The sequence below is a fragment of the Vipera ursinii genome, assembly GCF_947247035.1.
Source record: "Vipera ursinii genome assembly, chromosome: 3".
In the NCBI taxonomy this organism is placed as follows: Eukaryota; Metazoa; Chordata; class Lepidosauria; order Squamata; family Viperidae; genus Vipera; species Vipera ursinii.
The window spans coordinates 65,942,299-66,014,387 of NC_139516.1; the positions used below are offsets into that span (position 1 = coordinate 65,942,299).

The window sequence follows — 72,089 nt, forward strand, 5'->3', positions numbered from 1 at the left end:
TCTACACTTTTTATAAGTCAACATTAAGCCAGAATTCCACCATTTGGACACATAGCTTAATACAAGGCTTAATTCAAATCAGTCACTTGCTGAGATGGGCATCCATACAAATTAAACAAACAAATAAATAAAACACGAACAAACAAGAAGTATGAAAAGTATAAATAAAACAAACAAACAAACAAGAAGTATGAAAAGAGAAGGACCAGACCCAGGGTTTATTCCTAGAAACCAGCATGTAAACCTGGAGAATGTGCTTGACAGAATTTTTCATTCATAAAAGTTGCTCTAGGATAAATCATGTTAGGTATACTTGTGGTCCAACCTGATTCAGGGACCAAGAACAAGCAAAGAAGGCCAAAGAAGGAAACTTATGATGTTGAATCACCAGCTGGTCTGAGTTAATTTTTCATAACTTTCAACACAGCCATGACTAGATCTCTGCTTGTGTGGCAGAACCACTCCTTGTTATTCACCACATACAGACACAGAAAGCAGACTTTAGTAGCATGCAACAACTAAAATGAAAGAAGAATTGCACTCCTGTCCCTCTTATGTCATGCAACAGTATGACATAACTAGATTTCAACCTTTGTAGCTTTAGATTTTGTTCCATTATTTTAGTACAGTATTTCAAAACCGCTAATCCCTTGGGAGAGCATATAAACACAATTAAAAATGGCGACAGTTAAGAAATAAAGCAGAACTTTGGAAACAGGAAGCAAGACTGAAATAGTGAAAGAGAAATTAGAGTAGAGTTTTAGAGAAGGAGAAAGTGGGTGGCAGCAAATAGACAAACAAATTACAGGAGAAAGATAGAAGATAAAATACTAGGGATTTCAAGAAAGTTTAATTTCATACCTTTTATGGGTTTGTATTTTCTGCTAAACCTGAAGTCATACAACTCAATTGGCTTGATTTTGATTCATGCATGAATCATGCTACTGCAGTAAGTTTCTGCAATAGGTGAAGGTAAAATAGATGGCTTAATAAATCATGGATAATGAAATTCTGGCTTAGAATAATAATCAGTTGACTTGGTCAGAGAAGCCTTAAACTCGTTGCTACATAAGTTACAATTTCTCTGCTCCAACATTCATTCACCACCTACACAGGAATGAGATATTTTACTATCTCATGAAACACAACTATAAATATAATGAACATAATATTCCATGAAACCCTTACAATGTTCTGATATTTATATAGATCATTAAAGTGTAGCAAGGCTGTCTGTAATTCAAAGAACACTCCCACTCATATCAAAAGAAAGGAGGCAATATTCAAAATGCACTTTAGCTAAGAAAAATGCTTAGAAACTTGGGAAAATACAGATAGCCTGATGTCAAAAGATGGTGGGGAGGGTTAGCCGAGTGAGCAAAATGACAATCAGGCACTGCCTAATCAAGTTTCTTTTTTCCAATTGTGGAAAATGTCTCTGGGAGGCAAAAACATATAATACATTCATCTAGACTCCATGCCAATATAGTAAGTCACCCATTAAACCAACTGAGAATTAAAACAAGTACTCCTATCATATTTCCAGGAGAACCTATGATTAAAAGAATCACCTTGCTGAACATCCACATCTGCATTTTGAGATTCCAAACCCAGTGTGGACAACAAATACCCACATATTCTCCAGCACAGATTATACAACCAAAGAACCAAATCATGCACCTCCAAACTGTAAAGGGGGAATACCATGTATGCTTGCCTTTCTGGTTCTTCAACTTTCTTGCAACATCCATGCAAAAATATTTCCACAGTCTGTTTTTACATCAGACAGAGCTAATGTTACCAATAGAAGAGAATATTTGTAGCTCAGAGTTGATCCGTGGGGTCCTTGGTACGCTCTGATCTTGGTGGTTTTCTTGCAGACATTTCATTACCCAGCTAGGTAACATCATCAGTGCAATAACCGGGTAATGAAATATCTGGCTTTGCTAGCTAGTCTGGGGGTAAGAAGACCTCAGCCCTGTCCCACCCATCTCTTAGCTCGATTTTAGTATATCTTAATAATATTTTAGCTTTGTGTTGTTTTAATCTTTTAACTATTTGTTACTTGTTTTATAACTTACTTGTAAGCCGCCCAGTCACCTTGTAAGGACGGTACAAAAATAAATAAAACAAATAAATAAAACCACCAAGCTCAGACAACTCCAAGGACCCCATAGAACTAATGTTCTGTGCTGTTAAAAATGGTAACCAGAACACATTTTGGAATCTGGTCTAATATGTTAGCCTGCCTTGACCCATTTCCCTCCAGGAATGCTGACTACACCACCCGCTATCCCAAACAGGAACTGCAGGAAATGATGGGGCAGGTAGTCCAACAGATGCTAAGGAGCCGCTCGCTAGAGAAGGCTGCTTTATGAGACGTAGGAACCCAAAGGAAGACAGAGGAAGAACTCGGGCAGCGCTGGCGCTCATACGGACTCGGCACCTACCACCAACGTGGGAATGGACCCATCCGGCCGGGGAACGGCTGAGAGCAGACGCCCCAGGTTGGGTAGGAGGGGCCGAAAGTTATACAGCTCGTCCTTCTCCAAGTTCTGCCTTCCCCGAAAGCGAGGGAAGTTAGAAGCGGGCGAAAGGGCTCAAGAGGGCGAGAAGAAAGGATGGCTTGCGACCGCGGGATGTGTCTCTTTACAACCCGCTCGACTCCAGAAAAAGGCGGTTTTCTCGGAGCCCAAACCCCCCCTTACCCCCAGCCGCACCCTCCGTCTGTCTTTTCCCGCTCAAGGGCTTTGGCTGCGCTCTAGGCCCAAGCCGCCCCCTCGCTTGGTTTCCCTTCCGGGATTGAGGGCGGAGCGTCGCAGGGAAGGCCTGTTGACTCGCACGCTGGTTCCGAACGCCGCGGTGGCTGCGGTGGGCAAGTGATGGCCAGGAGGGACGGCCGCAAAGCTGGGTGAGAGCCCTCCTTGGTTACTTGGGCATACCAGGGCTGGTCGCTGCACCTTCTTGCTTAATTTATTGCCAGGGCAGAGCTGCCTGGCCCTGGAAATGCCCGTCGTTACCGACCTGTTTTGCTATTGCAGCATTTTTATTTTATTCCTTTCTTTCACAAATGCTGTGCCCTTTTCTGCATCGAAAGGGCGGTGCTATGTTCCCCCCCCCCTCCCTAAGCAACAGCAAGGTGGCACAAGCATCCTCGTTTTGTTCCGGTAATCATAAGATAATTATGATGTAACTGAATTTTAATGAGAAAACTTTCCATCTTGTTGCGTTTATAGTAAAACGGCATGCTGCTCGCCCATCAGAAGCCCGCGCGTCTCTGTGTGTGTGTGTTTGTGTGTTTGTTTGTGTGTGTGTCCGTCCGCCCCCCCCCCAAGAGAAATAAATAAAACACTATGTTTCTGTGTGCGTGGAGTTTTTTTTTCTAAATCTTTAGTCCTTAGTTGGATAATCTTTATTAGGACCAATAAAATTGTCAAGTTGAGAAAAGTATAAGAGCATAAGTAAAATAAGAAATGACAACCAGAGGTGAGAAATAATGTGCACCTTGCCTAAAGAGGCTGTTTTTTAAGATCAGTATTTCAGTACTGTATTACTTTCTAAACTTACCTTTACAATTGAAAACAGGCAACATGTAGGAAACAGTTTTATTATGAATAAAGGAATAGAATCTGGAGGAACATTTCAAACAGTCATCCCTCCAAAGTATATTGTTGTTAGTTGCGAAGTCTTGTCCGACCCATCGCGACCCCATGGACAACGTTTCTCCAGGCCTTCCTGTCCTCTTCCATCTTCTGGAGTCCATTTAAGCTCACGCCTACTGCTTCAGTGACTCCATCCAGCCATCTCATTCTCTGTTGTCCCCTTCTTCTCTTGCCCTCAACCTTTCCCAGCATTAGGCTCTTCTCCAGTGAGTCCTTCCTTCTCATTAGGTGGCCAAAGTATTTGAGTTTCAACTTCAGGAGCAGTCAGGGTTGATCTCCTCTAGGACTGACCAGTTTGATCACTCCCAGGAGTCTTCTCCAGCACCATAGTTCAAATGCCTCAATTCTTTGGCATTCAGCCTTTCTTATGGTCCAACTTTCACAGCCATACATTGCAACTGGGAAGACCATAGCCTTGACTATACACACTTTTGTTGGCAGGGTGATGTCTCTGCTTTTTAGTGTGCTGTCTAGATTTGCCATGGCTTTCCTCCCCAGGAGCAAAGCGTCTTTTAATTTCATGGCTAATATCTTATATACCATTTTATAGGTATATAAAAATACCTAATCAGACCAATGGCTTGGGGTGGTTTTTTTCTGCTTAAAATCTCTTCAGTGTCGTTTCTAAAATCATCACTTACTTTTTGTTTTGACTTACAGTAGCTAGGATAGCAAGAAAAAAGTCTTGTTTCCCATGACAAGCTGTTTATACTTTTGTACAATCAGGAAACCTATAGTAAAATGTGATTTATTTGGCCATCTTGATAAAAATTGGAATCCCCTGGGATCCTACATCACCTGTGGGCATATACCTAATGGGATTTATTATTTATTTATAAAATTTATAGACTGCCATCTTACCTCAAGATAACTCTGGGCAGCTTACAATCAAATCAAATTATTTAAATCTGTCAGTTTAAATAATTTTGCACACTAGGTTTATTTTAAAAAAAAACCTTGATTGGCAAACCTATATATTACAATTCCAAGCTAGTCACCAATTGTAACATAGATAATTATATGATAAATTTACTAAATCTAAACATGAATGCTACTTTATATGTAAATGTGGCATGTGTAGTCATACAATTAGAAATTTATTAGTGCATTTTTCTTTAAATAGACAGCTAGATCAAAAGACATTGTAAGTAGTCATTATAAGCAGTGGCTGTTCTTGAATTTTAATGAGGAAAACACCTTTATTGTGAAGAGAGGATGAAAAAGAAAGCTCAGAAACTGTCCTCTGATCTGTGAGCAACTAGTGATTAGTGTAGGTATAGGGAGTCCAGGTTTATATCTACCCTGAGCCATCGAAACTTACTGAATAACATCTGAGTATTTCCTGGCCCAGTCATGTCACATGATCATTATGGGGAAAAATTAGAGAAGATAATATGTGCACTAGTTACTGAAACCACTGTCGTGATATTCGCGTGCTACCTACTAAAAGACCCTGGTTGGGAAGTCTCACAATTGTAGCTAAAATTTTGTACCATCACTATGACATTTAAAAATTTTTGCATCTGATTGTTTCCCCAGATATATCTAATGCAGGCATGAGTAGGTTTATAATTGCTGGGTAATGTGTTTTTTAACTTTCTGTATTTAGTCTATGACTGTGTAGTTTAATAAATAAAAACTGTTGAATGTGCTGTCTTGAGTTGAAGGAAAGATGAGGATATATACTGTAGATCTAATGGATATGTACAGTTACACAACTTGACTTCCTTAGATCTTCTAATACCTTCGAGATTCTCTAACATGCTAACTTACAAATACATTGGTTTTTGATTTCCAACACCCTTAGCCTGCAACATCAAGATTTTTCCCCCATGTTTAAAATAAGCAGGGAGTGTTGCCACCAAAAGAAAAGCACACCACATGACTTCCTTATAAAGCAGAAGCTGGCAGACTACCTCTTTAAATGTCTTGGTATATGGCTGGGATGGGCAACTATGGCCCCTTTCCAACCTGTGGACTTCCACTTCCAGTATTCCTGAGCCAGCATGGGAGTTCTGGGAATTGAAGTCCACAAGTTGGAAGGGGCCATAGTTGCTCATCCCTGGTATATGGCTCCCATATTATTATTATTTTATCCCATTTATATCCCACCCTTCTCCGAAGACTCAGGGCGGCTTACAATCTAAGAAGCACAAATCAATGTGCTTAGCAATAGCCTTCATTCTATGTATATGCCTGCTTATTAGGGCTTCCCCCCCCCCCAGCGGCATTTTTACAAAGTCAGCTTATTGCCCCCAACAATCTGGGTCCTCATTTTACCTACCTCGGAAGGATGGAAGGCTGAGTCAACCTTGAGCCTGGTGGGACGCCAACCTGCACTAATTGCAGGCAGCTGGTGTTACTTAAAGAGGCATTAGCCCACTGCTCCACCAAGGCCATTGATTATGCTGAGTGGGACTGATGGGTGCTAAAGACTCAAATATCAGAGGACACTTGGTTCAAGAAGACCAAAGTATTAGGAAGATTGTAACTCTGAACCCTTTCACTGATCAAAAGGGGGGCTATGAATACAGCATGTATAAATAAAGTTTCCAAATCAGACTGGATTGCTGGTGGCTTCATGTGTCTGGAGCAGGAATTCTGGGAATTGAAGTCCACAGGTTGTAAAGGGGGCATAGTTGTCCACCCCTGCTTTAAAATATATAGTTTTCACGGTAGAAGTATGTTACACTATCACAGTCTTTAATAAGAGAACAGCTCAAACCCTCATTTATTTATTATATTTCGAAAGAAAGCTTCCAAACCCTTTGCCAAGAGCCTTTTCTGATAAAAGTAGTAAGAGATTTAAACATTTTTGTATTGAGTAACTATGCCTACAAAGAGAGAGAATGGGAGGTAAAAGGGAGGCATATGCATTAAGAATTTTTCCACCTTTTGGCACCTTGAACTTTTCACCTTGTTAAAGAATTGAAACTAAGGTATCTTTTTTAATGTGGTGTTATTTAAAGTAACCCACAACAATAGAATAGCTAGTTGGAAGGGACCTTGGAGGTCTTCCAGTCCAATTGCTCACATTCTCAAACACACACACACATATGTGTTCAGACAGACACTGATTCCAAAGAACTGCCTGAAAAAATAACGGAAGCATATGTCACCTGTTCTGGACCTAAGATCTCAAAGGAGGATTACAAACTCATTTTCATTCTCTCATTTAGTAACTGCCTTCTGTGTCTTATAATTATTTCCTCGGGATGTGGAGTGTGCTGGGAAAGGATTCCACGTCTATTAGTCCTTCAGGGACTCAAGGCCTTCATGAAAATCAAATGAGGACTTTGTCAGCTTATCCAGCATGCACAATCTTAACAAGAAGAAACTGTGGCATAAGGAATTTTGCTAATGCTACCAAGCCATATTTTTTAAAAAGAAATCTGGAAAAATCAAATCTCACTACCCTAATAGGCCATTGTAATATTTCTAGATTAATTTCAGCATTAAAGTGAGGTAATTTGCAGCACTTAGAAATTTATCAAAACCCTGAGGCAGATCAATGGGGAGGCTTTGAAAATGCTAATTGTACCTGCATGGGAAAGATTATGGTTGTAATAGTATTAACAACCCTATTAAGGAACAGGGAATTGAGAAACAATTTATAATATTGCAATCATTCTCTGAAGAAGTGGTTAAATAAAAATGTAAGATATAGATTATTTTGTTTTTATCGCTGTTATAATATGACTGGTTATTGATGTCATCTGTCCTGACTGAAATATATCTCATTTATGAAAAATACTTGTAATTACACATTTTAAAAAGAATCCTATAAAACAGACAATACAAGGAAATCTCTTTATGGTATTTCAATCCCATTTTTTCAACAGTTGTCACTGATGTATGATGAAAATTAAAAAGGAAAAATATCCACAATATTAAAACTGTGTTTAAGATCTAATTGCTAACTATTTGCAAGAGAAAATTAAAGTTACGTGTCTTAGCTCCTTGGGGAAATCCTCGGAGTGAGGCAGAAGCCCTCAGACAATCTTTCAGAACTGAAGAAATACAGTCACAATCCTTGCCATATATTTTTCAAGAGTAGTCTTACATGGACTGGAGGCAATTGACTAAATGTACAATGTTTAATTGTACATTTTCTTCTAAATGTGCCTACTACTTATAGTCGTCGATTTACAACTACAGTTAGGAGCAGAATGTCTGTTGCTGAATCATGCCCAATTTTACGACCACTTTTGCCATTGATGTTCAGTGATTCAGTGCAGTTGCTAAGTGGATCATACGGTCGTTAAGTGAATTTGGCTTCCCCCATCGTCTTGTTGGAAGCCAGCTGGAAAGAGAGCAAATGATAGTTACATGACCTTGAGATTCTGCAACCCTCATAAATATATGCTGGTCGCCAAGCATCAAAATTTTGATTATGAGATGGGGATGCTGCAGCGATTATAAGTGTGAGGACTAGCCATAAGTCACTTGTTTTAGTACTGGTGTAACTTCAATTGATCACTAAACAAATGGCTGTAAGTTGAGGACTGCCTGTATCTAATATCTCCTAGTAATCATTTTCTGGAGGAACTAAATTGCCTTTTTGGCATCCTCTACTATAGGATTGCACCATTTCCTAGATCTGTTCACTCCTTGTCAGCAACAGAAAAGCTAGAAGCAACACACCATGGAACATATTGGTTCAAGTGTCTCATTCGTTTGTTAAGGTTACAGTGACAAAAATTAATCTCCCAACAGTACCTTTCGCTAGGACCCAAGAGCCACAGGTCCGTCAACCCTGGCATAAAATTTGCTAAATAACTGTTATTGCGATGCCTTTGAATTAAAAATGACATATGGCCAGATATATTATACAATGTTCCTTGCTGCAATTAATCTTTGTGTTCCTTTGATTAATTACTGACATATAAAGTACAATATCCTTCCCCATTTATAACCTCAGAGTTTTGTCTGTTCCTTCTCAATGGCACACATAGAAATACCAAAGCTTATCCATTTTCAGATGAGGTTAACTAATTACAGAAATTTGATAGCACTTTTAAACTGCATGGTCTGTCCTGCTTTCATTGTCTCCTATACATCTGGTTCATACACATCTTCTCTACCCTATTTATCAGGGTTTTTTTCTGTTTTTCTTTTGTCTTACAGTTTTGATTAATCACATTTATCTTCCTTGTTTATCCATTGAATCTTTCAACTTTCTTCTGTCATTATACATTGTATTAATCAAAACACAAGCAACCTAGAACCTTTCCAGTTTTGCTTCACTGAAACATGGACTGCTCAAAATGATTCTGATGGAATTGTTCAGATGATTTGAGCTATATTTGAACAAAATGTAGTTTTGTTTACACTTTACCTGAGAATAATTCCCATTTTCAATGGAACTTGTTTGAAAAAGTGACTAAAATATAAGAACTTGAGAAGAGCTCATATGGATGAGAAGAAAAGCTTATTTTATTTTATTTCTTAATAAAACCTTGCCAAGCATCCTTGTTAAAGCACTCAGATATATCTGTGAATCCCAGTAACAAACAATCTTGGCCTATTGTTCCATATCAATGGTTTTTAGAACATGTTCCTCTGATCCAGAAGTAGTATAAAACCACTAGTAATCTTGATAGCGCAACCTTCTACAAGTTGTAATTATTTCAGTAATCCTTTATTTGCATTTAATCATTTAGTCCAATATATGAAAAATCACCTTTTTTGTATTGTATGTTTTATATAAAATAATCATTTTATTCCTACTCAGGAAATGTCTCATGATGTACATGTCTTGCAAAATTGTGATGTATAGCTTAATGTACTGTGCAACACAATCACTAAGCTGGTATAAATCACAATGACTACTGCCATAATAAGACAAAATAATAAATAAATAAATAATAGCTGCATGTATACAACTGTTTAAGTGATACTCCATCATTTTGATCAACATTTGTTAGATTGATATCATATACCATAATCATCTGATAAGCAATGATGTCACTTGCATCATATGACACAAATGAGATCGGTGATGTAATTTACATCATTTGTATAACAATGTCATGACATATGTGATGTTAGTTGCCTTCTTGCCCTCACCCATGGAATGAGCTAAGCAAGAATCATTACACCACAGTAATAATATGGTATAGTGCGACAGATTGTCTAGCCACTTTATCTTGTCTAGTAAGAGATGGGCTATATCAACTACTGTAAAGTTCCTGGCCTTATGAAAATGTAGATTTCAGCCATCTTAATATATGGATAAACAGAGACAGAATCAACTATTGCTACTACAGTACTTCCAAACTTTTGGCTTTGAAAGAATAATTTAGAGCAGACTTTCGGAACAGCTTCAAGTTATACTTGCAACTCCGTGGATCCATTCCTTTACCAGTTGTTGGAAATCAAGCAAAAGGATGATATGACACAGAGCCATGCTAGAGAAATTCTTCTTCATTGGAGCTTTTATTCAATTATGATAACATGGATTCATTTCTGTGTGGGAAATAACATGTGATGACGAAAGCAATTGTGCAAGCTTCTGATCACTATTAAAATTCATAATAACTATTCTAATAGCCTGTTATTGTAGGGGAGAAATCTTGAGAACCTGATTATTTTACAGTAGGGCAACACTTTTTTAGTTGTGATTTTATTCTGCCTATATTGTATTACATCATTTGTTAATCAAAGAACTGGCCTTAAAGATTAGACATTGCACATTGAACACAGCCTAGCACTAAACTTGCAGGAAGCACCACATAAAACAGTGGATTAAGATTTGTAGACTGGGTCTGTCTGCAGTGAAACAAAGATGAATTGAAAAATTGTAAGTATCCTTCCTTTTTTTGCAAATGTTATTTAGGTTGATTTCAATAGGTTATTTATAGATTGCTAATTGCAGAAATGCATTCCCATTAATAAGTATGTTTCTTTTTCAATACCTAGTTTTAGATTGTTTGAAACTAAAATAAATAGACAGCATTGCTAGTTCTTACATTTTGGCAAAGTTACAAAGCTAAGAGGGAGTGCATTATTTATTTAAAAGATTGCCTTGGTAAACAAACAGCAAACTATGTCATTTCCTAAGTACTCTGCTGAATCATTTTTGGCTGTTAAACAGCAGAGGTGTGGGGGAAGTGATTTGGGTTTTCCACAACTAAGTTACAAGGAAACAGCATTTATTTGCATGATGCTGGCTTTCTTTAGAGCTGCACTAGCTTACCACAGCAGCCTCAGCTAGCATGGCCAACAGTGAGGAACACTGGGAATTTTAGTTCAGCAAGATCTGTAGGACACATGCTCTCCACCCCAGTCTCATCACAGGACTAGGTTTAACAGCATTTTAAAGTTAAGAAAATTTATTTCAAGATACCATTCTGTTATACAAGATGCATTCCATTAGAAAAGCTATGCTGGTATTACTTTACAAAAGTAGCATTCTTACAGAATCCAAAACAGAAGCAAATCTTTTCAGCCAATTAAACTTACAAAATAAAAGTGTAGCATCTTTAACAAACAGAAAGCCAATCTTAAATGTAGAAATAATATATATATATATATATATATATATATATATATATATATATATATATATATATATATATATATATATATATATATATGCTTGAGTGACACAGAAAAATATTTTAATATACACATAAAACAGTTATAGAAACTAAGATAAATTAAGCTAACTGTGTAGCTATGGAACAACATTCTTTTCTTTAAAAAACACTATGAAACTGGAACATTTCAGGAACAGCTTATAACATTAGGATTTTTTTCCTTTGAACCTTCAAATATATCTTCAAACTTCTTCAATTTTCCATTTTGCAATTAGGGAATATTTCACAAACTAACCCTAACCCTAACCTTTAATTATTTTTAGAAGGAAAAATTAATACCTCCTTCCCTTCAAACAACAAGGGATAATTTTATCTATTTTTCATTTCCTCAGTGCCAAAATCTTAATTCTGCTTTCAAATTACAGCATCTACGAAACCCGGCTTATTTGCATTTCACCCATCTCCTTAACCTCAACTTTCTCATATTTTCCAGTCCTCCATCTCCTCATAATCACAAACACAGTAATCCCAATTAAAATGGCTAAGAGAGCCACCACAACCACTGCCACAATACCAGCTTTCAGGAATTTCATTGAGAATTCTGGGGGGATTTCATCCACGTAGTAAATGAGGACTTTTTCAATAACTAATGGTTCTCCTTTGACCGTGATATTAAATTTATTATCAGAGGCAAAAGGGGAGTCACGTTTGATGTCTTTTTCAAAGTAATAGGCTACATCTGCAATATCCACATCTGTGTAGGACTTCTGCGAAGCATTCTGTTTCAAGTCAATTTTGATGAATGGGTAATCATATTCAATAGATGGGATGAAGCTTGGACGAAGCATGTACCGGTTTTGAATGAGGCGCAGAAGACTGCTTGCTACTTCAGATTGGGAGAAGGGAGGTTCCCGTTCTTTGTGCTTCAGCTCGATGAAAATCCAGCTCGTTCTAACAAGCTCAATGCACTGTAAGTTTTTATCATGCTTATCTGTTCTCCTGACCCCAGCACTGTTCACACACCAACAAGTATCTGTATCGTTGCATTGCCTGGCTTTGAAGATGCCACTATTCTCACAGTCTGGGTCATACAGTCCATCATTGTCCAAAAAACCAGTTTCAGGCTTTGGGAAATTCCTGCTGTCTGGGGCATTCACCTCTGCCTTCATAAGCAGACATTTAGAAGTTAGAGTTAAACAGTCCACTTTCTGATTTGAACCGAAAGCCTTGCAGATGCAGATGCCTTGCTCCATGACACAACGTGTCCGTTTGTTGGTTGGACATGTGCAGTGATTCTCTTCTGCCGATGCAGCCACAACCAACAAAAACAATACAATTCTGAAAGTAGACTCCATAGGTTGGAGAAGATGAGCAGAAGTTGGCTTTAGAAAAGAGCAGGTGAATAAAAGACAAGATCCTTCCACACCAAGAGCCTCCCAGTTTCTGTGTGACTGAATGCAACTCTTGCTTCCTCCCTTTGAAAATGAATGTCGGACCCACCCAATCAATTTAGTTAGTGACTCACTAACAAAACAGGTCACAGCAGAGGTCCATGAGCACTACACCTTCTTCCATTAGGGTGTGGTAGCAACTCTCATTTCTTTCCTCCCACTGAATGAGGAAGTGCCAGATGCCAAAAACACAGAAACCAATATAACACTACTATAAGCTCTTTTATGAATTCAAACACACCTGCCTTATGGGCTGAGGTAATAATATGCCAGGCTACATATTAATGAAAAAACATACTGCATATTGGCTGAGAAATTCTGGGAATCGAATCCCACACATCTTAAAATTGACAAGGCTGAGAGGCGCTAAGATAGACTAATGTTGACTTCAGGGGTAAGCAGTGCTTTTTCTGTAAAAGAAAAAGGGTGCCAGAACTCACACGTCATACAACCCGCCTTGCCTACCCTACAAGGTTCCATCCAAAAAAGGTGCCGGAACGCCGTTCTGAGCGTTCTATGAGAAAAAAAGCCTGGGGGTAAGTACACACAATGGACAGAACTGAGGGATGCAGACAAAACTGAGTAGCTCTCTTTAACGTTTCTGAGGATTCAGTGGTTCTTGATGGCCAACTCTTCCGTGATTTAAGATGGATAGCTGAGACATCTCTTTAGCTCTTCCACAAAAGAGGAGTACTAAGAGGAATACTTGGTATCTCTTGAGATGACCCCAATGCTCCAGCATTTATATCCTCTGATATAAAATGGATTTTTGAGGTCCCTGACAGAGTAATTTTACACAGTCTATCCTTATTCACTTAAACAAGTATACCTCAGGCAAACACTGACATCTGCAAGGATGTCCACCAGGGAACCATGATTGGCCAGTGCTCTATGGTTTTGCTTTGGCAGGATATGAGAAATGGCCTTTACAGTCAAATGGTATTTGGTGAAAGTTGCTCCCAGTCACACTGACCTTTTACTTCCTTGCTCTTCTCTGAATCACAGAAGTGCAGCAGTGGGGACAAGGATTTTTTTTTAAAAAAAATCTATAGTTATCAAGGGAGGGATATTTAACACAATGAGGAAACCTCCATTTCAGCTCCCTATGCAGAAAATATATTTCAAAGTCCTGTTCCTCTATTTTATAGCCTTTGTACTGTGAGACTATCTTTCCTGGTACGTGTTGCTTGAATTAGTTATTTTCAGAAAGTTTTTTAAAATTGGGTCCCAATGCTTTTTCAAAACAGTATCTTTATTATTTATTAAACAAATTTATATGCCCCCCCCGACTCACACATAGGTAACTACTGCATGTCAAAAGAACACCTACATATTCTTAAAAGCTGCATTACTTGGCTTTGGGTGAGAAGTCTTGTAATATTTTCATGTCAAATATCAAAAACTTTACTTTGTTATGTCTCTGTGGCACTTGAGACGTGCTAAAACTTTGTTCTGGTAGCCTCTGACATACTGCAGATTGAGAATCCTGTAATAAACCAACCTTAGCCCTCCACTTTTTACGCACAAGAAATGATTAACCAAAGTACTTCAATTACATAGTTTCAGGGGTGTGTATGTGCCCATGTAACTCATTTATAGTGGCAATAAGGAAGAAACTTGTGGTACCTTGAAAAGTAATTAAAGTTGTTATTCTTTAAGTTGTCACAAGACACTTTCTTCTTTTAATTATTCAGTTAGTCCCTAGTATTATGTCTACCAACTGATTTGGGATAACTATCTTTGAAACCAGTGTGTCATTTCCTTTCTGTTCCTCAATGCTTCTCCTATGCTACTCATCAAACACTATTGCTCAAGCCTTTTCTCCTGCAGGTGTTAATTCTTTCCACTATTGTATTACTGCCAAAACATTCCTCAGTGTATCACTAGAACCACTGGCTAGAAAATTGTGTGGCACTCTGAAAGCATCAGGGATAAAAACAGGCAAAATTTGAAAACAGCTTTCCGAAGCTCTCGATGCATAAAGACCGAATGCCAAGCTGGCTGAAAATTCAACACACTGCAGAGTGCTAGGATGTCACACAGGTTGTGAGAAAGTAAATAACTTTCTTATTTCAGGAAATAACTGAAGCAGAGGAAAGAGGGATAGTTGAAGGACAATGGGAAAGCAGGATAGGGTAATTCCCACTTTTATGAAAACTGCCATCACTATTAAGTGGGTATCAGTTCATTTATTATAGAATTTCTGTACCTGAATACAGGAAGTCCTTGACTTACAACCATTCATTTAATGACTGTTACGCTGGAAAAAGTGACTTATGGTCATTTTTCACATTTATGATCGTTGTAGCATCCCTATGGTCATATGTTCAAAATTTGTATGTTTGGCAACTGGCTCATATTTATGATGGTTGCAATGTCCCGGGATCATGTGATCACCTTTTGCGACCTTCTGACAAGCAAAGTCAATGGGCAAACCAGATTCATTTAACAACCGTGTTACTAACTTAACAACTGCAGTGATTCACTTAACAAATGTGGCAAGAAAAGTAGTAAAATGGGGCAAAACTCACTAACAAATTCTTCAGTTAGCAACATAAATTTTGGGCTCAATTGTCATCATAAGCCTGGGACTACCCGTGTAGTGCTCTAGCAGCTAAGTTTTTAACCACAAAGGATTTAGTTTGAATACAATCTCTTCTATCTATTATACTTGACTGAAACCTTCTCTTTTACTTTGTCAGCTCTCCAACAACATCTGAGTGTTACAAAGATTAAAAAACATATATTTTCATTACACTGGCTATTTCCCTATTCCTGTAGATTTCCAGGCCACTTACAATTAAAGTCAATCAAACCAAAAACACAAACCAAATCATACAATGAAACTATTGAGTTAAATCCAACATTGGCCCAGGAAGACAAGATGCATGGGGGAAAAAATACTGTAAATTAATCCAACTTGAATAAGAACACAACAATCCATCATTGTCAGAAGAAGCTAGCATAATATCCCTGATCAGTCTTGAGATAAAGTGAATTACTTTGGTGTTTTTTTTTAAAGGCATACATTTCAAAGCTTTACACAAAAGCATCGTAATTAGTATTAATTCATTCTCCCACCTATATAAAACCAGGAAAACTATTTGTAACACAATATATGGACTGTACAGCCTGTCAAGTTTTCCAGCATACATCTTTCTGTAAATGCTTGCTTTAGTGTGATAGCATGCTGATTTTCCACAGCTGTTCCATTTGCATGAACCTATCTAAGAAAATTGTCTCCATAAGGTTCTCATTGCCTGTTTTTCAGGACAAGGGGTGGAATCTAGAAGTGAGATTTATGGCTTGGCATCTATTATCTTGCTCCTCACAAGTTATTCAATAAGGAGTAAAAAAGCAATAAGGAGTGTGAACCATCCTCCATTGGAAAAGACAACTGGTTAAGTAAGTCCTTATTTCCATACATTTACATGGATTAAGGATTGCACCATTTATTTAGCTATGCAATTTATCCCTGCTTCAAATCCAGAGGTACTCTAGGGGTTTAAAGGTAATTTTTAAATAACCTTATAAAAAATAACATTAAAGCTCAACTATAGCAGTCATAACACATTACACTATTATCTTCAGCATTACTTCTAGCACTCATTGTTCTATAACTAATCTTGAAGGGCCCTCCAGGAAAGCCAACTTTTTACTATCCTCTGGAAGACAATAGGAGTAGGGACAAACCTCACCTCAGGGGGCTGGTCCGGGGAATGGGAATTCCCACAAAAAATACTTGCTGCTTCATTTTTAGGCTGCCTTGTACAGGTACCTTGAGGTAAGACGGGCAGGCTATAAATGTTATGAATAAATAAGTAACTAAATAAATCCATGTTTGTGACTTATCATTCTGGTTCTTAGAAACTTGTCTTCTTTATTAAATAATGCTGCAGGAGAGGTGCATGAGATATTAGTGAGAAGAACACAAACTGCAATCTATTGTCTCAGATCCCACCTTGAACGCATAAATATAAGTATTAAAAAAACTGGAATATATTGGTTTCATGAGGTCTGCTGGAAACAATTTATGAGAATAATTCAGTAAGTTTATTCTGCACACAGCTTCCTAGCATTTTCATTTTTCTCTCCAGAACTTCCTAATCAAAGTAAAGATCCATGTTCAAATGAAGACTTTCCTCCATTATTTCTCCATAGTAGATAACAAGATGCTTAACAGTTGAGCCCCTCTCTTGATAAGGAAGTATACCTGAACTTGCCTACAGCATGAACAACTTGAAAATTTCAGTCACAACCATAGTCCTTCTGGATCACCAATTTCTATCCAACAGATTGGAACTGAAAATCAGTTTCAAATTCAGAATTTTTGCACAGTTCTACTCAACCTTTGTCTAGAATTCAATATATGTGTGCTTTCTCCCTCCTGCTTTAGGGTTATCTTGCAGTGCTAAATAGAACTATTTAAAGCTCTTCCGTACTGCTGGTCTAAGAAAGTCTAGACTTAGAGGTGTTCAACTTCGGCAACTTTAAGACTTGTGGACTTCAGTTCCCAGAATTCCCCAGCCAACCATGCTTAAAATCCACAGATCCTAAAGCTGCCATATTGGACACTCTCTGGTATAGACCATATAGCCTTAGTGCATGCTCACATCAGGTTTCTGAAAATGAACAGATTGGACCCAGATTGTTGGGGGCAATAAGCTGACTTTGTAATAATGCCGCTTGGGTGTGTGTGTGAAAGCCCTAACAAGCAGGCATATACATAGAATGAAGGCTACTGCTAAGCTTGTAAGCCGCCCTGAGTCTTCGGAGAAGGGCAGGATATAAATGTAATAAAAATAAATAAAAATAAACAACACTTGACATTAAGAATATAATTTTTTTTGCCTGCGCTGCTCCTATCTGCTACCAGTTTAATTACTTACCCAATAATTCCAGAATGAATCAGCTAAACCTCACCTTCCCTTTTGGCCCAAAGTAACTTTACAATCTGCAATCATATGTTTTTGATTCATCCTTTTTTAAAGCCGGATGACATTTCCCGGATCTTCTTTAGCAACTGGCACCATATCATGTTCTACTGAGATATTCCTATCCTATTTTTCCCTTCTCCTCCCTGTTTTCCAGTTTCTCTTCTATGTTAGGTCAGAACCGTTTAGGTGAGTCTAATATTTTGCTTAATGCTCACCTTTACATCCTGTCTCATTCAGCCTTAACTTTTACTCCTGGTAACTGAACTATCTGAGCTGGATCTTTATCCTATCCCTTGAGTTAAAAAACAAAACTAGATAATTATCTAGGTAGAAACTGTGGGGACTTTGTGGAAGAATTTGATGGAGAGTTGTCCACTTTAATAGTTATGAATTACAAGGATGGAAACCTGTGTCCTTTAGACATTTCAGATGATACTCTGTGACAGGTAGTCAAGCTGTCCTCTTTAGGTTACGTTGTCTATCCCTGATAATGTCCCCTTTCTGGGCAAGCAAATTGTCTTGGAGAGACGAAAACAAACCTTTCCGCAGCTTTTCGATGGTGGCACCATCCATTTAGAGCGTGTACAGGAACGTTTCCCTCATTTAACTTCTCTTGCTTCTTCTACTCATTAAAAGCAGTCATGGGAAATCTCCTGACATTGATTTCCTACTCAGTCCTCTATGCTTTTTCCATAGGCTCCAAGCGCTCGTCCAGAAGCGAACAATGAAGATCTCAGCTTCCGACAGACTGCAGATAATCCCTTCTTTTTATTTCTTCCCTCCAACCCCACAAGAGTGCCTTTAGGGAAGAAAAGAGCTATCTCCATGACGCTGTGGTCTGCGTGAAAATAACAGAAAAGGCACATGCTGAGATCTTTTGAAACCAGGCCCGAGTTCACTTTTGTCAGACTGACTGCTGGGCAGCTGAATGAGAAGTACATCAACATCATTGCCTATCTTAACAAAATGAAACTCAATATAGGGAAACGTAAGATACTGGTATAGATTAGATGAAACTTGGTTCAGTAACAGTAATGGTGAGAGGGATCTTGGACTCCTAGTGGACAGTCACTTAAATATGAGCCAGCAGTGTTCTGCAGCTAACAAAAAAGTCCTTGGCTGCATTAACAGAGGGATAGAATCAAGATCAGGTAAAGTGTTAGTACTGCCTTATAAGACCTTGGCAACACTACTCTGGGAATACTGCATCCAGTTTTCATCACAATATAAAAAAGATGGTAAGAGTCTGGAAAGAGTGCAGAGAAGAACAAAGATGATTAGGGGGCTGGAGGCTAAAACTTACGAAGAACGGTTGCAGGAACTGGGTATGTCTAACCTAGTGAAAAGGACTAAGGGTGACATAGCAGTCTTCCAATATTTGAGGGGCAGCCAGAAAGAAGAGGGGGTCAATCTATTTACCAAAGCACCAGAAGGCAAGACAAGAAGCAATGGGTGGAAACTAAGTAAGGAGAGAACCAATCTAGAAGTAAGGAGAAATTTCCTTACAAAGAACAACCAATGGAATGGCTTGCCTTCATGCGTTGTGGGTGCTCTGTCACTGAGGGGGTTTTAAGAAGAGATTGGACAACCATTTGTCTGAAATACGGTAGTTGAGGGTCTACCGCTTGAGCAGAGGATTGAACTAGATGACACCCCCCCCCAAGGTCCCTGTTATTTTGTTTGATTAGCTTCAGCATGGACAGACTTTCTACTGATCAAGGTACTATTCCTATGAGTGACAGCAAACCCTCAACCTTAAGCATCGATTGTTCCTAATCTCATCAGTCAGAGGGGAGAAGTAGCAATATGACCATGTTCGCCAATGCGTGTGGTTCAGTGCAGTGTGTGAACAAAGCATTTGATTAGAAATCACTTGTGGAGCTTTAGACTCTAGGTATAGACAGAAGGTTGAGATTGTAGATATATTCACAGAACAGCTGTTATAGGGGCTTTCCAAGTAACCAAGAAACGGTATGGGATATGCAAAATATTTCCCATTCAAAAAATTTAATTTCCAGTACAAAAAGCTCCATCATAAAGTGGAAAGCAAGTTTCATATACTACATGAAATAAGCTATTTCAGTCATTTTTAAAATTTGTTTCAAGGTCCCAAATTAACCGAATCAGGCCATTTTGCTCTTTTACCAGCCTTTGCAGGGAGCTTAGTATAAAGCAAAAAAAGGTGAAGTTGACATTCCAAACAGAGCAATTTCTTTTAAGGCTTTTTCTGACCCAACATCCATTTTCACACACACACAAAAATAAAATGAAGAGGCTCAGTTACAATTGTCAAGTCAGCTCCTTCTTACGAGGAGAAAAAAAACACCCAACCACTTACAAGAAAATGCCAATTTCACTAGAGCGAACGGGAGACATTTGGAGAAATATAGCACAACTACTGTTTTTAAAAATCAGTGTTGTGTCCAGGTTTATGCTTTTCTAAAGTTTTTCTGCTGACAGCAGATTCTTCCTTCACATACCCTCAAAATCTATTGTGATGGCTTCTCCAAACACTGAGGGCAGATTTTGACAGCTGGCGGGGGCAGCGCGGGGGGGGGGGAGAGGGAAAAATCAATTTCATTAGTAGTCTGCTACAGCAAGATAACTTCCACCTCATGTAAAACACACCAAACATGTGCACACTGTCTATAGTAATCTCTCATTGCAGAAAGCTCTTTGCCAACTCCATTTAGCCCATCAACATGTGCTCTGCCTTTTGCACAGCATGTTTTAAAAGAAAATCCTGGCTGTAGCCATTCAACTTTTAAAAAAACAAAACAAAACACTTCTCTAGGCCTAAAGATGTTTTTTGTAAATTAACATTGCAGTGAAGACCAACTGACACTTCCTTCCCCTGTATGTTCCTAACTCTCCCGTTTTTGATTTTGTTTTAAATAAGAGGCAGTAGCATTCCAATAATTCAAGCTTTAAGCTTTTTCTCAGAATGACTTGTGGGAATAGTGAAATCCCAATCCCATTATTCAGATTTATATGATGTAAAAAAAAAGTGAGTTTTCTGGAGCCGGTTCCTCCCAGCTATATGGTTTTATAAAGTAGTGTTTTTGTTTAGTTCAATTCTGGGTGATTAGAAAAGAGTGGAGTACTATTCTCTAAGCCCCAAGGGAGTTTATTAGGCATCAGTTATTGCATAGCGCCCTCTAGTGGCTCCATCCAAGTTTGAAGCACAATTAATTGCGGCATTTATAACTATTCCGCAGCAAGGTATAAAGTCTCCATGGAAAGTCATTATAAACAAGTTGTTTCCAATTACAACACACATTTACTCAGGCACCCATTTTTAATGCCCAGAGTGGTAAGTTCGTTATGCAATATTTATACATGATGAATAGCCAACTTTTTTTTAAAAAAATCCCAGTTTTGCTGCGTGTGCAGCTAGAAACCTACAATGTGCTTTAACAGAGCGCTTGGAATAGACAGCATAACCCAGAGCTAATGGTAACTGCCCTGTGCCACAGCTCTGAAACGCGATCCTACGAATCAAACACAAAGAAACTTACCATGGATTACATTTCTTTTATATGAAAAGTTCCCTTTTAGGTCAATTTGAAACAAGGGAATCTTTGAAACATCTTCACGTGGTTAAGGAGATACAACACTGCCAGGAAAAGCTTCTTTCCATTATTTGAGTGGTTAATTCCTTTCACTTCCTCATAAAAATGGGCACACATAATGGGCAAATATACCTGTACTATGCTTTTACATGAAAGTAAAGTAGTTCAGTCATTCTTTCTGTACAAAGGCACGCTATTCACAATATTCGTTACACACAATATAAATGTAAACATTTTTCAATAAAATTATGTTGCAATGACTGCAAATTCCATACACAGATTGGGGGTTTCCTTCCCTTCTAGAAATCAGCGGTTTCAGTGCCGTGCTAGGAGGACATACAAGCCATTATATCACATGCAATTTGATTGACGTTAATAGTCTGGAGACGGAACAAATGTATGGATTAGACTTCATATCAATGCAACTTTACATGGCACGGTATGATCTAAGAGCCTTACATGCAATTAACTAAATCAAACATATGCCGACTTTCAGTGAGAAAGCACTATAAATTCACTATTCAGCAGTACTTGCACAATTTGCACACCACCATCATCACAATTGAAGGAACTTGGCTTCACAATGGAACAAGAAAGGCTAGGATGAAGATACAGCACATTAGACTGGAGTTGATGTTCAGGTTTAAAAAAAAAAGAGAGAGAGATCTGTAAAGTAATTTTGCAGCTTTCTATTATGCCTTTAGACACAGTCTTTCTCCCTTGTATTGTATCTGCATTTTATATCAAAGCATATGTTCTAGCTTGTGGGCCTAAAGTTTAGTAGAACTTGGGACAAGAATTTTTTTTTTTGGTATCTTTTCTCAGATCCATACCATTAAGGACATCCCATTCTACAGACATGCTGAACTCCACAAATCTATTCTGTTCAATTCAATTCAGTTCAACACAATGTGGTACAAAGGTAAACCCAATCTTAATTTCCCCTTCAAATACTGTCGGCATGGATCAACAACCAACAAATGAAAGACTGAGATTATCCATAATTGTGATACGTTTTAAAATTGATTGCTGCCTTTTTAGAAGGTTATGGTACAGATCAGGGGTCCCCAACCCTGGTCCGTGGACCAGTACTGGGCCATGGCATGCCAGCAAGCGGTCCACACAAACAAGCAAAGCCCCATCCGTAGGATGCAGGCAGTACACAAAACCACAACCCCTCCAGTCTGCAAAAAAACTTCTCTCCACGTAACCGGTCCCTGGTGCCCAAAAGGTTGGGGACCTCTGGTATAGCTTATTTTATAAAATGTGGTATTTTATAAAATAGAAGTGCATGTGACAGTATCTAGGGAGTATACATTAAACATAATATGGTGGTGTTTCCTAAACAGAATGGCAATATAATTATTTCAGTATCGAGCTAATAGTGCTTGGTCCAAGTAAAACACTTCAATTTTTTAGAGTGATGGACAGCTTCTACCTAAGTGGTGGGCTGGTAAATGGTTCATTTTCCTGCTGTATAACTGTAATTTTAGAAGATATGCCAGAGGTCAGATAGTTCACCATGATTGCTTCATACTGTCTTTCATTAACAGTAATTTTCTTCAGCCACACTGGATTCAGTTACTTTCAACAATGGCCACTTCATTATAAAGTGGTCAATTTTTCTTTCCAGTATTATCATGTTGGCAGGTCATTTGGACACATGCTATCTTCCTCAGCAGTATCGGTCCATTCCTCATTTTGGTAGGCTGAAAGGAACAGGTTTTCTAACTGGGTCAGGAATTCTTCAGCAATGAAGCTATTGGCTACACTGTCCAGAGTCTTCCTCATGCACTCCAAAAGCTAGTTTTAAGATGGAAGAATAAAGACAAAAATAATGTCAGAGTTGCTGTAGTAACATTTAGGAGATGGGGGTGAGTGGGGAGAGCAACTATACATTTATTATGATTCTTTAACCAAAACCTATTAAGACCTTATGCCCAAATTTATTAACCTACACCCACAAATGTATGTCACAGATATACTACAATACAAATAACTACACAGATAACTATCACAGATTGAATGAATTGCTTTTCTGCTGTGAACGTTCGTCATGACGAATAGCCACTTTGTTAATGTAGTTGTACTTCAAATTCTGCTACAGAGGTATTATATGTGATTATATCTGAAATACGTCAAACATTACCCAATGGAAATATTCTATATATATTCTATATGCCAATAGCTTTGCAAACACCTCTTCAATCCAAGAAACATGTTTCGTGGTGCTCTGCCCTTTTTATTTTCACTGAAAAGAGGCAATGTTTGTGAGGCTTGTTAAAATGAGAGCTGCAGCAATGTTGCTTCTTATTACATCATTTACCCATCGAAGTTTACATAAGAATTACTTGAGATAACAATAGTTCAAATTCACCATGCAGCATTTCATAGTCTACGTGGCGTTTGAATTTGGGGGAGCGTTGGTTGGTTGATTGGAAGCTTCTTGGGAAATACTGTTTGACTGATGTTTGGAAATGGTGCCAAGCCTACTTTGACTGGTCCACTTTGCCAATCTACTGTATGGCGTGAATCAGCCACTTGAATGAATGGTAGAGTGTATTGAGTTCCATCAATTCAAATAAAGGAACCATCAACAGATTTATGGAGCTAGATGTAATCTACTATCTGGTCCTCACTTTTCAACTGTTGCACAGAGGAAGCTTCCTGGAATGCTAAGTGAGCTATCTGTAAAAAACAAAACAGGATCTCCCTAAGCCTGAAGAACCTTCAACTAGAAGTATGTAAAATTCATATAATGATCAACAGATCATTGTAAACAAAATCATGTTGACTACAACTGATGGGAAAAGATAAAAGTGAGAGGACTCAGTGTAGGGGCATTCATTTCTGCAAGGGTTATCTGTTGGGGTAGAATTCTGGCCATTTTAAGTTATTTAAGGTTTATACTTCTTGATGAAAATCAAGACAGCCCGGCCATAGATCAAGACAGCCCGGCCATAGGTTTCGGAAGACAAGTCTAATCTACCTAAGAGAATTCTATTTTGTCAAACTTTCATTTATTTCAGTATTTTATAAGAGTCAGTTGCTTGGGAGCCTCAGCAAAGAAATGGTAAATATATGCAAATATGTAACCACTAATTCACCGATTTTTAGCACAATTTCTCTCATATTTAACAGGTTGGATCCAGATTTAGATTACACTTAGCAGAGATGATGAAAAACCAATGCCACAAATTGTCATACTTGGAATAGATCTACTGAAATCAGAATCCAACTGAAGATTTCTATCGTAATTAGGCACAATTATGCTGCCTGAAATTTCAGGGGAGAAACAAAGAATTTTATAATAATTACCTTCTGCAAACACGTTAGGTCTGAATCTCTATGGAAGATTTTATCCATGGGCACACAACTATTGAATGAAACATGGCAAGACAATGTCAGAGGATACATGAAAGTGCTTTTTACTTGAAATACATAATAATTTGGACTAACTTGAAAGATTCCAAAATTCAAGCAGCTACACACCTGTGAGAGAGTCTGTATTTTTCAATTATCCACTGTGTTTTTTCTAATACTAGATCCCACTGAGGTTCTTCCAACATTTGTTGCACTTCAAACTTGTATGGCAGGCCTGTAAGCCATTAAAACATATATCACATTATGCAGAATCATACACAAAAAAATGCTGCTCTCTTTGATTTAAAATATATTGTTCACCTCCCTTTATTTGTACTGACAAAAATCAACAACACTGGTTTATAACATCAAGACCTTGATCTAATTATCTTAATTACAGATCAAATTAGCTTAAGTTCTAAAATCAGGTTCAAATCTGTGTCAAATTGCTCATTTAATGCTTGTCCATAGTATAATTGAGCAGAAAATGCATGCATTGTTAATTTCAAAAATGAGATGTATTATACAAACTATAAAGCCATTTGATTATAAATGGAAACATTCGACATCTTGGATACTCAAACCTCTAATTATTGAAATTGGTATTAATTTCTTTTCCTCCCCTCTATCGCAGATAATCCTTTATTCCAATTTATGCAAACTGCAATTGTCTTCATCCTTTGGATATCAATTTACAAAGGATTATTGATAAGAGATTAAAGGCTAGATACAGATTTTACAAATCCACAGGCAAGTTCTCTCTTGCTTAGCTTTTCCAATTTAACCAGGCTGCTCTGCTGATAATATTTTTAAGAACTGGATTTAACTAAATTACTCAAACCCCCAAATCTGCTTTCTACAATTTTCCTGTACACAGGCATTTCAGACACTTAGACAACCATATGTTCATTTAGCTCAGGGGTCGGCAACCTCGGCTCTTTTATGGCTCGTGGACTTCAACTCCCAGAATTCCTGAGCCAGCATAGCTGGCTCAGGAATTCTGGGAGTTGAAGTCCACGAGTCATAAAAGAGCCGAGGTTGCCGACCCCTGATTTAGCTAGACCACTAAGGACAAAAACATAATTTATATACTATACTAGTTACTGAATGTAGTCAAGCAGATGCTAGCAACCATCTGACAGGCTGAACTGCAGACTGAATCTGAGTTCTAATATTCTAGTACAAAGAAGAAACAAAACAACTAAACTATTCAGGTGTCAGGTAATAATGCAGATGCTCCCCCTTTGTTAAGTACACTTTAAAAAAAAAGACCCAAATCAAACAATATAATATAAGCTTGCACATTTTTGCCTCCCATAAATCTTATGGGGGAATGTTCAATTCTGTTAAATTTGGGCTAATTTTTTAAAATATATTTTAAATATGTAATTTAAGTTTGGGATGTATAGATGTCTCCTAGGAATGTTATGACCACTGGCGTGCCTTTAAGTAGTGCACTGCTCATCCCAAGGCTAAACAATTGGGACTAGAATCACTGTCACACGATCCAGATTTTAGTTAAATACACTTAAAATTGATAGCTGCTTCCCCTGTCACTGTGTATGAATCCTCTGCACTATCTGATCTCTCCAGTCATGTCTGCATTAACCTCCTTTGAGAACCTAGACAGAAGTGAAAGAAAAGGCAGAAGTTGGAAGCTTATACAAGCCCTTCATTCATTCCATTCTCTCCCAACATTTATCAGAATTCAGTGTTTCCCCCTAAGATGTATGGCAGACCAAAATGTGCAAGATTTCAGTATTCCTGAGCCAGCATGGCCATTTCTGAGAATTTGGGGAGCTGCTCCACAATATAGGGTGGTAGCCTTACTTACTCCCAACCTCCAAAGCCTGCTTCACTGTAAATGCAAACACAGGTCACAGATTCCTATGACTCCAGCACCTTGGGGTTTAGATTCAAATTCATTAATTAACATTCAGTTCGTAAAAACTAGCGTCTACTTTTCTTCCCCACCCCCAAGGTTTCTAATTAAGCATAGCTTAATTAGAATGACTCTTTCTCTTTTCTCTCTCCAAAGCCTGCTTTTAAAACACACTGAAATAGAACCCATAACAGAGAGGATTATTTTAAAAAAGCACTTACGGTAGGATCCATCTGAACTAGTCTCATCACTAATTACAAGGCAAGTGATCTGAGAATATGGAAGAGGATTATTTCGATTGTAAGGACTTACAATCACTCCAACAAACATTGAGCCACCTCTGGAAAAATAGCTCTGGAGAAAAAATAAGAACGCAATAAACAAAATATATATACCTTTCTTTCTCTGCGTATAATCAACCAGAATGCAAATGTATCAACAGCAGTGGCCTGGGGTGGTTTTTATTATTCCAAGTTGCATGTGGCTAATGTATGAACAGAGTTAAGCTTTCAACAGTGATGAGTTATATCCTTTTTTGTTCAGCAAGGAGATGCTACCTGGTATTTTGCCTGGGTATCAATATCCCGTATGGAAGGATTAGGGTCAAAAGCAGGATGAGAATGGTACCATCCAATGATACTGTAACCTCTAGCAGCGAGTGTCTCTGACGCTTGAGTTTGAGATACTGGATCCATTTCACACTGCAATCCTGTACTAAGGCTATTGCAGGGTTCTGCTGCACAGACCTGTAAGTTAGCAAATGGGGAGGATTTAATGGGGACACTACAGTTGAATGATTTTTTTTTTTAGATTCTGAAGAACCTGTTCTATTTTAAAATGGATGCCTGAATTCCAAATGTACAGTGATCAAGCTCTTAAACAGATGCTCCTACATGAATATTTTAATATACTCTGCTTCAATTTAGTCCACTGTAACTCATTTCTTGTACTCAACAAGTTTTTTATTTCAAATTATTCCCTGACGTAATAACAGAACGGTTTCCCTGTTTCTTTATTTCCCTAGAGGACACATCGGAAAGCATCCCCATAATGACTTAGCGTGATGTCTATAATTCGTAACAAATTGGTAAGAGCCCTTTTAAAATTAAAAAAAAAATGGTACTTACTTCAACTATTCCATCAGTTTCAGAATATCTTCCACCTAGCAAACCAATTACTTCTGCCATCGAAACATGAGCATGCTAAAAATATAAGGGGGGCGGGGGCGGGCAGGAAATCATTGGTAAAATGTTGGCAATCTTTTGTTCTCTCCCCAATATATACAGAAAAGAAAAATTCAGGTAGAATTATGAAGATTGGGACAATCTATCCCAACTATGTACATAGGTGTTGTGCTTGGAGACAATATAAGCCATGTGATAAACCTCTATGAAACAAGTATTATCTCTTGAATTGTTACAGATGGAAAAATAGTAGATGAGAAGTTACTGTCTTGACTAAGCTCCTCAGAAATGAAAAGGTATACTGAGATGGAGTTTTACTTATTGTCCCTAATTGATAAACAAGTAAAACAAGCAGGAAAATATGTTAGAAGACAAAGTTTACAATTACTGAATACAACTTAAGGGATGTAGTGAGTCATATGTAAGATGTCATATAAAGTACATATATTTGAGACAACATTTGCAGGAATAATTAAGACAGCCTCTCAAAACATCATTATTTTTTAATATAACTGCCAATAAAAACAAAAATGGGCTATTTCCACTATAAATCTATATTAAGATTTAAACTTGTACTAAAATGTATGCATTTAACCCTGATAGCAGAATCAGTTTCAGGAACATCAATCATTAGTTAATTAATATGCATTTATAATGCACCAAAAAGATTGCAATTTTATTTAATCATGACTTAAATCTTTCTTTTAATGAATTTGAAGCTATTTTATAAGGTATTTCCATAGAACAGGTCTTACCAAATCCATAATCAGAAGTGCTTCTGCAGCTACTGTCACTTTGAATGGCTCCTGAAAAGATAAAAAAATGTAAGAGAAGTTTGCTTAAGTAGACTAAAATATGTTCTTCTTTCCTAAATCATACTTACTGGTTTTTCTTCTGTGTAGGAACAACAAGGGATCAGCTGAAAGGGATCAAATGAACTATAGAATAAAAAAAAGAAATATCTGAAATTACAGAAAACTAATGGAAGGAAAACATTTAAATGCTGCATAATTTCTTCATATTGTTTTAATTCCAATATCCTAAGTGTTCATGATTAGTTTAAATAACCACTTTGATGTATAAGAAAAAAAATATCCATGGGCATATTTCGATCTTTTTTTTTACTGCAGTGCAGACTTTATAGTATGAATTTCACTCAATTAATACTAATCTTAAATTCTTCTGACAGAAAACTTTCAAACCTAAAATCTCACCAGTCAATTTTTTCCAAAGAGATTTTACAAGACTAAAAAAAAAAAAACCTTTTGGTGTGCCTTTGTCCTTTAAATGCTTTTGATAGTTTATATTTCTGATCTTCTCTCCTCTTTGCCAGCTCCTCAGCAGAGAAATGCTAAAAACAAAACATATGCATTAAGTAAACCCCTTAATACCGAGTGTTAAACATACGTAGGCTCAAAGAAATTAGGGAACTGGAGAATGCTTAATATAGTTGTCCCACTAGCCCAGGGGTAGGCAACCTTGGCTCTTTTATGACTCATGGACTTCAACTCCCAGCATTCCTGAATCAACTTAGCTGATTCAGGAATTCTGGGAGTTGAAGTCCATGAGTCATAAAAGAGCCAAGGTTGCCTACCCCTGCACTAGCCAATGCTAACAGCTGCTACCCAAAACTAACATTAAGTCAAATGCATTTAAGTGTCAGGAATGCACAAATCCTCTCTAGAGAAGTCAAAACAATTTCTTTCAGTGAAAAGGATGAACATTCTGCACTTTCCCCTTGGTAGATTGAGTAAGGACATTTTTAAATATGAAAATGTACCATTATGCTTAGTATGTCTGCTTTAGCTTTAGCCTGCCCTTATTTATGGTCAACTCAAGATGGCATACATAATGAAGGTTCCCATTTCCTATTTTCCCCACAACAAAAAAACTGTGAGGTAGGTAGGGCTAAAAGAGAGTGACGGGTCCAAAAGCATCTAGCTGGCTTTCATGCCTAAGAACTAGGCATGAAAGAACTCAAAAAGATCTGATCTGTGGTCCAGCACCTAACCCACAATACCAAACTGGGTCTTGATTGCACTTTGATCTGTTTCTCCATATGCTGGCTAAACCTTGGCTAAGAAAACTGGATAGTCATAATCAACAACTAGCTCAGTAATGATAGGGGGCTCAAAGGAAGCTTACAAATTACCCATGATAAGATGGCCACAACTCTTAATTTCTTATGAGGTATTATGATCTCAAAACACAAAAATCCCATGCCTGATTTTAATAGATAATGCTGTGTTCAATATTTTAATGGTTAAATGAAAAATATTCCTTTCCTAAAGTCTTCACTTTTAAGGGGCTACAAGTCTATGCCCCACCCCTAAGCATTATTCTTAAACCAGGGCTCTGCAACCTTGACAACTTTCAAGACTTGTGGATTTCAGCTTCCAGAATTCCTCAGCCAGATCCAACCCAGCGGTGGGATTCAGCCGGTTCGCACCACTTTGGCAGAACCAGTAGCTAATGTTTTGTCACCCAGGTCCAGAATGGACTTCCAGAAGCGGCATCCACACAGAGAACCGATTGTTCACATTTATTTATTTATTTTATTTTATTTTAATTATTTTTATTTTATTTTATTTTATATTATTTTATTTTATTATTTTATTTTATTTTTTATATTATTTTATTATTTTATTTTATTTTATTATTTTATTTTATTTTATTATTTTATTTTATTAAATTTATATATGAATCCCAGCACGGATCCAACCCCCAAAGTTGGAGTGATATTTCAAAAATCAAGAGGGGTAATCCAACATCCTTTCTATCAACCTTCGGACATTGAAAGACCCACCTGGAGAGGCATGGCTACAACTGGGCCAAGTGTGTTCCAGGAAAAAGGTATCCTAGCTATACTCAAGCAAGTTCAGGAGCCTAAAATATTACCTCAAACGTCTGTCCTTCCAAATCTCTGGCGTCGCACCAGTTTCCCCATGGGTCTCTCACACGTCGCCTCCTCGTACGCTGTACCAAACAGAAATGCACGTGCGCGTTTATTCGAGTGCACCCGGGCAGCAAGCTCCCTTTCATAATTTATGAAAGACTGTCACAAAAATATTGCAATGCACAGTGACCCGGATTGCCACTCTCCTTACTTACCAGCTGATGAATATAGATGCCACGTGAACTTTAGCTGACCCAATCTGACCCGTTTGTTACTCTTTCCAGCCTCCCTGTGCTTCCTAATTCTTGCATGCAAGGATGCGATGCAGAAGTAAACACAGACAACTCCTACAGCAACTCCAGACGAAGAGGCTGGAAAGAATACCAGAAGCCATTCCCTCGCTTGCTGTTTGAATAAGCTTGGAGGGGGGGAATATGTAAATAGGCTCAAGTGTCTGCCTATTTAGTCAAGCTAGTCAATTCTTAAGATTTGTACCAAATGCTATGATGTCAAAAGAGAAGCCAAGAAAAGAAAGAACAGCTTAGAAAATGGGCTGGATTTAGCAGGAGACTGCAGAGAAAACCATTCCAGGAAAGCAATTGGGCAACAAATCAGATTGTTGCTAATTGTTTCGTTCTAAGCCTTCCCCCCCCCCACCAGTCACGTGAGTACAAATTGAGCTGCTCTTGAAGGCTGGGGGGGGGGGAAATCCTGAAATCATGCCGTTTTGACTTGTATTTATATAACTCACACCCCACTTTTTGCTCATAGTGAACTGCGCCGCTTAACGGGGGAAATTCTGCTTCCAATTACCACCATTAAGCGAGGACTACCTGGACAGTGCATTCACCGGTGGCTTCAGTTTTTCGAGAACGAGAGTTTATTTTCCTTTTTCTGCCCGCCTCCGAATTTAAAGACATTGACTTGGACATGGAATAACCGCTTTTTTATATACCTGCCCAGCAATCTAGTCGAGAGCAAGGTATAATTTAACAAAATCCCTGCAAAAATAGCACCAGGCATAGAACTCCCAATATATAATTTATGAAGTCAAAGAAATCTCAGCAGCGTGTGAAAAAAAATGCATTCAGTCTTGTGTTCCTGCAAATATTATTCTCAAACGAACATAATATAAGAGAATGAGGGGGGGGGGGGAAATAAGCCCAAGGATCATAAAGACAGGATGACCCTGTTTTCCATCTCACCATAGATTGTAGGCGTTGCACGAGCTGATATGCATCAACGGCTTCCTTGCCTTCCCTGGGTCGTATTTTGTCAACTGTCTGTGGTCTATTATACACAGCTTGTTCTGTAAAGGTGAAGAGACGTTGCCCTTCAGTCTCCACTTTAGACAGGTACTCAACAAACAGCTAACGCCAGGGTCAAAAAAACCAAACATCTGATGACAATACTAACTTTCCACTTATTTTAATTCTATCATTCAAGTTAAGCCTTCCAATCACGAGGTTTATGTGACTAAACAGAGCATCGCTTCCGAAATAAATAAATAAACAATTATCCGTAGATGCTCTTTAGAATCAGCAAAGTAAAGAATGAGTAAAAACTGTTACAAGTTACATATGTAACTGTTAAAAAGTTACATAAACGATGCTACCTACATAGGATCATACAAAAGGGGAGCCAGGATGTAGAGATATTACAATGTAGCTAGGTATACACAACATTAAGCAAAATAGTAAAATAAATTTTCGGATCTATCTCTAACCTACTATAGAGCACAGGAACCAGATCCAATTAAATCCCCAAACCTAATTGAAGGGGGAAAGAAACAGCAACCAATTGTGTTTTTAAGTGTGTGTGTGTGTGTGTGTATTATATATATATATATGTATGTATGTATGTATGTATGTATGTATATGTATGTATATGTTTGGCGGGTCAAATCCTGAGTGCCGCGTAGCAAAGTGAGCGCCTGTTACTCGTCCCAGCTTCTGCCAACCTAGCAGTTCGAAAGCACGTAAAAATGCAAGTAGAAAAATAGGGACCACTATGGTGGGAAGGTAACAGTGTTCCGTGCACCTTTGGCATCTAGTCATGCCGGCCACATGACCACGGAGACGTCCTTGGACAAGCGCTGGCTCTTCGGCTTTGAAACGGAGATGAGCACTGGCCCCTAGAGTTGGAAACGACTAGCACGCATGTGTGGGGGAACCTTTACCTTTACACACACACACACACACACACACACACCACATACACTTTCAAGTAGATCCTTTTGCATAGCTTACGGAATTAAATCAAGCATTCTACAGATTAATTACCTAATGCCAATTACGTGAGGAAAAAAACCAATTCAAAAGAGCTAGAATGGCATACTATCTTCTACTAAAGAACAGACTAAGAACAGAAAACAACACCATTATCAATATATATACTGAAAAAATCATAATCTAGTGTCCATTATCACAAATTCTGGATGATCATCTGGTACTTGTTTACAGATATCACAGCAATAACAGACTAGTCCAGGGGTCAGCAACCTGAAACAGTGAAAGAGCCACTCGGAACCAGTTCCCTCACAAAAGGAAAAACTGGGAGCCGCAAAAAATGTGTGTACATGAGCGTACATGCGTGCATGCACAGAACAGGGTTTGTCAGAAGAGTGGAGCCAAGGCGAGATATGCACCTACCCTGCATATTTGAATTGATTGGTTGAACCTTTTTAGTCCCCCTTTTTTTTTTGGACTGCACATGGCAGAGGACTGGGAGCCGCAGGAGACGGCTGAAAGAGCCGCATGCGGCTCCAGAGCCACGGGTTGCAGACCTGTGGACTAGTCATTACCCCACAAAAGCCTGAAAAAGGTGGAACTACTATGTTATATAGATATGGGAACCAAGTTTTGCAATGACCAAGACTCTTATTTTCCTTCTGGTGACATTAAAACTGGTTTTAACTTTTGTATTGTGGTTTTTAATTCCCTGTAAACCGCCCTGAGTCCTCAGGGAAAGGGCGGTATATAAATGTAATAAAATAAATAAATAAATAATTATTACAAGATGTCATAATAAAAGCCAATACGTTTAGGATTCATATACTTCCTCTTCCATATATTACATTGAACAATTCACTCATTTGTAAGACAAACAGACCTATTTCTGGCATCTGAAGTGGAAGTATTTGAAAAAAGCACTTAAGGGGGGAAATCTTGAGTGCCTTTGTTGCCACTGACTACAAAGTAATTTCAGTGAAGAGAAACAAGGAAACTAATTTATCAAAAGATACTAATTTGTTTCCAATGTCTTACACAGGTATAAAGTTGTTTTATTTCATTTTCTGGCACACTATTCACAGAATATTTGTTATCAACTAACAGACCTGACTTTCTTATATAGAATCCAAATCAATCATGCATATACTCAAAACTCCTCATGAAACTTAACTTCGTTTTTAAGTGGCCTTCAGCCCACAAAAGCTACTGCCTTAATTAAACAGGATACTTTTTGATACAAAAAGCCTTGCTGTTGTTTTACCACAAAGGACACAACGTAGCAGAAAAATACAAACGTAATAAGCATATTTTTAAAATGCTGTTTCTAATCTTTATTCTCCTTCCACCTCAAATCTATTAGTGCTTCCTAAAAGAAAAGGTTTAGTAGAATTTTCTATGCCTTTGGTAGTTGTGAGCTGCTGTGGAGACTCCTCTAAAAAACAAAGGACACAGAATGTAAACCTTATAAAAACCTTTACCACAGCCAAAGTTAATCGCTCCTATTAATTCCAGGTATGTATGTATTCGTCCAATGCAGTTGACATCACCACAATTCTTCAGCCCTGGACGTACCGATGTCTTGTTCAGGTATTTTGGTTTGATTCTTTCCCTAAAACCAAGTGGAATCACAATTAAAAATATAGATTTGACATACCTAAATGCAGTGCTTTTTTTGTAAAAGAAAAAGGTGCCGGAACTCACACGTCATACAACCCGCCTTGCCTACCCTACAAGGTTCCATCCAAAAAAGGTGCCGGAACTCCATTCTGAGCGTTCTATGAGAAAAAAAGCCCTGCCTAAATGTATCCCATAATTTCAGGGGTGGCAGTCATGAAAGCTATGGGATAGTTGCCATTCTTTTAGAGAATTTCTATTGAAGCGATAAAAAGCAATGAAAGCCAGCTGGTGACCTTGGGATGGACATTCTCTCTCAGCCCAACCCTACTTTATAGGGTTAATGATGAGGGCAAAATAGGAGGTAGAATTTGTCTGCTGCCTTGAGTCATACATAAAAAGACAGAATAAAAATATAATAATAGTACTTCCATAACAGCCTTATGAGATAGATTGGGCAGCAAGAGAATGATTGACCTTAAGTCTGCCAGTAATATCTCAGCTGTAGTTCTGACTGCTCTACAGTTTTGTAAATAATTAGAAGTTATTAGGGTGCATAAAAAGGGGGCACAGGTGGCTACCAAGTCATGTACTGTAAATGGACACTACATAACAGTGCAAGTGTGTATACACACACACACATATGTAAAAATTTTTTAAACAAGAATTAAGGGAGACTGATATGCATTTCAAACTTATTAGTTTTCATCAGTCAGCCATACCCTTCTGAGATTCGAACCTGGGCTGATTACACATTAGGCAGTTGTTTTCACCTCTAAGCCACAGGATCTCTCTCGCTTTGTTAGCTGAGAAGCAAGGGGAGATATATGGTTTTTTTTAATTCTTTGTTAGCAATATATATATATATATATATATATATATATATATATATATATATATATATGCAAATTATTCAAATTGCTAATAAAGAATTTGGGAGGCTAAGATGATCATTTCGAACTCTTTATGTTCTCATCAGTTAGTCATACCCTTTATCTGAGATTCGAACCCGGGCTGATTATATATCAGGCAGTGTTTTAACCTCCTGAGCCACAGGTTCTGTCTCTCTTATATTAGCTGGAAGGCAAGGCAAATGTATGTTTAAGTATTTGTCAAGGCTTTTTGAATGGACCTTGCTAATTAACTCTTTCATTCCTGTTTTGGCCCGGCTCAGGGCTTATCCACAGGAACTAGTCAACTTATGACAGCTCATTATTTGTGCAAATTATTCAAATTGCTAATAAAGAATTTGGGAGGCTAAGATGATCATTTCGAACTCTTTATGTTCTCATCAGTTAGTCATACCCTTTATCTGAGATTCGAACCCGGGGTGATTATATATCAGGCAGTGTTTTAACCTCCTGAGCCACGGGTTTCTTCTCTCTTATATTAGCTGGAAGGCAAGGCAAATGTATGTTTAAGTATTTGTCAAGGCTTTTTGAATGGACCTTGCTAATCTACTCTTTGTGTATATATATATATATATATATATATATATATATATATATATATATATATATATATATATATATATATATATATACAAAAATACACGAGCTGTTAATTACATGAAGCATGTCTGTTGCATACCCTATCACCGGTGACATTCTTTTCACCATTTGACCGGATCCCCTTAAAAACAGCAAACTGACTGTCCAAAGGAGTCTGATGAACCTGAAGTGAGTCTTCAGTTCATCAGTAACGCTTACCATTGGTCCAAAATATAATTTCTAATTTTCAAATAGCGCTCAGGTGTTTTGGCTTGACGTCCGACAAAAAATTCTGGAATTGCTTGCTTTTCTTCTTCTAATATAATGCCTCTATCTATAGTTATTTCTTGATCGGGTGACTTAAGCTCCTCTGCATCCATCCGATTTTCTTCCCCAAGGCACTCAGAAGAAAAGAAATGAATGCTGCTGCTGCTGTCAGTTGCGTTCTTTTGTTCTTCACAAAGCTGTGGACTAGGAAAGCAGCCGGGACTTTCAGAAGTCCCTGTTCCGTCACACTTCTGATTCTCCATTTTTATAGTCCGATGCTCTTTATTCTCAGAGCAGGAGACTGCAGTTTCATCTGGGTTTTGCTCTGGCTTTGTAACGTCCCTGGTTAAGACAACAGCAGACGTGTGATGAGCAGAATCCAAAACAGGTTCTGTCCAATTGCTTTGCTCGGATGGGCTTTTTGGAATATCTAATATCTCAGGCTTTCCAGATTCTTGCAGATGCGCACAGGATAAAAGTTCATCCATTTCATCTGTAATGTCTACTTCCTCGTCATCTGATAATTTTTCAATTTTCACTGCATTTAAATTAGGGTCTGCTCGACCTCTTAAGTTCTCTGGTGCCCATGTCACCTTCTTCCTGCCATCATCCTCATTGCTTTGTGGAAGAGGAGCACCAACGTGCTGTTGCTGCTGTTTCACTTTTTCCAAGCCATCACTTTTTGCCTGGTTACATTAAGAAGAGTTAAGCAAGGCACAAATAAATAAATAAATAAATAAATAAATAAATAAATAAATAAATAAATCAAAAAAGACCACCAGTTAAGACAAATAAACTACCGTATTTTCCGGCATATAAGACGACTGGGCGTATAAGACGACCCCCCAACTTTTGAGATGATTTTCATGGGTTAAAAAGTCATCTTATACGACGGAAAATACGGTAGCTACTTCTAAACGTTGTCCCATTCTCCAGTTAAAAACAATTCCAGTTAGGAGTAATAAGTCAGCATTTTCATCTCAAGGTAGCAATGCGTTACAGAATTGCTCCTATAAGCAAAAATGCAAAAAAAGGAGCTGCAGACATACAAACTCAACTGGGTGCTCTCAAAATTTCAACAGAGAATTTGAGCGGTTGGAAGAATTTGAAACTGCATGAGTGGTAGTCCACTTGTGTGATATTTCACTCAGTGGCTCAATTAATATTAATCAAAAGAAAAGCTGGACACTGGATAGATTTGATCAATTTATTTCTTATAGCTAATCTTTTTTCTATTTGTCATCCTGTCAAGTAAAACACATTTCTAATTTACCTTGTTCTTAAAATACTGTCTGGCGTAGCTCTTTACTTGAAGAACGTTGCGACTTTCAATCATCATAGCAATTTTTGTCCATCTTCTGCCAAATTTAGCCTAACAAAAAAGTAAATATAAATTCAGAGGTGGGAATACAGAAAAGACAGCACTTTATCTAAACATGGCTACTATAGGGGACTGTAATGGTATGTGGAAATAACCTTGGGAGACAGGAGGAAGAGCTTCAGCCTAGAAAACAGTCTGATAAACAGTCTGAATTTGAAGGAGGAAGGGGTTGTAAAAAAAACACCTCATAAGGGACCCTCACTGGTCCTCAGGAGAGTATAACTGAGGGATGTGAGGGGTAATTTCAGACTTGCAAAATTTTGTTAAGGACACTTAACAATAAAAATAGAGCGAGTAATGCCAATTGTCCTTCTTGATTGGACCACCTCTCGTGGCTGTCCTTCTTGATTGGGCCACCTCTCATGGCTGACAGTTATGGGTAGTCCTCCTTTAGCAGCTAGCTCATTCATTGACCATTTGCAGTTACAACAGTGATGAAAAAAAAATGTGACCGGTCCTCACTTTCAGACCTTTGCAGGTCTAAATGGCAAAGGAAAGTTGAAGTGAGATCATAAGCACAGTTGCCGTTTTACTTAATAACAAGTTGTTAATCCCAATTGTGGTTGCTAAATGAGGACTACTTGTATTGCCAACAGGTATTAAGTTCACACTCTAAAGCAGAGGTCCCCAACCTTTTGGGCACCAGGGACCAGTTCCGTGGAGAGAGGTTTTTCCATGGACCAGAGTGTGCATGGTTTTGAGTGCTGCCTGTATCCCACGGATGGGGCTTTGCTTGTTTGTGCGGACCGGTTGCTAGCATGCTGTGGCCCGGTACTGGTCCACGGACTGGGGGTTGGGGACCCCTGCTCTAAAGTATCACGGAGATCCAAAGCAAACCACAGTACCGTATATACTTGAGTATAAGCCGACTCGAGTATAAGCCGAGACCCCCAATTTCACCCCCAAAAACTGGAAAAAGTTATTGACTCGAGTATAAGCCGATCCGCCGTTCTGCAAGCCTCTGCCGCCAGCAGAGGCTCGATCCGCCATTTTGCAAGCCTGAATACACAGGAATACCCTGTGTAGCCACGGCTCGTCGGCAGGTCTCCGTTCCTCCTGCCGACCTTTGGGGAGGTTTGGGCGCCTCCCCAAACCTCCCCAAACCTCGGCAGGTCTCCGTTCCTCCGCGCAGACCTGCCGACCTTTGGGGAGGTTTGGGCGCCTCCCCAAACGTCCCCAAACCTCGGCAGGTCTCCGTTCCTGTTTGGGGAGGTTTGGGCGCCTCCCCAAACGTCCCCAAACCTCGGCAGGTCTCCGTTCCTCCGCGCAGACCTGCCGACCTTTGGGGAGGTTTGGGCGCCTCCCCAAACGTCCCCAAACCTCGGCAGGTCTCCGTTCCTGTTTGGGGAGGTTTGGGCGCCTCCCCAAACCTCCCAAACCTCGGCAGGTCTCCGTTCCTGTTTGGGGAGGTTTGGGCGCCTCCCCAAACGTCCCCAAACGTCCCCAAACCTCGGCAGGTCTCTGTTCCTGTTTGGGGAGGTTTGGGCGCCTCCCCAAACCTCCCAAACCTCGGCAGGTCTCCGTTCCTGTTTGGGGAGGTTTGGGCGCCTCCCCAAACGTCCCCAAACGTCCCCAAACCTCGGCAGGTCTCCGTTCCTCCGCGCAGACCTGCCGACCTTTGGGGAGGTTTGGGCGCCTCCCCAAACGTCCCCAAACCTCGGCAGGTCTCCGTTCCTGTTTGGGGAGGTTTGGGCGCCTCCCCAAACCTCCCCAAACCTCGGCAGGTCTCCGTTCCTGTTTGGGGAGGTTTGGGCGCCTCCCCAAACCTCCCCAAGCCTCGGCAGGTCTCCGTTCCTCCGCGCAGACCTGCCGACCTTTGGGGAGGTTTGGGCGCCTCCCCAAACGTCCCCAAACCTCGGCAGGTCTCCGTTCCTGTTTGGGGAGGTTTGGGCGCCTCCCCAAACGTCCCCAAACCTCGGCAGGTCTCCGTTCCTGTTTGGGGAGGTTTGGGCGCCTCCCCAAACCTCCCCAAGCCTCGGCAGGTCTCCGTTCCTCCGCGCAGACCTGCCGACCTTTGGGGAGGTTTGGGCGCCTCCCCAAACGTCCCCAAACCTCGGCAGGTCTCCGTTCCTGTTTGGGGAGGTTTGGGCGCCTCCCCAAACGTCCCCAAACCTCGGCAGGTCTCCGTTCCTGTTTGGGGAGGTTTGGGCGCCTCCCCAAACCTCCCCAAGCCTCGGCAGGTCTCCGTTCCTCCGCGCAGACCTGCCGACCTTTGGGGAGGTTTGGGCGCCTCCCCAAACGTCCCCAAACCTCGGCAGGTCTCCGTTCCTGTTTGGGGAGGTTTGGGCGCCTCCCCAAACGTCCCCAAACCTCGGCAGGTCTCCGTTCCTGTTTGGGGAGGTTTGGGCGCCTCCCCAAACGTCCCCAAGCCTCGGCAGGTCTCCGTTCCTCCACGCAGACCTGCCGACCTTTGGGGAGGTTTGGGCGCCTCCCCAAACGTCCCCAAACCTCGGCAGGTCTCCGTTCCTCCGCGCAGACCTGCCGACCTTTGGGGAGGTTTGGGCGCCTCCCCAAACGTCCCCAAACCTCGGCAGGTCTCCGTTCCTGTTTGGGGAGGTTTGGGCGCCTCCCCAAACCTCGGCAGGTCTCCGTTCCTCCGTGCAGACCTGCCGACCTTTGGGGAGGTTTGGGCGCCTCCCCAAACGTCCCCAAACCTCGGCAGGTCTCCGTTCCTGTTTGGGGAGGTTTGGGCGCCTCCCCAAACCTCCCCAAACCTCGGCAGGTCTCCGTTCCTCCGCGCAGACCTGCCGACCTTTGGGGAGGTTTGGGCGCCTCCCCAAACGTCCCCAAACCTCGGCAGGTCTCCGTTCCTGTTTGGGGAGGTTTGGGCGCCTCCCCAAACGTCCCCAAACCTCGGCAGGTCTCCGTTCCTCCGCGCAGACCTGCCGACCTTTGGGGAGGTTTGAGCGCCTCCCCAAACGTCCCCAAACCTCGGCAGGTCTCCGTTCCTGTTTGGGGAGGTTTGGGCGCCTCCCCAAACCTCCCCAAACCTCGGCAGGTCTCCGTTCCTCCGTGCAGACCTGCCGACCTTTGGGGAGGTTTGGGCGCCTTCCCAAACGTCCCCAAACCTCGGCAGGTCTCCGTTCCTGTTTGGGGAGGTTTGGGCGCCTCCCCAAACCTCCCCAAACCTCGGCAGGTCTCCGTTCCTCCGCGCAGACCTGCCGACCTTTGGGGAGGTTTGGGCGCCTCCCCAAACGTCCCCAAACCTCGGCAGGTCTCCGTTCCTGTTTGGGGAGGTTTGGGCGCCTCCCCAAACGTCCCCAAACCTCGGCAGGTCTCCGTTCCTCCGCGCAGACCTGCCGACCTTTGGGGAGGTTTGGGCGCCTCCCCAAACGTCCCCAAACCTCGGCAGGTCTCCGTTCCTGTTTGGGGAGGTTTGGGCGCCTCCCCAAACGTCCCCAAACCTCGGCAGGTCTCCGTTCCTCCGCGCAGACCTGCCGACCTTTGGGGAGGTTTGGGCGCCTCCCCAAACGTCCCCAAACCTCGGCAGGTCTCCGTTCCTGTTTGGGGAGGTTTGGGCGCCTCCCCAAACCTCCCCAAACCTCCCCAAACCTCGGCAGGTCTCCGTTCTTCCGCGCAGACCTGCCGAGGTTTGGGGAGGTTTGGGGAGGCGCCCAAACCTCCCCAAAGGTCGGCAGGAAGAACGGAGACCTGCCGAGGTTTGGGGAGGTTTGGGGAGGCGCCCAAACCTCCCCAAAGGTCGGCAGGTCTGCGCGGAGGAACGGAGACCTGCCGAGGTTTGGGGAGGTTTGGGGAGGCGCCCAAACCTCCCCAAACAGGAACGGAGACCTGCCGAGGTTTGGGGAGGTTTGGGGAGGCGCCCAAACCTCCCCAAACGTCGGCAGGTCTGCGCGGAGGAACGGAGACCTGCCGAGGTTTGGGGAGGTTTGGGGAGGCGCCCAAACCTCCCCAAACAGGAACGGAGACCTGCCGAGGTTTGGGGACGTTTGGGGAGGCGCCCAAACCTCCCCAAACAGGAACGGAGACCTGCCGAGGTTTGGGGAGGTTTGGGGAGGCGCCCAAACCTCCCCAAAGGTCGGCAGGTCTGCGCGGAGGAACGGAGACCTGCCGAGGTTTGGGGAGGTTTGGGGAGGCGCCCAAACCTCCCCAAACAGGAACGGAGACCTGCCGAGGTTTGGGGAGGTTTGGGGAGGCGCCCAAACCTCCCCAAAGGTCGGCAGGTCTGCGCGGAGGAACGGAGACCTGCCGAGGTTTGGGGAGGTTTGGGGAGGCGCCCAAACCTCCCCAAACAGGAACGGAGACCTGCCGAGGTTTGGGGAGGTTTGGGGAGGCGCCCAAACCTCCCCAAACAGGAACGGAGACCTGGGGAGGTTTGGGGAGGCGCCCAAACCTTCCCAAACGTCGGCAGGTCTGCGCGGTGGACCGGAGACCTGCCGAGGTTTGGGGAGGCGCCCAAACCTCCCCAAAGGTCGGCAGGAGGAACGGAGACCTGCCGAGGTTTGGGGAGGTTTGGGGAGGCGCCCAAACCTCCCCAAAGGTCGGCAGGAGGAACGGAGACCTGCCGAGGTTTGGGGAGGCGCCCAAACCTCCCCAAAGGTCGGCAGGAGGAACGGAGACCTGCCGAGGTTTGGGGAGGTTTGGGGAGGCGCCCAAACCTCCCCAAACGTCGGCAGGTCTGCGCGGAGGAACGGAGACCTGCCGAGGTTTGGGGAGACGCCCAAACCTCCCCAAACGTCGGCAAGTCTCCGTTCCTCCGCGCCCTGCCTGCCTGCTTCTTTCCGCTGCGGAAAGAAGCAGGCAGGCAAGGCGCGGAGTTTGGGGAGGTGCGCGCGCACCTCCCCAAACCTCCCCAAACTTCGGCAGGTCTCGGACGGCGGTGGCTTGGGAGAGGTGCGGGCGATCCCGGAAGCACCAAAGCCTCGGCCGCGCACAAGTCCTCGGTAAGTTTTTTTTGTTGACTGGAGTATAAGCCGAAGTGGAATTTTTCAGCCCAAAAAGTGGGCTGAAAAATTCGGCTTATACTCAAGTATATACGGTACATCCTTTTCAAATAACTTTTTTAGAATTTAATGTTTTAACACACTCCTCTGGCAATCCCCAGAATGGCAGCTTTTTACCATAACTTTGCTAACAGAACAGACTAAGGGTCTTAGAATAGTTTTCAACCCTAATTAGGAAGCTAAACCCAGATTATATCTTACTCTCGGAAGATAAAGAGTTTTACATCTTCCCTCTCAAATTTGCTATAAATGATTGGGGATATTTTGTAATAGAGTGAGAATGAGTACAAGGAATTACACTTCCCTGATTTATGCATCTTAGAATCCCTGCTGGCTTGCCAAGCTTGTCTCATTCGACACAGAATATTTCAATGTTAAGACTAAACGATGGCTGATTATCACCAAAATTGCAGTAAATGGTCCAAGTAGAATTACAGATAGTCCTTGACTTACAACCATTCCTTAAGTGACTATTCAAAGTTACAACAGCATTGAAAAAGTGATTTTTCACACTTACGTTGCAGCATCCCCATGGTCATGTGATCAAAATTAGGATGCTTGGCAACTGGTAGTATTTATGATGGTCATGTGATCCCCTTTTGTGACCTTCTGACAAGCAAAGTCAATGGGGAAGCCAGGTTCACTTAACAACCATGCTACCAACAACTGTAGTGACTCATTTAACAATTGTGGCAAGAAAGATCATAAAATGAGGCAAAACTCACTTGACTGTTTTGCTTAGCACAGAATTTTGAGGCTCAGTTGTGGTCATAAGTCAAGGACCACTTGTGCTTTCTTGTTCCTTTTTAAACAATTATGTGGTATGGTTGTATTTAAAACCATTTATGTTAAATGTTAGCGTTTGTAATATTTACCAGTCCTTCTTCAAACTTTTCCTTTTCTTCTGTTGTCCACTTCAGTGAACTAGTTGCTGATTTTGTGATAGGTGAACGAAGCCTATCAGAAAGCAAAATACTTAATTTCATACACATGCACTTAAATAATCGGACATAAAAGAGAATCGGTATGATCAACTGCCTTTACAAAAAATACTTAAGAGCATATCACATATCTAAAAAGTCACATTTTTTAAACCAAGGGTTTGGGTTCAGACTCTGAGACTTGTAGTATCTTGCATAGGATTTCCTATCACTCCACCATTCTGTTTTGGGAGTTGTTAGTCTGTGCATGATATTAAAAATCTTTTGCCCTAATAGAAGGCTCTCACCAACAATATGCAATCTTGGAACAAGCCAATATGAATGCAAGAAACTCAATTATTTCAGAGTGTTTATAAATAACACAACAAATTCTACATGCATAAAACAACAATCTTAAACTTAGCTTTAGCATCAGAAGTACATACATGATTTTTGTTTCTTTCTTGTGTGGACTATGAAGTAAAAAGAAAAATAAATGTTACTTAATACTATATATTTAGTAGATATTTCTAAAATTATTTTTATAATGTGCAGATTTTTAAAATGTTTACCAGTATTCTGATTATATCCAGCTATTATTTTCAGTTTTAATTTTTATACATTGCAGAATGAAGGTGTGTTTTAAAATATTAAATTCTTGCTTTAAAAAAAATAGTGTGATCAAAAAGACCATTAAAGGACATTGATTCCCCCCCCCCGCCAGTTTTACAGAGCAAATTTTACCTTTTTGTACATTTTTTATCAATTTCCTTCAGCTCGTGCCAATTTTTTTCTGGAAGCGACTTGCTAGACAAATAATATCTGAAATATATTAAGGACTTCAGAAAGTACACTATCGTGAGAGAAAATTTTTCACAGGAATGTTTGAGCAGTTATTAAAAGCAGTGTCATTGAAAAACAATGAATTTGCATATGTTGTAACACATGAAGTATTGTAATAACACCACATAATGCTTGCACAACACTTGGTTAATGAAGAAAAATAATCCCACATATATTATGAAAGCTTAATGTGCTTATAACTGAAACACAAGACAACATAGATAAGATGCATAAAATTTCTCTGTACCACCACTCACGTTCAGTGAAATTAGAATAATTTTACTTGGAGGAATGTTGTCCATGGGGTCGCAATGGGTCGGACACGACTTCACAACTAACAACAACAACAACTTTTTCTTTCCTAATAAAGAAGAATATTTTGAAGCTCGGGATTGAGATGAAAGGTATTTGGTGCTCTCTGAGCTTGGTTGTTCTAGTTTCAGGACATGGAAAAAGCAAAAATCTACCCAGGAATCACAAAAACTAGTGGTAGACAAACCAATCACAGTACATAACCCAAGTTCTTCCTCTTCACATAGGACAACTGAGCTTATTCACACAGGTATGTTATATTAATCTATGAAAAGAATCATTCATGCTTTATGTCCTTGTAGGTCTAATCAACAAGGACATAAATAATAGACCTGTTTTCAGAGGATTAGGAGACTGTTGGCCAAAGAAAGTATCTTGGGAAATAAGCATGAGGAACAAATTATTACAGAACTAGTCATAATCTTTATATATTTATTTATTTATTTTATTTATTTGTTTTTATAAACCGCCCTTCTCCCGAGGGACTCGGGGCGGTGTACAGAGTAAGGTAGGTATACAGATTGAACAATAGTGAAAAACAATAGTAAAAACAAACTGGGACCCCAATTAGAGCTATCAGGCCAGGCCGGACTGCTGGAACAGGTAAGTTTTTAAGTCGCGCTGGAAGGTGCGGAGGTCGGGGGCCATCCGGATTTCAGTTGGCAAGTAGTTCCAGAGGGCTGGCGCCCCCACTGAGAATGCCCTCCCCCTGGGGGCCACCAGCCGACATTCCTTGAGCGGTGGCACCGAGGAGGCCCTCTCTGTGGGAGCGCACAGGACGGTCGGGTGCTGACATTGGCAGAAGGTGCTCCCGTAGGTAGTCCGGACCCATGCCATGTAGGGCTCTGTATGTCATTGTTAGCACCTTGAACTTCACACGGAAGGCAACCGGAAGCCAGTGCAGCGCACGGAGGAGAGGTGTGATATGGGAGTATCGGGAGGCTCCCAAGAGTGTCCGTGCCGCTGCACTTTGCACCAGTTGAAGCTTCCGAGTGGATCTCAAGGGCAGCCCCATGTAGAGAGCGTTACAGTAGTCTAGGCGAGAGGTCACAAGGGCATGGGTGACTGTACGTAAGGCATCCAGGTCCAGATAAGGCCGTAGTTGGCGAACTAGTCGAACCTGGGAGAAGGCCCCCTTGGTCACAGCTCCTATGTGATGTTCCAGGGAGAGCTGCAAGTCTAGGAGGACACCCAGGTTGCGGGCCCTATCAACAGGGGGTAGTAACTTGTCCCCGATGTTAAGGGATGGGATGTTCTGAGTATCCTGGCTTGCCGGTACGTACAGCCATTCAGTCTTGTCCGGATTCAGTTGAAGCCTGTTCCTCCCCATCCATTCCCGGACCGCTTTCAGGCAGCGGGACATTACGTCGAGGGCATCACTGATGTTGTTTGGAGTTGAGATGAACAGCTGGGTGTCATCAGCATACTGATGGTACCCTACTCCAAAGCTGCGAATGATCTCACCCAGCGGTTTCATGTAGATGTTGAACAGGAGAGGCGAGAGGACCGACCCCTGGGGGACTCCGCAAGCGAGAGGCCTCGGGGTCGACCTCTGTCCCCCTGCCAGCACCGACTGCGAGCGACCCTGGAGAAAGGAGGAGAACCAACGCAGAACCGTGCCTCCCACTCCCACGAGGCATCGCAGCAAGATACCATGGTCGATGGTATCGAAAGCCGCCGAGAGGTCTAATAAGACTAGGACAGAGGAATGGCCCCTGTCCCGGGCTCTCCAGAGATCATTCATCAGAGCGACCAATGCCGTCTCCGTGCTGTAGCCCGGCCTGAAGCCCGATTGGGGCTGAATACCTGCTGAATTACAAATCTGCATTACAGCTCTTTTTCTCACTTTTTAGTAAGAAAAGGATACTCTTCTTCCAGAAGCATCTTCTCAATGACAGCCTTATTTTCTTCGCTAATTGTACTATCAAGACTCCAAGGCTAAGAGAAGAAAACAGCAGTTACACAACATTAATTCTCATATCAGGAGTGGTATGAAGAGAAAGAGGAATCCTCTAAGATGCAAAGTGAAAGAATAGTCATATTTGTAGGAAAACTCAGAAAACCTGAGGTAAAACGTGGTTTAAAAAAATAATATAAATTAGTAAAATTTCATCCTTTCCTTAGAAACCCAAAAAAGGAACAGGAAAAGGAACATAATAAGCATGCCTCGAAAAGAAAAAAAACATATACATAAACCTACTGCACATAACTAGCTATGTCATATTTGTTCTGGGCTTAAATATTTTTTTATGAACACTGAATATATTTTCTTTCTGCCTATGGTAGTTTATACACCAAAGTAGATGGAAATTGAAACATATCATAAAACATTTGTTCAAAAATACAAAGAATGAGAACTCATTCTTCCATTATATTCTGTTATATTCTGTAGTTTACTTACAAGAACCACATCTGTTCTCCAAGTAGAATCAAGGTAGTGATCTTGAAGTAAACTGGATGATGGATATTGGTAACTTCTGGAACAAAAAGACGAAGAATAAAGATTATCACAGGCATGGTATTTTAATACTTTTTAAATGTCATATAATATTGCTCTGCCCTTGATCCTACCCATTTGTCTTTACAAGAACATATGGATTACCAAATACTCTAGGACAAGAACAGGCTGAACTAGAGAGCGGGTTTAAACGTTGCCACAAGAGACCCCAAGTCCAGCTCCCTCCCTTATCTAATGCCAAGTTAGCTTTGACTATTAGTTGACTAGATTCTTATTTATAGGTAGCAATAATAAACTCTAGTGTGATGAATAATATTTGACACTGAATAAGATTTTAACTATTGCGAGAGTAAAAGTGAAAGAAGGGAGGGGTACATTCAGTCTTGCAAGATTCTGTTAATGTAACCTTACAATAAAGATAAAGCTAGTACTCCAAGTTCTGCTTCTTATCTGGACAACAGTTGCAAGGTTTACAAATAGTAAAAAGACATCATGAACTCTAACTGAAACATCTGAAGGCTGCCACAGTTTACAAATACACCACTCCATCCCATGCTCTGTTTGCAAAATTAATCGGCCAAAAGCTTTATTTTGATAAATACAAGAGAATAGCTCGGGAGTGCAAGGGATGGCGTCTCCACCCCTTCCACCATCATTTCAGTCTTCTAAAAAAAAACCACAGAATAGATAAATTATCTTATAAGTCTGCTTTACTTAACCCGCGTGAGAACGAGTATGATTCTGGGAGACCGACGGAATGAAACATCTTCCCCGAAGATGTTTCATCCTAGCCAGAAGCCCTAGATCAGTGTTTCTCACCACTGGCTACTTTAAGACGTGTGGACTTCAACTCCCAGAATTCCTCGGCCCGCACGGTGGATGTATAATTCTGGGAGTTGCAGTCCACAGAATTTAAAATGGCCAAGGTTGAGAAAGGCTGTCCGAGCCCCAGGGAAGTGGAACGACAAACCTCAACCAGCCATCGCAACGCAAAAGGGTCTAGACCAGGGGTAGGCAACCTCGGCTCTTTTATGACTCATGGACTTCAACTCCCAGAATTCCTGAGCCAGCCAAGCTGGCTCAGGAATTCTGGGAGTTGAAGTCCATGAGTCATAAAAGAGCCGAGGTTGCCTACCCCTGGTCTAGACGAACGGTATTGCACGAGGCCTCTCCTCGGAAGACAGAACCATCTTCCCGATTGCCAGGTTGGCAGCCCAAAAGCTCGCCCTTTCTTACCCAGGCTGCGCTTCCGCAGCAGGCCCCACCGTCGAGTCCCCCTCGACATCGACATCCAACTCTTCCACAGCCTCCATAGTGGCACCTCCACCGGATCTCGCGGTGACGACACAGGAAGGGAGTCAAATGTCCCGCCTGGGCTGGCGCGTCTTCCGCCCTGGAACTCGGGCGTGGGTGACGTTCCAGGAGACAGACTCTAGATCCGCGCATGCGCAAAGGGCAACGGGCTCCCCGTTGCTCTTGCTTCCGCCCTTAGTTGCTTCGGGGTGGGGGAAAACGGGAGTCGGGTGGAAGGATGCTGTGGAAAGACCAATGTGGCGAGAGAAAGAACAGAGGGGGAAATAAACAGTGTGCGAATCACTTGTTCGGGTGTTTGTAGATGTTTTCAAGGCTGTAGCAGCAAAATGCCGCTATAGAAGACAGCCTTGCTTTAAAATAGGACTGCCAGATCTGAGCTGCGAAAGGCTGTGCATTTCCTGAGTCTCTGCCTCCACCTAAGGGTTCCTTCCGATTTTTTTAAAAGACAATTCTGGTTCAGCAGTTGAGAATATCTTCCAAACTGAGTACAGGTAGTCCTCAACTTACGACTAGAATTGAGCCCTAGATTTATGTTGCTAAGAGAGACATTTGTTCAGTGAGTTTTGTCCCATTTTACTACCTTGCTTGCCGCAGTTGTTAAGTGATTCATTGCAGTTGTTAAGTGAGTAATGTGAGAAGTCAGCCCCGGACTCCAGAGAAGGAAATATTAAAAGGGCAGAAATTTATATTTCCTCAAAGGACCTTAAAAGAGTAAGAAAAGCATGCCCAGTTTTTTTTAATAGCCTCGAGTCTCCCTCCCCCAAGCAGAAACCAGCTCTGTAGACATGCAGATTAATCATTCAGGAAAGTTGGATCCCTCCAGCTAGAAGTTTAGGAAGACAAAGAGACCTAAAATCTACATACCCCACCCAAAGTCTAAGACAGGACATAATAGGATTAACCCACAGATGCCAAAGGGGCACACTCAGACTCAGGTCAAAGTACATGACACAGGAAATACAAAGCCTCAAACAGGAAACAACTCCAAACAAAAGCCCAAGAGGATATAAAACCCACTCCCTACTACATGTGCTCACTCTCTTTTCTTACAGAGCCATCTTTCTGTCTGGCTCTCCTCTTCAATAAACAACAACCTTCTTTCTAAAGCAGTTGCCATGTTTGTTTATTCCCAGCTTGGACTGGACCCAATGAAGATTTTTTCGCTTAAGTGAATCTGGTTTCCCCATTGACTTCACTTGTCGGGAGGTTGCAAAAGTTGATCACATGACCCCATAATCTCTTTACTTAGCAGGCTCAACATATTATGAAGATTAATTGGAAAGATGATCAGTTCCATTAACTTCAATGAAAGTACTTACAAGCAAGATTATAATAACAGACACGCTCTTGTATTTGAAAAACTTTTTAAAATGTTGATAAATCTGCAATAGACAATCATATGCATAAAATTATTCTTTCAAACTAAAATACTCAAATGTTGTATAGCAGAGTTATGAAAGTCTGTATTCTGAACTGAATTTAACTGAATAAGAGTTTAGGCTGGTGTTGAAAGAAAAATCATCCAGTCCAAGGTGGGAATAAGCAAAATGGAAACTGCTTTGGAAATAAGGTTCTTGTTTATTTAGTTGCCAGAAATTAAAGTGACAGCAGCACGTTTCTGGGGTGGCTGACCACATGGTGCTGGGAGTGGTGGTTTTTTATATCTTCTTGGGCTTTTGTGTTTGGATTTGTTCCTGTGGCATGAACTTTGACCTGAGGTTCAGTGTGCCCTTCTGGTATTCTAATGGTGGTTGGTTAATCCTGTTATTTCCTAAAGGTCATGTCCTGTTACCTGGGGCTGTGGCTGATGGCTATGTCCTGTGTTGGAGTTTTTTGGGCGAGGAGTTGTTGGTTCTAGGGATCTTTGTCTTTCTAATCCAGGGGTGTCGAACTTGCAATGTCATGTGACGTGTCACAACATATCGTGACTTTTTTGCCATTGCCAGCAATGGGGTGGGCACAGTTTCACTATGATGCATCCAGCCCATGGGCCGGCAGTTTGACACCCTGTTCTAATCCCATTAGCTCTAAACTTCCTGGCTCCAGTCTTTCTGAAAGGATTATCAAATCTGCATTTCTACAGACCTGGTCTCTACTTGTGTGGGGTGAGGTTTCTGCCTAAGATTTTCTATTATTCCTTTGGACAAATATATTCTGCTTTTTTAACATCCCCATCTCTGGGGATGGGGGGTTGCTGGTAATATGTTTCATTAAAGACTCAGAGACCATCATAATACAGAGCTATGGCATCTGCATTGAAGTGGCCATGTCCAAATATGCTAGAGAATTCCTGGAAGTCTGGCACTCAAACACATCAGCAATCAACAGGCACGTAGAAATGCAGTAAACAACATCTACATAACATTCAAAAGACACAGTCAAAAAGCCAAAAGGAAACAACCCCCCCCCCCCAAAACACCTCTTCACCAGTAATCAACACCCGTATGAGCAGAGATTAACATCAAGGTTAACCAACAATCAAGAAGCAAACAAAGTCCCAGCGAAGGAACTGTCAAACAAGCAAACAATAAACAATAGCGCAGTCAAGGAACCACCATAACCACTCCCACCTACGCCGAAGGGCAAGTCACAAGAATATAAAATGAGATCAAACCTCCCTCCGTACTAACACTGATGATGTTATCTAGTTTGGTAATGAAATGTCTGCAAGAAAACAACCAAGCTCAGAGAACACCAAAGGACCCCACAGTCAAAGATTTTAACAGCAGTCTTCTGACAATTACTTAGAAGAATATACAGGTAAGTCCTCAACTTGTGACCACAACTGAGCCCAAAATTTATGTTGCTAAGTGAGACACTTGTTAAGTGAATTTTGCTCCATTTTACACCCTTTCTTGCCACAGTTGTTAAGCATTTCACTACAGCTGTTAAGTTAGTAACACAGTTGTTAGGTGAATCTGACTTCCCCATTGGTTTTGCTGGTCAGAAGGTAGCAAAAGGTGATCATGCGACCACTGGATGCTGCAGCGGTCATAAATATGGGTGAGTTGCCAAGCGTCCCCAATTTTGGTCACATGACATTGGGGATGCTACAACGGTTGCAAGTCATAAGTCATTCTTTTCAGTGCTGTTGTAACTTTGAACGATCACTAAATGAACTGTTGTAAGTTGAGGACTACTTGTTCAGGGTTTTATTTCCAAGCAAACCTTTCCACGTTAGGGTGTAAAATAAGAGGCATTCTTATTCTCAAGAAAAGAAATTAAGTAATATTTCCTCAATTGCCTGAAAACCTGATGTAAGACTTCCTGAGTTTGTTAACAATAAGAGTGTGTATTACACATATGTGTGGCAAATTACCGTACAGAGGGAGTAGGAGGCACCATCAGTACAATTTGGCTTTATTAAGAACAACTTTCGAAACATCCAGTATAGTAATGTTTTCATTATATAAAATGTGTGGCAATACTTTGTCTTTAAACTATCAAATGCATTTCTGTTACAGTTTCTGTATTCTAAACAAAAGAATATTGATCTAATGCAATAATGTGGTAACTAGCTTCCAGGTTTACTTTGGGTCATATCCATTTATGTGTTAATACGTAGAGTAATAAAACTTTACATTACGCTATACTTGGTGCTAACATCAACACATTTTATAGGAATGCAGCCATGTAATATCTATATTTCATTGCTGGATATAGGGTAGTTACAAGCTTCATAGTGTAAGCAGTCTTATTTATTTATACTAAAGCCGATAACCTCACTTTCACCTCTCTGAAAATTGGATCCCTGAAGCTGCTATTGTCCATTCAAAAACAACAACTACGTATTAACAGAAATAAAATGGGTCAATGTATATAAATCAAGAGAAATGAAATTGATTGTAATAATTCTAGAGCTAGAACAAAACTATAAACAATTGAATAAAATCAAGCCTTGCTGAAGAACACAGGCTAGAAGGAAGAAAACGTCTTAAATTTCTACAGCAGAGTATTTTGCAGGTTTGCTACTACTGTGACAAAGAAGTTGCCTCTAGCTGCCCTATAGAAGGCAACTTAATCTCTAGGATGGGGTACATATACATGATAGAGAATAGAATCAGAACTTTTTAATGTAATCTTCTTGGGCCACAATTGCTATTCTAGAAAAATGTAGTATCTTTAACATAATTTTAACTGTGTCTGGAGTTGTGAGTCAAATTGTACAAATAAATAGGTCAGAAGGTGTTTTTTTTAAAAGTTGCTCCCTTGATCAAATTTATAATCCTCTGTCCACTACCACCTGGGCATATTTAATTGTGGTTTTTTTTCAAAAGAGCCAGTTAAAGATAAATTGGGAATGTTTCATCCCTGCAGTGAAAAGCCAACTATTGATTGACTGAGAAGATGTAGTATTTTGGTGAGTATAATCTATAAACCTAAACATCTTGGGGCAAACTATATGCATTAATTAGATACAGTATTTCACTGGATCCCTTAAGTTAAATGTACAAGGTGTATCTATAATACCCTCTTTGCAAATCTACCTTATCAAAAACATTTTCTTTTTCAAAAGATTAACAATTTGAGCTTGGTGCTCAGTGACATTGGATTCTGCTACTTGCAATGGGGTCTTCTTCACGCTATTAGTAGCCTGTAGATTTGCTTTATCTCCTGCAGACCAGTTAAGCAGTGCTCTTACAGAGTCAAAATGACCAGCTTTGCAAGCACAGTGCAATGGGGTATCTTTATTATTGTCTAAGGCATTAATAGCTGAGCCATTGCTCAACAAAAAATCTATTAGATTGCTGTGCCCATGTTCTGCTGCGAGATGCAAAAGTGTCTTTCTCCATATATTTTTGTCATTGATATTTTTATTATCTCCCACCATCAAAAGTTCTTTTAATATTTCCACATTCCCGTTGATAGCTGCATAATGCATTGGTGTGCAGCCATCCATGTCTTTGCTTGCAACTCTAGACTTTTTAGCCAGCAGGGCTTTCACTGCATAAAAATGGCCTCCCAAAGTTGCGAAATGAAGTGGGGTCTTTTTCTCTTTATCTGTTGCATTTGGATCTGCCTTGAAATTCAGAAGCAGCTCCACCATTGCAGGATTCCCCATTTCAGCTGCAAGATGAAGAGGTGTCTTTGATCGCTTATTCTTGAGGTTGACATTGGCTCTACGTTGCAACAGCTTTAGAGCTATATCAGTGTGACCTTTATCACTCGCCATGTGCAATGGAGTGAACAGATCTATGGTGACTGCATCAATTTTAGCTCCTCCTTCAATTAGGAGGTCAACTAACGCTCCTCTATTGTATAGTGCAGCAACATGGAGGGGCGTTTGATTTCCTTGAGCTGTGATGTTAGGATCTATTCCCTTCTGCAGAAGCATCTGTGCAATAGATGAGGCCCCAGCTTCAACTGCTAGGTGTAAGGGGCTACTTAAGTTAGGGGCCTTGTCCTTCAAGCTGGCTCCCTTCTCAATAAGAACTTTTGCTGACTTAATCTTTCCCATTTTACACGCCAAAAGCAATGGTGTGTACTGCTCCTCATTACGGACATTAATGTCTATCCCTCTTTCAATTAAAGCTGCCACAATGCCATGCAGATCTTTTCCTATGGCTTTAAACAGGGCTGATACCATAGATTCAGATGATAACCCTCTGGCATATTCCAGCAATATTTTGAAGAGAGATTGGTCGTTGCTGTTAAAGGTGGCATCAATTATGCTGGAATCAACTTTGGCTCCACCTTCCAACAATACCTTGACAGTCTTCTCATGTCCTTGAGACACAGCATAGCTCAAAGCCGTCTGGCCTTTCTCATCCCTGGCATTTACGAAAGCACCATTTTTTAAAAGGATTTGAACCAGGTCACTCTCATCCTTGAGAGCAGCCATGTGCAGGAAGTTGTGCTGATTCTTGTGTCGTCTTGCCTCTTCTTTTAAGATGTTCTTTAGAACATGCATGTGCTGGTTCTGGTTGGCCAAGTGAAGAGGGGTTTTGCCTTCTTGATCCAAACTGTACATGTTGGCACCAGCTTGGAGCAGCCTGTTCACGGCTTTATCATGACCTTTCTCAGCGGCTCTGTGCAGTGGGGTTCTTCCTTTGTTATCCCTTACCTCTTGTTTGGCACCTTTGCTGATTAAATAGTCAATTATCTCAGTGTGCCCGTGAGCTGCTGCAATGTGTAAGAGAGTCTCATTTGCAGAGTTTGTTGCATTCACATTAGCCGCGTTTAAGGCTTTTTCCAGATCAGAAAGAATTCCTTTCCTCACCAAGTCAAAGATGGTAGGAACATTGTCTAGGGATTGTCTTGCTGCCAAAGTGGATTTTGATTTAGGTTTATCATAAATCCTCTTTTTTTGCTTAATAGATCTAGGGCTATCTTTTTCCCCTTGATGGGAAGCCTTATCCTTTTGAACCCATCCTTTATCTTTTTCAAGGAGATACCCTATCAGTTGTCTTCTGGCATCTCCAATTTTCTCATTCACATCAGTCACATAATTCCTTATATTGCTATATAAATGTGGCTCTACCTCTTTCAAGCAGGGATAAAAAAAGAGTCTGCACGCTCGCTCACCTTGAGAAGCCAAGATATCCAAAACGCGGGAGTTCTTTGCCATTCGTGTTCTATAGTAGGACAAAACCATTTTTTTCTCAGACGTAAGGACACCTTTTTCTATCAGCCAGTCCAGAAGGTGATCGGGGTTTTTTATGCCTTCCACAAGTTCATTCTTTTTCATTTTCAGTACTTCTGTGGCATATGGATTTGTGAATAAGCTAGAATACATTCTGTCTTTAGATGACTACCATACACCGAACCTTTTGAAGTTCAGCATTTACGGTAATTGTAGCTCATTGAGGTTTATGCCAACAAATATTGCGGTGGCTCAGCTAGAAAAATCAGGAACAGACTTCCCTTCCTGCAAAAAGCATAAACTCTTCACCTTTCTCTGTTCAGTGCCACTCATGTCTGGTTCTTTTTTCTGTTGCTCAATAACAAAGTTGACAAATGTAAAAGAAAAACCCACAAAACCCAAAATACAGTTCAATTAAAAAGTATTCCAGGACACCAGTAGACCAATATGCTGTAACAAAAATCTGTGTCTCAGAATTTGTATCTAAGCGCTTGATGGAATAGAAATATTTTTCATTATTTGCCATGAGAGCCATCTGTCAATATGTCAGTAACTACTGTAACCAGCAGGCTGTTTACTGTTGCTATGAAACTGGACTTTGTGTAACGTTGAGATAAAATAGTAAGCACTGAGTTAATTAAACAAAGGCCTTTCGTGCTGTGTTCAGGAAATGCATTCCTATATTACTAACAAAAGTAAGCCAAGTAGGATTTATTTTAGCAAGAAGTCTCCTTGTTGTTAAAGTTCTGGTGATAAATAGCATCCATATCTCTTTCTCCCCCCCCTCCCTCTTTTTTCTCTTTCTCTCCCTCCTCCCCCCCCCTCCATGGGTGTGTAAAGAATGTTTTGCACATTTTGGTAAAGAACATATGTGGGGAAAGTTAAGTTTCAAGTTTAGAAAACAGACTAATTTAATAATAGGCATTTTGATTAAAACGATTTGAGAATATTACAATGACATCTGATAAATAGCAGGTTAAAACAATCCCATCAGTAATTACAGGAGGAGGGAAGATAGATTGAACTTGACGCTACAATAGTAGAATAACTGCTATAGCTATATATCGCTCCTATGTGTGCTCAGCTTATCTAAAATGGTAGAAATGTCAGAAATTCTTTACCCAGCATTGTATACACCTAGAACTATCTTGATGAGGATTGATGACTTATAATTTGCACCCATGGAGAACTGAAAAACTTATACTTAGTACATTCCATTAACAATATTTCCTGTACTGTCAGTTCCTGGGTTAAGAACATCTGACTTACGGGCAACTTGTTCTTATGAACAGGCTACCTATTACTAAAAATGGCAGATGGCATTCTTCTTCCCCAAACCGATGAACCACTGAAGCCTTGTGTTTTTAATATACAACCTGTTTCCAGCAGTTCATGAAAACATTGTGCTATTTCAGTGGTTCATCGGTTCGAGGAAGGAGAATGCCATCCACCATTTTTAGTACCGTATTTTCCGGCGTACAGTATAAGACGACTGGGCGTATAAGACGACCCCCCAACCTTTGAGGTGATTTTAAAGATTTTTCATCTTATACGCCGGAAAATCGCAGGGCAGGCTGGCAGGAGCCAGCAGGGCAGTCCTGCGCACGCGCGCACTCCCCGGCTGCTCCTTAGCAGCAGGGGAGTGCACGTGTGTGCAGGACTGCCCTGCCGGCTCCCGCCAGATGCTCTTCCCTCTTGAGGCAGCATCGCTCCCTGGCTCCTAAGGAGTCCTCGGGGATGCTGCCTCAAGAGGGAAGGGCGTCTGGCGGGAGCCGGCAGGGCAGTCCTGCACACGCGCGCACTCCCCAGCTGCTAAGGAGCAGCCGGGGAGTGCGCGCGTGTGCAGGACTGCCTTGCCGGCTCCCGCCACACGCCAGATGCTGATTTTCCGGCGTATAAGACGACTGGGCGTATAAGACGACCCCCCAACTTTTGAGGTGATTTTCATGGGTTAAAAAATTGTCTTATACGCCGGAAAATACAGTAATAATAACTCATAATGAGTTCAGACTTACATACAATTTCGAATTAAAGACAGACTGGGGAACAGTTCTCATTCTTACCCCAGGGACTGTCTGTATATCAATCATGACCATGGCAGCAATGATTTCATCATTGACAGGTCCCTGTTATTTGTCTAGGAAGCAGTGTAAATCCACAAACACGATTTTGAAGCCCAATATGCAATTATCCAGGAAGGTAGGCCTTCTATAACTCAGGGAACAGCAGATAATTTACAACTTGGTAGGTTGAAGGAATCACTTTAAACAGAATGATCAAACATTTTCAACAACAGCTCACTACTTAATATGCCATGTGCATGTGGTTGAAAAATGTGTGAAAACAGAAGAAACAGAATATTTGCTGGTTTTTTTTTAAGTATTACGCAGACTTGGTGAATTGGATGTTTGAAACTATGCTAGCATTGAAGCATTTTTTTCTTTATAGGTCTGCATGCAGCTAAAGGGAGGAAAATTGGTGCGAATATGAATGTCTGGAAAAGCGATATGCTGAGTTGTTTGGCTTTTTGTATCTGATTGAAATGTACCCATTAAACAGCCAAGACATTTTGTTTGTTTAAACTAGTAATGCTGGCCCAGGTACTGGGACAGCAAGTTAATCGCTACGGCACTTGAAAGAAGAAGATGAGTGTTTTAAATTAATTGTTTAGTCTTCCTATCTGGCTTTGAAGGTCTCTGCGCTTTGAAGCTTTCAGGGTTTTGGATTCCAAGATGAATTTGCTTCTTAATGTAACAGCCTGCTTTCAAAAACAGCATACTTAGGCAGTGCAACATTTGTTTGACATGATTTTTTTTTCTCTTTGTCTGGGAGAACAAAATATGAATTATCTTTTCAAGGCAAATATTGCATCAGCTTCTTGCCATTTATGGCTGGAGGTTTTTACTAAACCCAGAAGAGGTCACTGTTTCTCTTTTGAGCCTCTCTGACAGCCACCCTTGGAAGTAGCTTTAAAATATTTAGAGACCTGGAACCTGTTAAAATGGGGCATGCCATGCAACTGAATGATTTCCAATATCTTCATTATATTCTCCAGGGAATCTGGCTTAACATAACAGCTGGATTGGATGAACATAAATATATCAGTAGTGAGTGAAGTTGTGTTATTAATGTTTCCCAGCATGCATTTTAATTTGAGATTTAGCCATTGAAGCACAACTTGTATTTAAATCGTTGCCTGGTCTTTTATTGAAAACATTCGACATCTTTGTTACAAGCTAGGCAGCGACTTGGGTTGAAATTGAGATGTTGAATGTTTTCATTTTATTTTTGGAGAATGCCTTGCTTGAAGGACTAGGGACTTGTCCTGGTATTTAAAAGCTATAAATAGTCTTACTGGGGTCGTCCCAGTTTTAAACTTCAACTCAGGTGTCCCTGATTACAACAACAACAACAACAAAATACCCAAAAAGTAGGGCTGCACAAACAAACAGGGAAAACCAGCGAATGCTCAGCTTTGTCTGTGCAAATCTGCTGATCTTTGAGTGTTGTGCCCCCTTAATTGATTGAAAATATGTCATGCCTAGCTGTAAGCACCTGGGTGGTGAATATATATCTTATAAAATTGAAAAGTTTGTTTGTTTGTTTTTTGGCATAATGGAGACCATTCTTGTGCTCTGATTTTCCTCACAACCACAATTTAGCCCAACATTTCTGTAGCTTAGTGAGACATTTGTTAAATGAGTTTTGCCCCATTTTACGGCCTTTCTTGCCACAGTTGTTAAGTAAATCGCTGCAGTTGATAACTTAGAAACCCGGCTGTTAAGTGAATCTGGCTTCCCCATTGATTTTGCTTGTCATAAGGTCGCAAAAGGTCATCACCTGACCTTGGGACACAGCAATGGTCATAGGTATGAACCACTTGCCAAGCATTTGAATTTTGATCACTTGATCATGGGGATGCTGCAAAGGTCGTAAATGTGAAAAATGGCCGTGTCATTTTTTTTCAGTACCGTTGTAACTTTGAGCGGTCACTAAATGAAGTCTTGACTAGCTGTATCTGTTCGATTTGCCTCCGTGTTATTTAGAAATAATTTCAGTTATTAAAACACATTTTGCACTAACAGGAAGTGAGATGATGTTCATAGGCTAAAGGGAATCTTCTGGCGTTCAGTTCCTCCCTGCTGCTGTACACTGCATCCACGTGTCACTTGTTGGGCCTGCCTGAGGCCTAGGTGCTTGTAGTGTTGCTAAGGTTGCTAAGAGCACCAGTTTTACAAACTAGCTTTATAAAACCCTAGTAAGACCACACGTGGAATACTGCAGCCAATATTGGTCACTGTATCACAAAAAAGATGTCGAGAGTTTGGAAAAAATTCAGAGAAGAGCAACTAAGATGATCAAAGGCCTGGAGACTAAAACATACGAAGAACGGCTGCAGGACTTGGGTTTGGCTAGTCTAAAGAAAAGAAGAAATAGGGGAGACATGATAGCAGTATTCCAGTACTTGAGGGGCTGCCACAAAGAAGAGGGGGTCACATGGTTCACCAGAGCATCAGAGGGAAGGACGAGAAATGATGGTTGGAAACTGATCAAAGAGAAAAGCAACCTAGAATTAAGGAGAAACTTCCTAACAGTGAGGACAATTGACCAGTGGAACAGCTTGCCTCCAGAAATCATGGGCGCTCCATCACTGGAGTTTTTTAAGAAGAGACTAGACAATCACCTGTCTGAGATGGTATAGGTTCTGCTGCTTAAGTGGGGGGCTGGACTAGAAGACTTCCAAGGTCCCCTTCCAGCTCTATTCTATTCTAGTGGTTAAGGCACCAGACTAGAAAGTGGGGAACTGTGAGTTCTAGTACCACTATAGGCATGAAAACTGGCTGGGTGACTTTGGGCCAGTCACTCTCACTCTCACAACCCACTTCATAGGGTTGTCGTCGTGGGGAAAATAGGAGGAGGGAGGAATATTATGTACATTCGCCATCTTATTTATCAAAATAATAAAGGCGGGATAAAATCTAATAAATAATAACATAAATTAGAATATCACTAGGTTGTTCTTAAATTTATTTGAAAATAAATCTCACTGGATTATGGTTTAACCAAGGCTGGTCCTTTCTTTACTACTTTGTTTTCTTCACTACCAATGCCATGTCAGCATCCCTATCTGATTATTTATCTAATTTCATACATCCTCCGTAGGATGTTATACTTCATTTCATACTTCGTATTTACTTCTTTGGAAGAAAGCTTCTTTAAAATCATAACACTCATTTAGACAAACATTTTTAAGACTGCCTGCTAACATTTAAAACAAATTTAGGGAAGAATTTTAGAACTTTTTCCCAGGTAAAGGTGTTAAGATTTCTACTTAAAATTGTATTATAGTGTATTATTTAACAAACACAGTCACCTTTTGCAGGGATATTCAGAAATAATTCACCCATTGGCCAAGTGTGAAACTGACTACCAGTAATCCAATCATGGTTTATGTATCATTTTTCATATAGGACATTTACTGTAACTTCAAATTACAGCTAATCGTTAACTTACAAAAACATTTGAGCCCAACATTTCTGTTCCTGACAAAGGCAGTTGAGTAAGTTGTGCCCCACTTTTTTGCCAGGGTTGTTAAGCAAATCACTGCGGTTGTTAAGTGAATCATGTAGTTGTTAAACGAATCTGGCTTCCCCCATTGACTTTGCTTGTCGGAAGCCAGCTGAGATTACAAATGGTGATGACTTGACTGCAGGATAGTGCAACCATCATACATACGTGCCACTTACCACGCACACAAATTTTGATCACATGACCATGGGGATTCTACAGTGATTGTCAGTGTGAAAAGCAGTGGCTTGAGCCGTATCCACCGGATGCTAAATGTTGTAAGATATTTGGGCTTCTGCCAGTTTGCCACCTTGCCCTTCATTCTTTTGCTTTCGTTCTAGTAATAGTATTTATATGCCATCCATCTCATTATCCAAAGCAACTCTGGGTATTAGGGTGTTGTGAGCTGCTGTTTCTATTTTATCATTTTTATACTGCCATTTATCATTTTTATACTGTCTGGTATATTGTGAGGTACCCAGAATAATTTGGAGTAAAAGAGATATCACTCTGAATTTAACATAATAAACAGAACAGGTCACTCAGTCCAATAAGGCTAATTTCCCGATAAATATAAAATTGCAGTTCAAGACATGAGCGGCAACTTCTATCTCCTTTTCTATCCACCAGTCAGAGGTTGCACACATGTGCATGTGGATATATTCAGGTGTGCCCCCATTCACAGTAAGTGTTGCATGCTGTCTCTCTTGGATGCCCAAACAAGGACAGACTTTGAAGACAGGCAGAGTTGGGGGAAAATGCCTTCTCACAGTTCTCTATTAGGCTATTAGTTGGTCATCAATAATGTAAACCATTTTCCTATGATAGTGGCCAGCATTGTAAATATATATTAGTTTAAGGTTATTTTTATTTGTGAGACAGTATATAAACATCAGTACCCATTTCATCAATCATTTTCATATAGTGGTTGCAATCAGATCGATGCATGAAAATGTATGCATTGTCCTCCTGGATTCACGGCTCAGTTTGGAAGATCATATAGGAGCCGTGGCCAGGGGGGCTTTTGCCCAGGTTCGCCTGGTGCGCCAGTTACGGCCCTATCTGGACCGAGATGCCCTACGCACAGTCACCCATGCGCTCGTGACCTCCCGGCTAGATTACTGCAATGCTCTCTACATGGGGCTGCCCCTGAGGACCACTCGGAGGCTTCAGCTGGTGCAGAATGCAGCCGCGCGAGTTGTGATGGGAGTCTCCCGATACTCCCATGTAACACCTCTTCTCTGCGAGCTGCATTGGCTTCTAGTTGCCCTCCGGGTGAGATTCAAGGTGCTGGTGATGACCTATAAAGCCCTAAATGGCATGGGCCCAGATTATCTGAGGGAGCACCTGCTGCCAGCGTCAATTTCCCATCGTCCTGTGCGCTCCCACAGGGAGGGCCTCCTCAGGGTACCGCTGGTCAAGGATTTCCGATGGGCGATCCCCAGGGGGAGGGCGTTCTCTGTGGGCGCGCCTGCCCTATGGAATCAACTGCCAACGGAACTCCGGACTGCCCCCGACCTTTGTTCATTTCGCTGGGACCTAAAAACCTGGCTCTTTGAGCTATCTGGTCTGGACTGAGGGGTTTAATGTTTTTAAATTGTGATTTTAATTTTTTGCGGCTAGACTTAATTTAATTTAATTTTAATGTTATATTGGATTGTTTTTAAATTTTGCCTTGTAAACCGCCCTGAGTCCTTTGGGAATAGGGCGGTATATAAACCGAATAAATAAATAAATAAATAAATAAATAAATAAATAAATAAATAAATAAATAAATAAATAAATAAATTGAAAAGATAACATCAGCTTCAAGCCAGCTTTCAGTCTGATGACTTCACTGATATATTCCTGATGGAAGTATTTGTCATGGCTTTCTTCTGGGAAAGTCTTTCGACTTCCCAGGCATGTTATTCAACAAATATTTATATCCGCAATGTAGAAGAGGTGGAAGAGATGCGTCTAAATGTCACTCTTTCTTCTTCTTCTTCTTCTTCTTCTTCTTCTTCTTCTTCTTCTTCTTCTTCTTCTTCTTCTTCTTCTTCTTTCTCTCTCTCTCTCTCTCTCTCTTCCTCCTCCTCCTCCTCCTCCTTCTCTTTCCCCTTCTCCTTCCCCTTCTTCTTCTTTTCTTCTTCTTCTCCATTCCACACAGCCATCCCTGCAGCTTTTCATCCCCTTCTGTGGATTGTGCTTGGATGGGGTGCAGGTAGTCCTCCACTTACAACCACAACTGAACCCAGTGTTTCTGTTGCTAAGTGAGACATTTGCTAAGTGAACATTGTCCCAGTTTATGACCTTTCTTGCCACAGGTGTTAAGTGAATCACTGCAGTTAAGTTAGTGACATGCTTATTAAGTGAATCTGGATTGCCTGTCAGAAAGTCTCAAAAGTTGATCCCATGACCCCAGGACACTGCAACCATCTATGATAAAGTCTGTTGCCAAGCATTTGAATTTTGATCACATAACTAAGGGGATGCTGCTATGGCCGTAAGTGTGAAAAATGGTCCTACGTCACTTTTTTCACTGCTGTCGTAACTTCGAACTGCCACTAAATGAAATGTTGTAAGGCGAGGACTATGGCAATGATACAAAAAGTCTCAAAAAGATGTGGATTACCGTATTTTCCGGCGTATAAGATGACTTTTTAACCCATGAAAATGTTCTCAAAAGTTGGGGGTCGTCTTATACGCCCAGTTGTCTTATACGCCGGAAAATACGGTAGTTGCTTGATAAAGCATCACTTTGGTGCAGTGGTTAAAGCATCGGGCTTGAAACTGGGAAACAATGAATTCTCGTCTCACCTAAGGGACAAAGCCATTTGAGACACCTTGGACCAGTCATTCTCTCTCAGCCCCAGAAAGGAAGCAATGGCAAACCACTTCTGAAAAACTTGCCAAGAAATCTGCAGGGTCTAATTTGGGCAGTCACTAGGAATCAAAAACTGACTCAAAGACACACCCACAAATTAACTCGGTGAATACTTTGCCCAGGAGAAGGAGACCTCTGATTGTGCAGGTCTCAGCTTTCCAGTGACTCTCCTCCTTCTCATGAATCATCCCACTCATTTTGCCTCCATTAAGACAGATGATTGACGTTGGGAGAGAAATGACATGGGAATGATTATGAAAAGAATGTTGATATCATAAGGCAGACTTCGCTTTCTATTTTTGGAAAGGGAGATGCAAAACATCTCAAAGCTCCTAGGATGCCTCCTATCAGCCACAGAACTCCAGCCAAATTCATCTTACAGATCCTTACCGAACCAGTCCCATTTACAGTATCATTTTAAAATTAATTATATCAAATATATTTTATTTTAGAAACCATGGTATAATCTGGCGGCTGCAATCTTCATTTGTTCCCAAGCACAGACTTTCAATAAGAAGAAAGTTCCCAGAAGCTCCAGCCAGTGAGTTAGGCAAATTCATGAAATCAGGTTCTTTATGTGATGTCAGGGTCATTTGAGCTGTAAAGATTAATATTCATACTTGAGATGGAAGAAAACAAACTTAAGTCAGTTGTGACAGGCATAATCTCAACTGCTGATCCTGGATAAAATTCAAGCAGTGGCATTCAGGACCAAATAAAGTATTTAGATTACCTTCGAGGGCAGTACCACCAGTCCCTTGCAATAATGCAGCCTGAAAAGGTTTTCAAAATAAATTATTGTGGCCAGATCTGATTTCTCCTAGAAAAGGCATAATTGTGTTACATTCCCTGATCCTGCCACCATCTGAGCAAAGGAATAAGGCTGGATCATTGTACTTCTCAAACTGCATATCTGCTATTGAAGAAAAAGAAAAGAGATGAATACAGTTTTTTTAAAAAATAAATAAATCCTGGATTAAACAGTTGTGTCAATGCCAAAATGATGCTTTGCCAATTTGATAGATCCATTGGGAAATCTAGAACAGGTGCTGTATAATAACAATGAGGACAATTAACCAGTGGAACAGCTTGCCTTCAGATATCATGGGTGTTCATCACTGGAAATAATAATAATAATAATGATAATGAAGATAACTACAACACCAATGTTTTTAAGAAGAGACTAGACAGTCACTTGTCTGAAATGGTATAGGTTCTCCTGCTTGAGCAAGGGGCTGGACTAGAAGACCTCCAAGGTCCCTTCCAGCTTCTATTCCATTCCGTTCCGTTCCGTTCCATTCCGTTCCATTCCATTCCATTCCATTCCACCAGGGAGAAGAATAAGAAGGACTCTTACAGAGAAAATGATACATATCCTTTTGGACTCTAATATTGGTGGCAAAGAGCATCTACAGAATGGACATGGAGCAGACTGGCTTCTGGATAATATTGGAGAGAGATTGTAGCTCTCAGGATTTGAAATGACTATCTGGAAATTAAGTAGTTAGATCAACCAGTGATGGCCATGCTCCATTTAGGTTCCCAGATTAGGACTCAATTATAAATCTTCACTCACACACACACACACACACTCACACATACACACACCCCTACTCTACCCAGCCTTAAGCTGCTAGGTTTCAATCAGGGCTAGATAAACATCCTTGAAAAGAGACAGAAGCCATTTAAATGATTGGTTGCTGCCAGTCTGAATAAGATGCAGTTCCCATAATGCTTGCTGGTGCTTCCAAATTTCCCCTATTTCAGCAGGCTCTGTGCCCTATGCTTCTTGGCCTTGAAGCCAAGTGGTGGTTGGCTGTTGACATACCTAACATCTCTACCTTAAGTACTGCTGGCTCCTGGCTTATTATTCATACTACTGAAACAAAGAGTAGAAAATAGAAAGGAGATTCTGGAAAGCTGATGGACAAGTGTCAACCTGTTGAGATTATTCTGTCATCCCCTGGATATTCAGAAGTGAGCAACCCCACAGACATGATGAGGATACGATTGCAATCACTCAGTCACTTTCATATTCTTAAACCAAAGGAAAGAACAGCCACTCTCTTCATGTCTGGAAACACCGTGGCAGTTTTCAAGTATCCTATGGAGATCCATTGAGTGAAACCCCCAGTGGCAGCCTTTGTCAACCTGACACCCAGCCCGCCTGGCCAAGAACAGTCACGAGCAACTAGCAAACACGTTGGCATTTTTCTTTTGGCTGCTGTATCCATCCCTTCTCTGCAAGGGGGAAGTTTGGGGTTGGGGAGAACTGAGGTGACTTATGCAGATATAAGAACCACCAATCACTTCAGAAAGAAAAATGTCAACGATAATCTTCACCTTTTTGTCGGGTGATTTTTCAAGAGGTGGACAAAAAGCTGGCAGAAAGTAAAGCTGAAGGGTTTCACATACTGAAGGCTGAATCGGTTTCAAGAATCTGAAAATGGAAAGAGATCATAACACACTTGGCAAAAGGGTCAGACTCTCTCCTCTCCAGTTTCAGCCGAAGAGTTGTCTCTGCTTTTCAGTCAAAATTAAAGCTTTCTTGAATAAATCTTTTTTTCCCCTTTTCCAGCAGGGTGGGTAAAAAGAAAAATCTTGACTCCTGTAATCCCTTTAGAATCAAATTCTCCTTGGGATTTTTGCCAGGTATATATATTAGAGTCATATTAACTGTTCACATTTGGTTCCAGAAGACACATCTGAACTTATCTGGACACATCTAGAGCTCTGCACCACATCTAAACTCTATGAAGCACCCAAAAATGAATAGATCAACCAGGAACGGGGAGGGCAAGGAGGCATTATGTTCTCCTCAGCTCTGGAATTACCCCAGCTGGAATGTATGCAAGAGACCCCGGATAGCCTCTGGTATAGTTATCCATCTATATCCCCCACCCACTGTGAGTGCTAAGATTTGCAATCTTGGCACATTGGGATGGTGTCAGGTTGGGATAAACAAGGGTTGAAGGATGCTATATCTTCCCCTAGGACAGACCTATTTGGTGTTGGCTGTTTAGGCAGGTCAAACAGGAGCAAACATTAGACCCATGAAACGCTTTGAATGCAAATCAAATGCATCTTTTCCCAAGATGGGAAAATTAATAAATGCTCTTTCTGAGCACATATGCATGTGATTGCACTCTAAAAACAGTGATCAGGATAGGATGGATGGGTATATAAATTGCAAAAAAATATTTATCATTTATATGTGCCATCCAGTCACCTTGGGTTATATAAATCTGATTAATAAATAAAAACAATTTGTAATATTCCTTCAGGATTTGTGCTAAGCAGAGGATTTTTGTTTTCTTTGCACTGGTTGTCCTATTTCTGTTGAGTTCTACCATATTCTCAGATACTTCATTCAATACTATTTAGAAATAATTCCTTAATGATAATGATAATGCATTCTTTGTTTTCTCTTCCTCTCATTTATGATCTTGAGTTTCTGGCAGCTCAGTCCTCAACTTATGACTGTAATTGAGCCCAGAATTATGGTGGTACGTCATGTCAATCATTAAGCAGATCATCACTTGACTGTGCCAATTTTTACAAACTTTTGGTGAGGTTTGTAAAGTGAATGTAGCAAATCCATTGTCTACAATGCACATTTTTTTGCCAGAAATCAGAAGTTAAAGGGTGTTTTTTGACAAATAACTATAGTAGCCACATGACCATAGGGATGCTACAAATGGCCAGTTGTCAAGTGCCCAAAGTTTAAAGGCCTTCTGAATTTGAACTACCATTGTATTCCTCATGGCAGACTTGTATCATCTTTTACTAATACAGATGGTCCTCGACTTATAACTATTCAATTAGTGACTGTTCAAAGTTACAATGGCACTGAAAAAAGTGACTTATGACCATTTTCACACGTATGACCGTTGCAGCATCCCCATGGTCACATGATCAAAATTTGGATGATGGGCAACTGACTCATGTTTGTGACAGTTGAGGTGTCCTGGGGGTCATGTGATCACCTTTTGCGACCTTCTTATAAGCAAAGTCAATGGGGAGGCCAGATTCACTTTACAACCCTATTACTAACAATGATTCATTTAACACTTGTGGCAAGAAAGGTCACAAAATGGGGCAAAATTCACTTAACAAATGTTTTGCTATGCAACAGACTTACGACTCAATTGTGGTCGTAAGTCAAGGACTACCTGTAAGTGGTAGCAATGTGTTACTCATAGGGAAGAGAAGGTAAAATGTGCATTATTCAGAAAGGGACTCCAAGACCAGGCACGGTACAAGGAATAAAGAAAGCCACCGCTGTCTCTGATAATGAACTCCCAAGAATTTGAATCCAATTAATAGCACTACTAGCCAAACATGTGATCATATTTGATTAATTCATAACTTCAGGATTAGGACCAGGGCACAGAGGACAGTAACTGTTGAGAGCGATCCAATTTTACTTTCTGTATTGACATTAGGATGTGTGTCACCCCCATAAGACCCATAAAATCCCTGTTGGTAAACCCCTGAACATGATGCCTGAAGATCCATTTTCCCATCCGTTGAGCTATGGAGGGTCAAATAAAAGAGACTCACCTTAATAGGTTTCTTTGTTTTGGTGCATGCAAAGTAGGAAAGATGACATTAAGTTGAGGTCTGGAGTGAAAAGGAAAATGGAGAGAGAAATTCTCTGGAGAAGCCATATATACAGAGTTGCTTTAGGAACCCTGTGCTATGAACTATCAGGAGGAAGAAAGGATTAACCTTTCTTCCATATTTGGAAAACAGCTGTGCTGGAGAAGATTAAAAGGTAAAGGTAAAGGTTTCCCCGCACATGCGTGCTAATCATTTCCGACTCTAGGGCCAGTGCTCATCTCCGTTTCAAAGCCGAAGAGCCAGCGCTTGTCCGAGGACATCTCCATGGTCATGTGGCCGGCATGACTAGACGCCAGAGGTGCACGGAACGCTGTTACCTTCCCACCATAGTGGTCTCTATTTTTCTACTTGCATTTTTACGTGCTTTCGAACTGCTAGGTTGGCAGAAGCTGGGACGAGTAACAGGCGCTCACTCTGCTACGCAGCACTCGGGATTCGACTCGCCAAACTGCCGACCTTCCGATCGACAAGCTCAGCGTCCTAACCCACTGAGCCACTGTGTCCCTTTACCTGGAAAAGTTTAGTTTAACTCAAAAAACCCCTTGGGCTGTTTCAAGCTCAAGCTGACCTCCCATCACTTAGTATTGTCTGGATAATGGTGAGTGACACAATAGGCATCCTGGATGTAACTGGTTCAAGATTCCAAAACTAAGAGTCCAAAAGACCTCTGATTGAAACTCTACCTTCGCTCCTTCCAACGCGATCTGAAGACCTATTTATTCGAACAAGCCGGCCTGGCCTGATGGGGGATGGGTTGGGATTTTATTGTGATTCTTATATTATTATTTATTGTTTTAGCTTGGGCCTTGTATTTAATTCTTTTTTTTTTAACTTTTGTATCCTGTATTTTATATGTGTCCTGTTCACCGCCCTGAGTCCTTCGGGAGAAGGGCGGTATACAAATAAAATTAACATTAACAAATTAACAGTACTCTTCTCCCATTGATACCCTGAATTAGGAGGCGAAATAGTCTAACTTGGTATAAACCAGCTTTTTAGAAGGAAGGATGAGACAGGAGAATACTACGAAGGTGAAAACATCAAGATTCCATTCATCCAAACGGCAAAACAACATGTACATCTTTCACGATGTGACTTCTGCGCAATGCAACATAGGAAGTGAGGTACAAACACTATAATTGAATAATGGAAGCAACAGAGAGTCTTGCGGCATCTTAAAGACTGATTTATTATGGCATAAACTCTGATGGACTGGAGCCCATTCATCAGCTGTAGTCAACAAAAGCTACAGTTAAGATTTCCTGTTGTTTTAGCTGCAACAAGCTAAGATAGCTATTCCCCTGGAAAGGATATAATAATTACAACATTGAGCTGTGTAAAGTTCTCCTGCCATTCCCCCCACCCCCATATATTTTTCAGCCATTGAAAATTGAATTTTAACTTTGGAAATGCTCAACTTTGCCTCCGAGTTTCCCACACCTTCCTTTTATACAGTTTACTTATTAACTAATTGTGTTTTTTCTTTTTTATATTTTAAGTCATAAATGCCTTTCAGAGTTTCCCTCGCTTACATAATGTGAGCAATTCAGAAAGGACAAAAACTTTGTCCTAATCTTTGTGTGATATTCCTCCTGGGACATTTTCTTCTTCTCTGGGGTCATCACTGAAACCAAAGTGGTCTTTCAAAGGTAACTTCTAAATGCAGAATTGTCCTCTATTTCTTGGTCTTGTCCTCAGCATTACTGTACTGCCTTTTATGGCTATCAGATCCTGGATGCAGAAATCCAAATGGCCACAAGATGTGGCAAATAAACATACCAAAAAAAACCCCACCCCAAACCCCCCACCCCTCTATTGTTCAATATTGTGGAAACTCTCACCAAATGGATACAGTATTAGATGTGGCCAGTGGTGGGATTCAGCCGGTTTGCACCACTTTGGCAGAACTGGTAGCTAATTTTTTGCCTATGCCCAGAATGTACTTCTGGAAGCAGCATCCACACAGAGAACCAGTTGTTCACATATTTGAATCCCACCACTGGATGTGGCCAATTACAAAACAGCCATTTACCAGAAGGAAATTGTCAAGGTTGCTCCTTGATGTCTTCAGTTGCTCCTCACAATTGTATTATGGTCACAGTTAGCTTCAATTTCCCCCCTCCACGCCCCATCTGATAATCACGCATTCAGATGAAAACTAGGTTGAAGAAATAACCACTCTTCCTTATTTCTTGTGGGTCCTATGTAAGGCTTAGAGCAGGGGTGTCAAACTCAATTTCATTGAGGGCCGCATCAGCGTTGAAGTTGCCCTCAGGGGGCTGGGTGGGCATGGCCTGGGTGGGTGTGGCCTACTGGGTGGGCGTGGCTAGAGTGTGTATGGCCTACTGGGTGGGCGTGGCCAGCTCTACATCGTTGGCATCAAGGGTGCCTATGGGGGCCTGGGCAGGAGTGGGACAGATCTGGGGGTCTCTGGCAGAAGGAGGGTCTCTGGGCCAGGGCCAAGGCAAGTGGGGGCCGTTCCCTCACTGTTTCCAGGATGGCTTCGCGTGCCGCATGAAACCACTTCGCTGGCCTGATCTGGCCCCCGGGCCTTGTGTTTGACATGTCTGGCTTAGAGGTATTTTTATAAGAAGGGACAGCGCTAGACTTAGAGTTTTGTTCTGAAGCATGCCAGTTCCCAAAGTCATTTTTTTAAAAAAAAAACAATATCTAAAAGGATCTTTTAAAAAATCAGGTGGGGCAAGAGACTTAGTGGTCATTCCCAACCCATCCAAAGAGATCAGGGAATAAACATCTTCCAGAATATTTTGCACTCCTATCTATGAAATACTGCCTCTTCATTTAAGTTTCATCACCCCACTTTTTTCCCATAAGCTCACTTTTTTGTTGCCCAGTCCCCAGAGTGAGCTCCACTAAAATTTAAGATAATGCAACTCATCATTTGAAAGGATCTCAGAGATTGGACAAACATTTGTCAGAAATGGTACAGAGTTTCCAGCTTGAGCTGGGAGTTGGACTACTAGAAGATCTCCAAGGTCCCTTCCAATTCTGTTAGTCTGTAATTCATTTAGCCTGTCAAATTCCTCAGTGCAGGATCTCCTGAAGTATTTTGGTCATATGGCTACCCAACCTGTGTTTGAGGATCTCTGGTGAAGAGGAACACGTCACTTCATGAGACAACTTATTCCACTGCTTGACAGCTCTCAGTATCAGGAAATTCTTTCTAACATGTAATCTGAGTCTACTTCCTTTCCATTTCCTTTCACTAGTTTTGGAATTTATCTCCAGGGCAAGATTTTTTAAAATTTTCTCTTGATCTTCTAAAGTGTAGCCAAGGTTCCTAGTTTCATGTCATCTGCAGATGTGACAATCCTTTCTCAACACCTTTATCATAGTCATTAATAAAAATGGTATATAGCACAAGGGCCAGGTGACAGTCCTGTGATGGTCCAATCAAACCTACTCTCCAAACAAATACAGAACTGAGTGCAGTCATCCAGCCAATTATGAATTCACCTGACATGTTTATCCTCTAGTCCAGGGGTGTCAAACTCAATTTCATTGAGGGCCGCATCAGCATTGCGGTTGCCCTCAGGGGGCCAGGTGGGTATGGCCAGGGTGGGTGTGGCCTACTGGGTAGGCGTGGCTAGAGTGCGCATGGCCTACTGGGTGGGCATGGCCAGCTCTACATCGGTCACATCAAGGGTGCCTATGGGGGCCTGGGCAGGAGTGGGACAGATCTGAGGGTCTCTGGCAGAAGGAGGGTCTCTGGGCCAGGGCCAAGGCAGTGGGGGCCGTTCCCTCACTGTTTCCAGGATGGCTTCGTGGGCCACATGAAACCACTTCGCGGGCTGGATCTGGCCCCCGGGCCTTGTGTTTGATATGTCTGCTCTAGTCTATCTTTCATCATTTTATTAGAAAAATATATCATGAGAGACTCCACTGAATCAGGTCAGGATACAGTAGCATTCCCCCAATGCATTAACCTAGTAACTCTGTCAAAAAAATGAGATAAAGTTAGCACGACTTGTTTGTGACAAAGCCATGCTGGCTCTTGTTAATTGTGGCATTCCTACTCAGGTGCTTAAAACAGGCGTCTTCAAACTTGGCCCTTTTATGACTTGTGGACTTCAACTCCCAGAATTCATCAACCAGTGTGCCTGGCTGAGGAATTCTGGGAGTTGAAGTCCACAAGTCATAAAAGGGCCA

The 72,089-nt window shown here is 41.0% G+C and overlaps 3 protein-coding genes across 6 annotated transcripts; all 3 read right to left on the reverse strand.

Moving 5' to 3' along the window:
* Window positions 1-7,458: 7,458 nt before the first annotated feature.
* Window positions 7,459-48,302, reverse strand: MYSM1 (Myb like, SWIRM and MPN domains 1). Of its 4 annotated transcripts, XR_014492060.1 has the most exons (22): window positions 48,202-48,302; window positions 46,909-46,984; window positions 46,375-46,445; window positions 44,097-44,174; window positions 43,799-43,825; window positions 43,308-43,389; window positions 37,364-37,462; window positions 36,043-36,776; window positions 34,198-34,328; window positions 31,694-31,797; window positions 30,491-30,568; window positions 28,855-28,943; window positions 28,476-28,530; window positions 28,348-28,398; window positions 27,536-27,610; window positions 26,966-27,154; window positions 26,630-26,762; window positions 24,656-24,761; window positions 24,482-24,539; window positions 22,602-22,966; window positions 9,999-10,130; window positions 7,459-7,965 (listed from the first exon to the last, which is right to left on the reverse strand). XR_014492060.1 is itself a non-coding variant. In XM_083359033.1 (20 exons), exons 1-20 carry the CDS (start codon window positions 48,276-48,278, stop codon window positions 22,802-22,804), a joined length of 2,478 nt encoding a protein of 825 aa, XP_083215159.1. In that variant the 5' UTR covers window positions 48,279-48,302; the 3' UTR covers window positions 21,111-22,801. The 4 variants fall into 4 exon arrangements, 1 of the variants encoding a protein (XP_083215159.1); XR_014492061.1 differs by having other exon boundaries at window positions 7,459-10,130; XM_083359033.1 differs by lacking the exons at window positions 7,459-7,965; window positions 9,999-10,130 and having other exon boundaries at window positions 21,111-22,966.
* On the reverse strand, window positions 11,266-15,745 carry TACSTD2 (tumor associated calcium signal transducer 2). Its single transcript, XM_083359035.1, has one exon. It carries the CDS (start codon window positions 12,556-12,558, stop codon window positions 11,632-11,634), a length of 927 nt encoding a protein of 308 aa, XP_083215161.1. The 5' UTR covers window positions 12,559-15,745; the 3' UTR covers window positions 11,266-11,631.
* Window positions 48,303-52,762: 4,460 nt separating the features above from the next.
* Window positions 52,763-55,015, reverse strand: LOC310637368 (CARD- and ANK-domain containing inflammasome adapter protein-like; the record flags this gene model as incomplete). Its single annotated transcript, XM_083357737.1, has 1 exon — window positions 52,763-55,015. One exon carries the CDS (start codon window positions 55,013-55,015, stop codon window positions 52,763-52,765), a length of 2,253 nt encoding a protein of 750 aa, XP_083213863.1.
* Window positions 55,016-72,089: the final 17,074 nt, after the last annotated feature.

Excerpts from the sequence above, each read along its gene's own strand:
- TACSTD2 (XM_083359035.1), bottom strand. The coding sequence starts at position 12,558 with ATGGAGTCTACTTTCAGAATTGTATTGTTTTTGTTGGTTGTGGCTGCA.
- MYSM1 (XM_083359033.1), bottom strand. The coding sequence starts at position 48,278 with ATGGAGGCTGTGGAAGAGTTGGATGTCGATGTCGAGGGGGACTCGACG. Across the intron at positions 46,985-48,201 it reads GCTGCGGAAGCGCAGCCTGG|AAGTTACCAATATCCATCAT; the intron begins GTAAGAAAGGGC and ends TTTTTGTTCCAG. Across the intron at positions 28,399-28,475 it reads CCTACACAGAAGAAAAACCA|GAGCCATTCAAAGTGACAGT; the intron begins GTAAGTATGATT and ends TTATCTTTTCAG.